At 50.2% G+C, this 68354-nt stretch overlaps 1 protein-coding gene across 3 annotated transcripts; it reads left to right on the forward strand.

Annotated features, from left to right (window-relative positions):
* Positions 1-677: 677 nt before the first annotated feature.
* On the forward strand, positions 678-27360 carry ETFB (electron transfer flavoprotein subunit beta). Of its 3 annotated transcripts, XM_075606320.1 has the most exons (7): positions 750-819; positions 6828-6891; positions 12525-12683; positions 20837-20995; positions 21600-21662; positions 23240-23398; positions 26406-27360. In XM_075606320.1, the coding sequence occupies exons 3-7, from the start codon at positions 12579-12581 to the stop codon at positions 26574-26576; spliced, it is 657 nt and encodes a 218-aa protein (XP_075462435.1). In that variant the 5' UTR covers positions 750-819; positions 6828-6891; positions 12525-12578; the 3' UTR covers positions 26577-27360. The 3 variants fall into 3 exon arrangements, with proteins under 3 accessions (XP_075462433.1, XP_075462434.1, XP_075462435.1); XM_075606318.1 differs by lacking the exon at positions 6828-6891 and having other exon boundaries at positions 678-819; XM_075606319.1 differs by lacking the exon at positions 6828-6891 and having other exon boundaries at positions 707-824.
* The last annotated feature ends 40994 nt before the right edge of the window (positions 27361-68354 follow it).

Below are 68354 nucleotides of genomic sequence, written 5' to 3' on the forward strand. Positions count from 1 at the left end.
CTTAATCGGCTCGAATCGATGCGACTTGGTGCAGTTGCTGATGTGGTAACATGTCCCTAACATGCCATGCCTATAATATCCTAATTTGATGTACGTGTGATACTCACCTGCTGTTACATTATATTATAATATGTACATACTACACTATGAGGTTTTGCGCTGTTTTCTCTTTCTGTTTTTGCTATAAGTTCTATGGTTTGTGGAGCCATCCCATGCAAACAGCAGCAGTAGCCTCTCAACAATTCACTTGAAATCAACAGGTTTTGATATATACACTTGTTGGCATTTTTACACAGCACTACTTTGGTATAATTGTTTCTTTAAATCATCTTAGTTTTTTCTTCCCCTATGTTTGGTAATTGGTGGTAAAATTCCCCTAGGTAAATAATACATCACTATCTTGAGCACGGTGTATACTAACTTTTTCGTTACTCCATTGCTTTGTGTCTGAACATGTTGACACTGATATGTCCTTACAAGACCTCGCAGAGGGATTGCCCCAAACAAAGATGGCAGGTCAGCGCCCCACGTTCAGTGACGCATGACGTCGCCCGTCTCGGTAACGTCTCTGTGGCACCCCTGCTCTTGTGTTTGGCTGTACATCAGTAAGCACGTGCTGTCCCCTGCAGGCCGGGCTTGCTGATTGGCTAAGTGGTGTCCCCCCTTTAACTGCTGAATCGTTATGTAATTGGGTGGCCTGTCTATCGGTGGCTGTGATTGGCTGACGCCCGACAGTGACGCACCCCCTCTGTGAGTGTTGGAAAGATGGCGCTGCGCGCTCTGGTCGGTGTCAAGCGGGTCATAGACTATGCGGTGAAGGTGAGGTGTGTCAGTGTGTCAGTGTGTCAGTGTGTCAGTGTGTCAGTGTGTCAGTGTGTCAGTCACTGTGTCAGTCACTGTGAAGCTGGCACTGTGTGTGTGTCTGGGAAGCTGTGTGTGGGTGTCACTGGGAAGCTGTCACTGTGTGTGTGTGTGTGTGTGTGTGTGTGTGTGTGTGTGTATGTGTGTCACTTGGAAGCTGTCACTGTGTGTGTCACTGGGAAGCTGTGTGTGTGTGTGTGTGTGTGTGTGTTTCACTGGGAAGCTGTCAGTGTGTGTGTGTGTGTGTGTGTGTGTGTGTGTGTCTGTTTCACTGGGAAGCTGTCACTGTGTGTGTGTGTGTGTGTGTGTGTGTGTGTGTGTGTGTGTGTGTGTGTGTTTGTGTGTGTGTGTGTCACTGGGAAGCTGTCACTGTGTGTGTGTGTGTGTGTGTGTGTGTGTGTGTGTGTGTGTCACTGGTGAAGCTGTGTGTGTGTGTGTGTGTGTGTGTGTGTGTGTGTGTCACTGGGAAGCTGTGTGTGTGTGTGTTTCACTGGGAAGCTGTCAGTGTGTGTGTGTGTGTGTGTGTGTGTGTGTGTGTGTGTGTGTGTGTTTCACTGGGAAGCTGTCACTGTGTGTATGTGTGTGTGTGTGTGTGTGTGTGTGTGTTTCACTGGGAAGCTGTCACTGTGTGTGTGTGTGTGTGTGTGTGTGTGTGTGTGTGTGTGTCACTGGGAAGCTGTCACTGTGTGTGTGTGTGTGTGTGTGTGTGTCACTGGGAAGCTGTGTGTGTGTGTGTTTCACTGGGAAGCTGTCAGTGTGTGTGTGTGTGTGTGTGTGTGTGTGTGTGTGTGTGTTTCACTGGGAAGCTGTCACTGTGTGTATGTGTGTGTGTGTGTGTGTGTGTGTTTCACTGGGAAGCTGTCACTGTGTGTGTGTGTGTGTGTGTGTGTGTGTGTGTGACTGGGAAGCTGTCACTGTGTGTGTGTCACTGGGAAGCTGTCACTGTGTGTGTGTGTCACTGGGAAGCTGTCACTGTGTGTGTGTCACTGGAAAGCTGTCACTGTGTGTGTGTCACTGGGAAGCTGTGTGTGTGTGTCACTTGGAAGCTGTCATTGTGTGTGGGTGTCACTGGGAAGCTGTCATTGTGTGTGTCACTGGGAAGCTGTGTGTGTCACTTGGAAGCTGTCATTGTGTGTGGGTGTCACTGGGAAGCTGTCATTGTGTGTGGGTGTCACTGGGAAGCTGTCATTGTGTGTGGGTGTCACTGGGAGGCTGTCACTGTGTGTGGGGGTGTCACTGGGAAGCTGTCACTGTGTGAGTGTCACTGGGAAGCTGTCACTGTGTGTGTGGGTGTCACTGGGAAGCTGTCACGGTGTGTGTGTGTGTGTGTATGTCACTGGGAAGCTGTCACTGTGTGTGTGTGTGTGTGTGTGTGTGTCACTGGGAAGCTGTCACTGTGTGTGTGTGTGTGTGTGTGTGTGTGTCACTGGGAAGCTGTCACTGTGTGTGTGTGTGTGTGTGTGTGTGTGTGTGTGTGTGTGTGTGTGTGTGTGTGTGTGTGTCACTGGGAAGCTGTCACTGTGTGTGTGTGTGTGTGTGTGTGTGTGTGTGTGTGTGTGTGTCACTGAGAAGCTGTCACTGTGTGTGTGTGTGTGTGTGTGTGTGTGTCACTGGGAAGCTGTCACTGGGAAGCTGTCACTGGGAAGGTGTGTGTGTGTGTGTCACTGGGAAGCTGTCACTGTGTGTGCATGCGTGTCACTGAGAAGCTGTCGCTCTATGTGCATGCGTGTCACTGGGAAGCTGTCACTGTGTGTGCATGCGTGTCACTGGGAAGCTGTCGCTCTATGTGCATGCGTGTCACTGGGAAGCTGTCGCTCTATGTGCATGCGTGTCACTGGGAAGCTGTCGCTCTATGTGCATGCGTGTCACTGAGAAGCTGTCGCTCTATGTGCATGCGTGTCACTGGGAAGCTGTCGCTCTATGTGCATGCATGTCACTGAGAAGCTGTCGCTCTATGTGCATGCGTGTCACTGAGAAGCTGTCGCTCTATGTGCATGCGTGTCACTGGGAAGCTGTCGCTCTATGTGCATGCATGTCACTGGGAAGCTGTCGCTCTATGTGCATGCGTGTCACTGAGAAGCTGTCGCTCTATGTGCATGCATGTCACTGGGAAGCTGTCGCTCTATGTGCATGCGTGTCACTGGGAAGCTGTCACTGTGTGTGCATGCGTGTCACTGGGAAGCTGTCGCTCTATGTGCATGCGTGTCACTGGGAAGCTGTCGCTCTATGTGCATGCGTGTCACTGGGAAGCTGTCGCTCTATGTGCATGCGTGTCACTGGGAAGCTGTCGCTCTATGTGCATGCGTGTCACTGGGAAGCTGTGGCTCTATGTGCATGCGTGTCACTGAGAAGCTGTCGCTCTATGTGCATGCGTGTCACTGGGAAGCTGTCGCTCTATGTGCATGCGTGTCACTGGGAAGCTGTCACTGTGTGTGCATGCGTGTCACTGGGAAGCTGTCGCTCTATGTGCATGCGTGTCACTGGGAAGATGTGGCTCTATGTGCATGCGTGTCACTGAGAAGCTGTCGCTCTATGTGCATGCGTGTCACTGGGAAGATGTGGCTCTATGTGCATGCGTGTCACTGGGAAGCTGTGGCTCTATGTGCATGCGTGTCACTGGGAAGCTGTCGCTCTATGTGCATGCGTGTCACTGGGAAGCTGTCGCTCTATGTGCATGCGTGTCACTGGGAAGCTGTGGCTCTATGTGCATGCGTGTCACTGAGAAGCTGTCGCTCTATGTGCATGCGTGTCACTGGGAAGCTGTCGCTCTATGTGCATGCGTGTCACTGGGAAGCTGTCGCTCTATGTGCATGCGTGTCACTGAGAAGCTGTCGCTCTATGTGCATGCGTGTCACTGGGAAGCTGTCGCTCTATGTGCATGCGTGTCACTGAGAAGCTGTCGCTCTATGTGCATGCGTGTCACTGGGAAGCTGTGGCTCTATGTGCATGCGTGTCACTGGGAAGCTGTCACTGTGTGTGCATGCGTGTCACTGGGAAGCTGTCGCTCTATGTGCATGCGTGTCACTGGGAAGCTGTCACTGTGTGTGCATGCGTGTCACTGGGAAGCTGTCGCTCTATGTGCATGCGTGTCACTGGGAAGCTGTCACTGTGTGTGCATGCGTGTCACTGGGAAGCTGTCGCTCTATGTGCATGCGTGTCACTGGGAAGCTGTCGCTCTATGTGCATGCGTGTCACTGGGAAGCTGTGGCTCTATGTGCATGCGTGTCACTGAGAAGCTGTCGCTCTATGTGCATGCGTGTCACTGGGAAGATGTGGCTCTATGTGCATGCGTGTCACTGGGAAGCTGTGGCTCTATGTGCATGCGTGTCACTGGGAAGCTGTCGCTCTATGTGCATGCGTGTCACTGGGAAGCTGTCGCTCTATGTGCATGCGTGTCACTGGGAAGCTGTGGCTCTATGTGCATGCGTGTCACTGGGAAGCTGTGGCTCTATGTGCATGCGTGTCACTGGGAAGCTGTCGCTCTATGTGCATGCGTGTCACTGGGAAGCTGTCGCTCTATGTGCATGCGTGTCACTGGGAAGCTGTCGCTCTATGTGCATGCGTGTCACTGGGAAGCTGTCGCTCTATGTGCATGCGTGTCACTGAGAAGCTGTCGCTCTATGTGCATGCGTGTCACTGGGAAGCTGTCGCTCTATGTGCATGCGTGTCACTGGGAAGCTGTCGCTCTATGTGCATGCGTGTCACTGGGAAGCTGTCGGTCTATGTGCATGCGTGTCACTGGGAAGCTGTGGCTCTATGTGCATGCGTGTCACTGGGAAGCTGTCACTGTGTGTGCATGCGTGTCACTGGGAAGCTGTCGCTCTATGTGCATGCGTGTCACTGGGAAGCTGTGGCTCTATGTGCATGCGTGTCACTGGGAAGCTGTCACTGTGTGTGCATGCGTGTCACTGGGAAGCTGTCGCTCTATGTGCATGCGTGTCACTGGGAAGCTGTCGCTCTATGTGCATGCGTGTCACTGGGAAGCTGTCGCTCTATGTGCATGCGTGTCACTGGGAAGCTGTCGCTCTATGTGCATGCGTGTCACTGGGAAGCTGTCGCTCTATGTGCATGCGTGTCACTGGGAAGCTGTGGCTCTATGTGCATGCGTGTCACTGGGAAGCTGTCGCTCTATGTGCATGCGTATCACTGGGAAGCTGTCGCTCTATGTGCATGCGTGTCACTGGGAAGCTGTCGCTCTATGTGCATGCGTGTCACTGGGAAGCTGTCGCTCTATGTGCATGCGTGTCACTGGGAAGCTGTCGCTCTATGTGCATGCGTGTCACTGGGAAGCTGTCGCTCTATGTGCATGCGTGTCACTGGGAAGCTGTCGCTCTATGTGCATGCGTGTCACTGGGAAGCTGTCGCTCTATGTGCATGCGTGTCACTGGGAAGCTGTCGCTCTATGTGCATGCGTGTCACTGGGAAGCTGTGGCTCTATGTGCATGCGTGTCACTGGGAAGCTGTCGCTCTATGTGCATGCGTGTCACTGGGAAGCTGTCGCTCTATGTGCATGCGTGTCACTGGGAAGCTGTCGCTCTATGTGCATGCATGTCACTGGGAAGCTGTCGCTCTATGTGCATGCGTGTCACTGGGAAGCTGTCACTGTGTGTGCATGCGTGTCACTGGGAAGCTGTGGCTCTATGTGCATGCGTGTCACTGGGAAGCTGTCGCTCTATGTGCATGCGTGTCACTGGGAAGCTGTCGCTCTATGTGCATGCGTGTCACTGGGAAGCTGTCGCTCTATGTGCATGCGTGTCACTGGGAAGCTGTGGCTCTATGTGCATGCGTGTCACTGGGAAGCTGTGGCTCTATGTGCATGCGTGTCACTGGGAAGCTGTCGCTCTATGTGCATGCGTGTCACTGGGAAGATGTCGCTCTATGTGCATGCGTGTCACTGAGAAGCTGTCGCTCTATGTGCATGCGTGTCACTGAGAAGCTGTCGCTCTATGTGCATGCGTGTCACTGGGAAGCTGTCACTCTATGTGCATGCGTGTCACTGGGAAGCTGTCGCTCTATGTGCATGCGTGTCACTGGGAAGCTGTCGGTCTATGTGCATGCGTGTCACTGGGAAGATGTCGCTCTATGTGCATGCGTGTCACTGGGAAGCTGTCGCTCTATGTGCATGCGTGTCACTGGGAAGCTGTCGCTCTATGTGCATGCGTGTCACTGGGAAGCTGTCGCTCTATGTGCATGCGTGTCACTGGGAAGCTGTCGCTCTATGTGCATGCGTGTCACTGGGAAGCTGTCGCTCTATGTGCATGCGTGTCACTGGGAAGCTGTCGCTCTATGTGCATGCGTGTCACTGGGAAGCTGTCGCTCTATGTGCATGCGTGTCACTGGGAAGCTGTCGCTCTATGTGCATGCGTGTCACTGGGAAGCTGTCGCTCTATGTGCATGCGTGTCACTGGGAAGCTGTCGCTCTATGTGCATGCGTGTCACTGGGAAGCTGTGTGTGTGTGTCTTTGTGTGTCAGTGTCACTGAGAAGTTGTCTTCTCTGTGTGTGTCATTAGGGTAAGCGGTGTGTGTCTCACTGTGACGGTGTATCACTGGGAAGCTATCTGTGTGCGTGTGTCACCGGAAAAGCTGTCTGACACACACAAGCACACTTTCTAGTGACACGCATGCAGAGACCGCTTTTCCAGTGACACACATACACACAATCACTGGAAAAGCTGCCTCTGCTTGTGTGTCGCACACAGAAATAGCTTTTCGTGTGTGTCACTGATTGTCACTTTCAGACTGTACATTTTAGAGAGAGTGTTATATGTTGGGTAATTTGAGTGATGCTTAAATGGAGATTGTTCTGTTTGACAGAAGTAATCATATATAATGGCACTGACATGTATAATAAGCCTCCGGCTTTTGTTGTGTGTATCATACAAAGGGGACCGGCTGGTTAACTTAGTCCCACCAAGTGTAAGAGATTACTAACTCCCCACCTCCTCCTTTCTCATTGCAATGACAGACCAGAGCAGTGTGTACAAGGTCATGAAAAGGATTTCTGTTCTTTGTGATGGAAAAGCAAAGCAGTGAGTGAAGTTATATTCCTGCCACACGTCCCCTAACCCCGTCTCATTCCCCCAGTATATCACGCTGTGACCTCATTGCATATGGGGATTCTGGGAAATGACACGCAAATGCACACACAGAACATGTCGGAATCAGGGAAATCCTGGCTTCGGAAGCCAACCGTGACGCCATCATCATAACACTGGGGTCCGGGTTCTGGTTCTCAGTGTCTCCATTTTCTACAGAAATTCTGGACTATTAAGACCCAGAATGTCCTGAATTTAGGTAATACATGGGCAGGGTTTAGAGCTCGTGATAGCAAGGGGTCTGGTTGGCTTCACTAGCATGTGACCTGTGAGATTTGGGTAAATAAAGCATGTTTTTGGACCCATGGAAAGAAAGTAAATGTGCTAATGAGCCTCTCTTCTTTGCCGTGCCTTGTGTGGTGTTTTTGTCGCTCTCAGTGTTTTGTTTGTGTGGTGTTTTTGTGTGTGATGTAGTGATGTAGTGAAGCAGGGAAGCACAGATCTGTTGGTCCCCGTGGCTGGCAGGATGTAATAAAGTGACTGCCACTCACTGTTATAACTTCTCTTGTCTCCTTTTGATCCTGTCACAAATTAATTGTCCATTTGTGATGATGAATGTACATGTGGAGTCAATAGCAGCAAATGATCTATATGTAAGTTATTCACCTAACGGTGGTTCATCGCCTACTTTCAGTCCTGTTACTCCGAATGATATTCTTAGAGAGAACATTTTTAAACCGGTTTCCTTACTTTGAATTGCTGCAATGGGGTATATTTGAGTGTATATTCTCTCAATTTTGCATTAAGAGCCAGACCCACAGACCTGTTATTTAAAACCAGAGACAGAACATAAAACACAGACAGAGCTCAGTTTTAGCACATCCAGTGAAACTCATACACGGTACAGTGCCTAAATATATATGTATAAATATCTATTAAGTAAAATGGTCTTTTAGTTTGACATTTTTGGCCAAAATTGTTGTAAGCCCCTGAGCCAACGGCACGGCAGACCACATTTCAGGGGTCCCTAACACTAATATAAATTCTTAATAACCTGTGTAATAACAGGAAGAATGATTTATAGTAAATCTGTCAATATTAGTTGCAAAGTTCTAAGTCTGATTGAAGCTTTTATTAACCTGTACATTACCAGGAAAAGCACTCTGTATTAGAGTTGTCACAACCATACTGCAAGCAAGCCAGTTCCCCTGAGTGGAAGATGCTATGGAGTGAGCCCTTAACCATTTAAATGTGGGAGGGGGTGAGCTTCAATTAGGTAGGAGGTTGCCACCCTCCAAACTTAGCGTTAGGGACCCCTGAAATGTGGTCTGCCGTGCCGTATGAGTTTCACTGGATGTGCTAAAACTGAGCTCTGTCTGTGTTTTATGTTCTGTCTCTGGTTTTAAATATATATTGCCATGCTCAGTAGCACTCCTCTGTGACACTCGTATGCTTATATATATGTTGTGGTTATTTTGGGGGTTCAATAGGAGCTTGTTAGGTGTCTAGTATGTTTTACAATTCTTGTTCAGCTAGTCTTGGCTGTTTCTCCCTATATAGGAGCGGTGTGTGTACTGGAGGCGTCCCTGCGGTTTCTCCCTATATAGGAGTGGTGTGTGTGTGTACTGGAGGCGTCCCTGCGGTTTCTCCCTGTATAGGAGCGGTGTGTGTACTGGAGGCGTCCCTGCGGTTTCTCCCTGTATAGGAGCGGTGTGTGTACTGGAGGCGTCCCTGCGGTTTCTCCCTGTATAGGAGCGGTGTGTGTACTGGAGGCGTCCCTGCGGTTTCTCCCTGTATAGGAGCGGTGTGTGTACTGGAGGCGTCCCTGCGGTTTCTCCCTGTATAGGAGCGGTGTGTGTACTGGAGGCGTCCCTGCGGTTTCTCCCTGTATAGGAGCGGTGTGTGTACTGGAGGCCTCCCTGCGGTTTCTCCCTGTATAGGAGCGGTGTGTGTACTGGAGGCGTCCCTGCGGTTTCTCCCTGTATAGGAGCGGTGTGTGTACTGGAGGCGTCCCTGCGGTTTCTCCCTGTATAGGAGCGGTGTGTGTACTGGAGGCGTCCCTGCGGTTTCTCCCTGTATAGGAGCGGTGTGTGTACTGGAGGCGTCCCTGCGGTTTCTCCCTGTATAGGAGCGGTGTGTGTACTGGAGGCCTCCCTGCGGTTTCTCCCTGTATAGGAGCGGTGTGTGTACTGGAGGCGTCCCTGCGGTTTCTCCCTGTATAGGAGCGGTGTGTGTACTGGAGGCGTCCCTGCGGTTTCTCCCTGTATAGGAGCGGTGTGTGTACTGGAGGCGTCCCTGCGGTTTCTCCCTGTATAGGAGCGGTGTGTGTACTGGAGGCGTCCCTGTGGTTTCTCCCTGTATAGGAGCGGTGTGTGTACTGGAGGCGTCCCTGCGGTTTCTCCCTGTATAGGAGCGGTGTGTGTACTGGAGGCCTCCCTGCGGTTTCTCCCTGTATAGGAGCGGTGTGTGTACTGGGGGCGTCCCTGCGGTTTCTCCCTGTATAGGAGCGGTGTGTGTACTGGAGGCGTCCCTGCGGTTTCTCCCTGTATAGGAGCGGTGTGTGTACTGGAGGCCTCCCTGCGGTTTCTCCCTGTATAGGAGCGGTGTGTGTACTGGAGGCGTCCCTGCGATTTCGGAGACGGGCGCGTCCGGTTTCCTTGCTGGTGCGCTGTGAGCCTCTTCTCTCCTCCGTACAGCAAATTGGTTTCTGGGCCCGCACGATGACAAAAAGCACTTTATTAAGAATGGATGAGTTTCTAAATGAGAGAGCGCGGTTATGCCATCGTTTTCATGTATTCTTAATAAACTGCAGCATGGAAACACATTCATTCAGAATAACGTGTATCGCACAGGCCCAGAAACTGTTTCTTTCTGCGGAGGTGAGGGGTGCATAAATGTAACTGAGCTTTTGGGCACTTCGGGCAGCGTGTATAAGGGGAGAATATACTTGCATTGTTGCAACTTCTCTGGCCCAGATTCACAGAAGGGTGCTCAGCTTTAGCCCGCCTCAGCTCCCACTCGTATGAATGGGAGGAAAGGGTGCTAAGCTTTAGCTCGGCTCCCACTCGTATGAATGGGAGGAAAGGGTGCTAAGCTTTAGCTCGGCTCCCACTCGTATGAATGGGAGGAAAGGGTGCTAAGCTTTAGCTCGGCTCCCACTCGTATGAATGGGAGGAAAGGGTGCTAAGCTTTAGCCCACCTCAACTCCCAGTCGTATGAATGGGAGGAAAGGGTGCTAAGCTTTAGCTCGGCTCCCACTCGTATGAATGGGAGGAAAGGGTGCTAAGCTTTAGCTCGGCTCCCAGTCGTATGAATGGGAGGAAAGGGTGCTAAGCTTTAGCTCGGCTCCCACTCGTATGAATGGGAGGAAAGGGTGCTAAGCTTTAGCTCGGCTCCCAGTCGTATGAATGGGAGGAAAGGGTGCTAAGCTTTAGCTCGGCTCCCACTCGTATGAATGGGAGGAAAGGGTGCTAAGCTTTAGCTCGGCTCCCACTCGTATGAAGGGGAGGAAAGGGTGCTAAGCTTTAGCTCGGCTCCCACTCGTATGAATGGGAGGAAAGGGTGCTAAGCTTTAGCCTGCCTCAGCTCCCACTCGTATGAATGGGAGGAAAGGGTGCTAAGCTAGTTGTTCTTGGCCTTTGTGTATGAGTAGCACAGATGAGATTGCCCATGTATCTTATCTATCTGTGGCAGAGGTGTTAACCGCTTCCTGTCTGGAGGCCTGTGACATGTCTTTGTAGTGGTAGGGAAGGTGTTAAAGCCTGGATAGTGTGCAGCTAACCTTCCTATACAGCCTGTGTAACTTGGCCGCTCTCACAGACACACCGCGTGCGTGTCCTTGAGATGCACTTCAGTGCCCCGAGCGAGTGAATGTTTAGCGTTGCAGGGGGAGGAGCGCATGCTTTCCCAGCCTTGTAACCAGCCGCGGTGACATGTTTTTGGCATGTTTCTCTTCCATATTTTCACAAACGCAAAATCCTGCGTTTTGTCCCACACTTCTCCCTAGGGATCCTGATCCCTCAATGTCCTGATGGCCCTCACTACATAGTGTCGGGTGGATTCAATAGTCCCCGAGTTCTGTGTTTACCAGCTGTTAGTCTATAATGTCTCACTCAGAGGTGGGCAACTCCAGTCCTCAAGGGCCACCAACAGGTCAGGTTTTTGAGATATTCCTGTTTCAGCAGAGGTGGTTGTCTTTGACTGAGCCACCAATTGAGCCACCTGTGCTGAAGCAGGGATATCCTGAAAGCCTGACGATGGCCCTTGAGGGCTGGAGTTGCCCACCCACCCCTGGTCTAACCCCATACTTCATAAAGTTACGGTCTGTTCTCTTTAATCCCAGGCGGCAGAAGCTGTAGTTTTTATTATTATTAGTCTAATATTTGCCTTTCTTCAGCTCCATCTACTTATCGGAGTGTGAATGCCACCGTCCATCTCCTTATCGGAGTGTGAATGCCACCGTCCATCCCCTTATCGGAGTGTGAATGCCACCGTCCATCTCCTTATCGGAGTGTGAATGCCACCGTCCATCTCCTTATCGGAGAGTGAATGCCACCGTCCATCTCATTGTCGGAGTGTGAATGCCACCGTCCATCCCCTTATCGGAGAGTGAATGCCACCGTCCATCTCATTGTCGGAGAGTGAATGCCACCGTCCATCCCCTTATCGGAGTGTGAATGCCACCGTCCATCCCCTTATCGGAGTGTGAATGCCACCGTCCATCTCCTTATCGGAGTGTGAATGCCACCGTCCATCTCCTTATCGGAGTGTGAATGCCACCGTCCATCTCATTGTCGGAGTGTGAATGCCACCGTCCATCCCCTTATCGGAGAGTGAATGCCACCGTCCATCCCCTTATCGGAGTGTGAATGCCACCGTCCATCTCCTTATCGGAGTGTGAATGCCACCGTCCATCTCCTTATCCGAGTGTGAATGCCACCGTCCATCTCCTTATCGGAGTGTGAATGCCACCGTCCATCTCCTTATCGGAGAGTGAATGCCACCGTCCATCTCCTTATCGGAGAGTGAATGCCACCGTCCATCCCCTTATCGGAGTGTGAATGCCACGTCCATCTCATTGTCGGAGAGTGAATGCCACCGTCCATCTCCTTATCGGAGTGTGAATGCCACCGTCCATCCCCTTATCGGAGTGTGAATGCCACGTCCATCTCATTGTCGGAGAGTGAATGCCACCGTCCATCTCCTTATCGGAGTGTGAATGCCACCGTCCATCCCCTTATCGGAGTGTGAATGCCACCGTCCATCTCCTTATCGGAGAGTGAATGCCACCGTCCATCCCCTTATCGGAGTGTGAATGCCACCGTCCATCCCCTTATCGGAGTGTGAATGCCACCGTCCATCTCCTTATCGGAGTGTGAATGCCACCGTCCATCTCCTTATCGGAGTGTGAATGCCACCGTCCATCTCCTTATCGGAGTGTGAATGCCACCGTCCATCTCATTGTCGCCGGACTCCACGTGCCACAGTATACGCCTCTCTTGTTTTGTCCCTGGCTTGATTCTGTTGAAACCTATCCGTGCCAGAGCAGGGTTCAGTGTTTCCAGGTCTGTGGGTGTGGCTGGTAGGAATGGCATATCTTACCGAATGCTCAATGTCCCCTCTTTCAGGTGCGGGTGAAGCCCGATAAGACGGGCGTGGTAACCGACGGTGTGAAACACTCTATGAATCCCTTCTGCGAGATCGCTGTGGAAGAAGCCGTCAGACTGAAGGAGAAGAAGATTGTTAGTGAGATTATTGCAGTTAGCTGCGGGCCCCAGCAATGCCAGGTACTCGCTCTCAATACCACAGGTACTCGCTCTCAATGCCACAGGTACTCGCTCTGAATACCACAGGCCATCTGGCACCAAGAACATCATTCTCTTAGCATCACTAATATTAAAGCAGCAAAACGGGACATCTTGTATGGTGTGTTATATCTCTCCATCTCTCCATCTCTCCATCTCTCCATCTCTCCATCTCTCCATCTCTCCATCTCTCCATCTCTCCATCTCTCCATCTCTCCATCTCTCCATCTCTCCATCTCTCCATCTCTCCATCTCTCCATCTCTCCATCTCTCCATCTCTCCATCTCGTAGAATTTAGATGAAACTTATTATATATTTTTGTAATTTTTCAACTCTTAATGCCATTTTTAATGAGTTTTAAAGCATCCTTTGATTTCTGTAGCAGGCTTTAGCCACCTCCCCAGCAGTGCAAGATCTTTGTAACACTTTCCTGTTTGGGATCATTTGTTACCAATGTTCCCAGCGGTTTGAGTTTTAAACTGTAACAATAGGTGATGTTACCGTACTAATATAAGGATACATTGTAGCTGCTGAGTTACACTGACTGAAGCTGCCATTATGTTAGACACACAATCAACTTTTGAAAATGTTGACAGATTTATAACAGGAGCACCAAACGATTGCCATTTTAGGTAAGAATGTAGGATTATACAATGACACATACTTTACATGAACACAAAAATGGGGGGGGAATAGTATTGTTAGTTTAATCTAATTTCCCAAATGAGTCCTGACCTAGTCTTGGCTTGTGATTTGGGGAGCGGTTGTGTGTCTGTGTGTCTGTGTGTCTGTGTGTCTGTGTGTCTGTGTGTCTGTGTGTCTGTGTGTCTGTGTGTCTGTGTGTCTGTGTGTCTGTGTGTCTGTGTGTCTGTGTGTCTGTGTGTCTGTGTGTCTGTGTGTCTGTGTGTCTGTGTGTCTGTGTGTCTGTGTGTCTGTGTCTCCATCACTAGCTCCATTAGGTTTGGCGACGTGTACATTTGTCTCGGAACGAGCAATAAACGCTACGATCACGTTCTTACATTCGGCAAAGCTGTGAGGGGGGAACCAGTTTGTGTGCTTAGATGTACCATGCAGGAACTTGGTACTTGGCCTCTGAACGTGGGACTGATGCACACGTGTCTGACCTTGACCAAGGTCACGTAACCTGTTTAGCTTCTGCCTTCGCTTACTGTTCCTTCTTGAACTTGCCGTGGGCTTCTCACCGCTGGGCCTGCCAGCTCCTGGGGGTGCTGAGCGTTTCCCTGCAATGTTCTTTACCCTATGATATGTTTGTTTGTATTTTCCAGGATTTAGCTTTAGGAGCTAAGCTTAATAAGCACACAGGACCTCTTATTCTAAAAAGCACCATTGCTAGTGTTCACGTTTCCTGCAACTCCTACGTAGGTTGCTTGGTGGCGCTATCTGCACCTTTTGTATAGGGGATGAGGAATAGTCCCACGTGGAAACGTGTGTTGGAATTGCAATGAAATGAGAACATTCCTCTTCCCCAATTGGGTTTAATGTGTGTCGGGTAGGATAATCTGCGCTTTTAATGCGTGTCGGGTAGGATAATCTATGCCTCAGAGCTTCCCCAGAAATGATACAGCAAGACCTTGCGTATAAGAAAACATTTCACTGCGTTATTTAGGGCCTTCATACCTTAAAAAAAAACCTGAGCCACCTGTGCTGAAGCAGGGAAATCCTGAAAACCTGACACTGGCTCTTGAGGACTTCAGTTGGCCACCCCTTGTTCTAATGCGATCATCTGCATTCATTATAATGCACTTGTGCGTTACAGGAAGCAAAGTATCCCGGGCTCCTAATTGAATCCTGAAATGCCCGATTTCTGCAGAGAGCTGACACTGGCAGAACGAGGGGTTAACGTGCCTGCGTCTTTTCATGCCTTCCGCTCACAAATGCCCGTTACACCGGTTCCTGTAGCCGGCGAATCCTGGCTTCTGAGTACATTGCCCTGGGGAAAAAAAAGGTCCGCCGGCGAAGCATAAACTAATTTAATCTTACCTCCACCGTAATGTTCTCCTAAACATGCTCGAGGGCCTGTTTCACTACCTAGGGCTGGAGCATGAGCCTGGCTGTCACTTGGCCAGAGAAATAGTCTGTCCCAGAAGCCGGTGTAATAGGCGTTGGTGCGGGTGGGTGGGGGGTGGCTGTGTCACTTCTAGTTATAGGAAAGACGTTACAGGCTCCCTGGTGCAGGACTGGGGCACTAATTGATGTTATTGATGGATTCGTCTGAGGATCAGCGAGAGCAGCTAGTCCTGGGGCTGCACACATTCTCTGATGGAAATGCAACGCACTGGCACGAAATGCATTACACCCGGGCTTCCAACATATCAATCACACGCACACACAGACATACAAGCAATGGCAAACTCTGCACACGCAACATGCACTTCATATAGACATCCATGACTCAAGTGTGCACAAGAACGCAACCAACAAGACACCAATCGCACACACTTTAACACAGGTGCACATAACTCTGAACCCACAAACTAATCGTACAATGAAAGAATCGCACATTCGTGACATCTGCCACTCCCCCTACCCACAAACTCATCCCACAGACATGACCAGCCACAAACATCCATGACACAGCTGTTCACAGGAACACGAGCCTCGGACTCCACAGGCATGTAACATGTCCCTTACACGAACATCCATGACACAGCTGTGCGCAGGAACACGAGCCTCGGACATCCACAGGCATGTAACATGTCCCTTACACGAACATCCATGACACAGCTGTGCGCAGGAACACGAGCCTCGGACATCCACAGGCATGTAACATGTCCCTTACACGAACATCCATGAAACAAGGGCACATAACTCATCAGTTGCACACACCTTTGACATAGAAACACTAAGCAAAGAAATGTATTACTAATAATATTTATTATTATTATTAGAGGTCCCACATATTCCTCTGAGCGGCACAATGGGGGAAGAAGAGGAGATGCCCGGGATTAAACCAAGGGCCTCATACATGTTCTATTGTTTCTTTCTGGCACTGAGGGGGTTAAATAATGACCGCAAGCCTGTCACATAGCACAAGGGCATAAATCACCCCATACTTTCGGGAATGGCGTGTGTTTCCCGGCCTCCGCTGCGGCCTGCTGCTCTCCCAGTGACCCTGAGCTGGCTGGTTAAGCACTCGCACAGGAGCACTGTGGTTTTCTGGTTTGGTTTTCGTGACCTCGGGCAAAACTGTCTCCCTGCAGGCTCCGTTCCCTTAACAAACTGGCATGTTTCCAGGCTGCAAGGTACGAGGTGCACGATATCGGCGATGTCGATGGCAGAATGGGTTCTTTAACTCCTTGGCTGCCAGAGAGCGAATCCAAGTCTTTGAGACTTCAAGGCTTAAGCTCTTTACTGTCAAACAACTGTTCTTGTTGGTACTACACTTTTGAAAAAAAGGGACAAGCTTCTGTATATGAATTTACTTAATGACTACAATCTTCTAACCATCTGTCAGAGATTTTAAAACATTACTGGGACATTGCAAATATTCCTCTGCTAATGACCACCTTCTGCCCTTATTTATTACTGTTGGAGGATAAGCAAAGGATTCCACATTCTCTGAGCAGCATCTGGGACATGAAAACCTCCAACACCTTCAGTCTGAGGATCCTGCACTTCTGGTCACTCCAGGAGGTGTGAGGTAAAAGCTTACTGCTGAGATTTGGCATCCGTTGTGTCCTGCTGGGGTGTAGATTTGTTTCAGGTCGTTTACCCACTTATGAGTTCTTTAGAGATTAAGGGCCTTACTCAATTTAGGCAGAATCGTCCATTTGGCCTAAATAGCCACACACTGAACTACATTTAATACACCACTAAGCGTTTTCTCATAAACGTACAGTGCACATAGTCCAGAACTTGATATGAAATGCCATAAATGGGTATTTCTAGCTCAAACAATGTCATTCTCTGGACTACAAAACATGTTACACACTTCGGACTAAAGGGATGTATGGGGCAAAATGAAACTTAAAATGTAACTTTTAATAAGGCTTACGTAAAAGATATAACCACATAATTAACTAAATGCATGCACAAGTAGCCACACCCTTCCTGGTTCGCACATGACCCAGACTCTGCATTAGTGTTGGCATGGGAGTGGGGTGATCACATCGATATAACACAAAACGGCCACACTAGTATACGTGCGAGTTACACTGTCCCAGGCAATATTGCTATTCATTGTGCAACTAACTGCCTCCAAGCTGCCTGGGGTCTGGGGATACGTTGTGAAAGCACAGGTTTGTGTTATATTGATGTGATCACCCCACTCCCATGCCAACACTAATACAGTGTCTGGGTTATTTGCATACTAGAGGTGAGACACTGTGTGTTACTTGGGTATATATTTAATAATGCTGTTATCTTTTACTTGAGCCTTATTAAAAGTTACATTTTAAGTTTAATTTTTCCCATACATTCCTTTAGTTCTTGGTGAATAACAGTACCCCCTCTTCCCCCCCCCCCCCTTTTTATTTAGGTTCATTCGCCTTTACCCTTGTTTACACCTTGGTATTTAGGTCCCATATCCAGCTATTAATAGGCTGAGTGGACACACACACACACACACACACACACACTGCTCCCTTCTTGGTTACAATTCTGTGTTGACATTCTCTGGACTCGTGTACACTGAAGCATGCTCATTTCATCCCTGGCACGGTGAGGCATTCCCAGCAGTATTGGTAGAAAAACCTTGTTTTCAGCGGTAGCGGCCACTTTCTCCAGCCATCCTTCTGATCATCTCTTAAAAGACCCGTCCCCGCATTGTCCTTCTCTTGAGGGTGTGCGGACAAGTCTAGGAACCATAGAAAGATGCTGAGTGACGAAAGAGGGAAAACATGCAGGGGAGACATTGAGGTCTCGTGCACGTAAAACCTTTCACCCACTGGGTGTCTGTGATTTCCCCTCTAATTGTGTTAATATTGATGCTCTATATTTAAACACCTTACTGCTTGTGTTTTGGGGGGGGTTTCCATGCGTGATCTTTTTAATGCATTTTCTAGCTTTGCTGGCCAATCTGGCAGTAATAAGGGTTAACGTGAGTCTCCGTCCCGCTGCTCAGATTTATGGGCCCTCGGTGGACTTGGCAATCTGCCCGTTTTGTTCTGTACCTGCAGCGTGGTTGGCTTACCTGTCCTGTTTCTTGATGTATTCTATTCCCCACCGCCATTATTCTTAGTTCCATACGATTTTAACTTCCTAGGCTTACCATTTTATATTTGAAGGAGAAGGTTAAAAAGCGAGTACATTTAAGCCTGTTTTCCTTGCTTTCGGCAGCCATGGGCCAACAGTTGTTCCTCCCCTGTTTTAGCTTGCATGGGAGCTGGTTACACGGGATCATGTATCTTGCTGAGCCGTGTGTCCCTTGTGGGTATGGGCCATTGGTGCATGTCTGCTGTCATTGTCATCCTGACATAGGAAAGAGGTTTGTTGGGCCATAGCCACTGAGTCACTGGGCAGGGTCAGCGCCGCCAGTCTGTCACATACTACATTGGCTTTCTGTCCATCACGGTCTCAGAGTTGTGGGACAGATAGTAAATGCAGCTCTTGGGTTTTCAAATTGGTGCAATGCGAGCAGACACTTTATGGCAGATGGGCAGTAAGGAGTCGCCCAGCGCTGGTAGGTGTGTTATTGTGTAGGGGCCATTAGTAAATGGGGGTTCTGAATGTTTCTCTTTGCAACATTGCAAATATTCCTCCTCTGATGCACGTTAGCTGCTCTCACATATAGGTAGGGGCCCGACTTATGGCGCAAAGGGTTCTCTGGGATTTCGGACCGGCACTCTGTGCTGCTGGGGCAAGTCTCCGGCTGCTGGGGCTGTTCATGTTCTGCAAAAAGTTCTTGCCAGCCACGGCTCCAACAGGGTTAAACCATTCACCTTCTGTTTAATGCCCATAAACCATCTGTCCTTATAAACATTGGGCAAAACTTCGGGCTTCTTCAGCACTACATAGGTTCACAACGGCTTGTATTCCCCTCCCCCGAGCAGACCGAATTTGATGCTTTACATTCTTCCGAAATCCCTACCTAAAACATTGGCCTTGCAGGTGATATGGGGCCGGAGTGCCTGATGATATCTGTTGGGTAAGTTAAAGCAGCTGTGCGCACTTTTTACATATATATTTTTTTTTTATTTAAGTGAAAATTAATCTTTAATGCAATATCGTGCTCCAAATGCATGGAGTTCAGGCTTGCTGGGTCAGCCTGCCATTATAAAGTCAAGTGACAAAGTAAGGTCGTGTACAAAAGGATTCATCACACTGGGTCTTCTTATTGTGCAGCGCTGTGTACACAGCGAATATCGTGCAAGCCCTAAAAGCTTTTCTCTTGCCCCTTCTCCCGTGTTCCTTGGCTGCATTATCTGCTCATCTCCTGACTGCTTCACTCGCAGGATAAAGCAGCTGCCCCCTCCCCCCCCTCTCCTAGCTCAGTCCTGCCCGTGTGTGTCAGCCCCGCATCCAATCCTCAGACCTGTCAGTTCTGCTTTTCTGCTCTACTAATTTTAGCTGCGACCCTGTAAGAGATGTGTGCAGAGGTACATTCGGGTGAATTTATATCTTGGCTTTATTGCGTCTGTTTCTTTAACAAGGCAACACATACAAAAACAAACAAAATAAAGGCCTACTCCACTTTGGAGAATAACTAAACCTTTACTCCAGCCCTTTCTAACTGGGTGGGTAGCTAAGCTGGTTACCACCCTAAACATAGATACACACACACAACAGTCCAACAAGAAAGTCTCTTATCTGTTGTAGCTGTAGGGGAAGGCCTCTCTGTTCTCCTGGGTCTGCATCCTTGTGTGCTGTGGCACGCTCTGTGTCCAGGTCTTGTCCCCTTGTCTTGCAGTAAGCACACAGTTCTTTTGTGTGCATGAAGACATCATATTTTCCTCAGGTCAGTCCAGTTGTGGGCTAAGGAAATCTCTGTAGTCCTCTTTCTCCTTATGTCAGCCCAAATGTGAGCTAAGGAATCTCTCCTGTTTCTCACATCAGGCTTTTCTAAAAGTCCTAATCAGCCAGGTGGAGTCTGGTTGATTGCCTGTGTGCAATTAACCAGCACACTGCTGGATTTAGAGGCAGCTTCTATCAAACAGTGGCAAGTCCCTGTTACAGACTCAGCCAGGTTTTTTCCCCCCCTTTTTTGCTCCTTTTCATCAGAAGGGAGCAGGATGCAGGGACTTTGCTCATGCTGTTGCATCCATAGTACTCTCCTATGAATCTCTGCCTTCCTCCCTTTAATTCTTATCACTCTGAACCCTTCACCTACAAGATTTATAGCCTTTGCATCTTGTGGTAACACCACTCTCTCCGGCCCGCTCTCCCAGCCACCTTCTGCTTTCATCTTTCCTCCTGCTTCTTTTCCCCTTGTTGAGGGTGTTTCTTGCCCTTCTTTTTTTTTTTTTCTCTCTCCTTTTTTTCTCTTTGCTTTCCCTCTTCTCCCCCTCCATTTTCCTTCCTTCCTTCCTTCCTTTTTTCCTTCCCCCCACTCTTGGTTTCCTTTCCTCATGCATCTCTCTCTCTTTTCTACCACTCCTGTCTCCCTCTGGTTAATGATTCAGAAAGTCTTTCAGACAGTCATCCGCGCTGCTCACCCCCCCCCCTCCTTTTTTTAATGTCAGCCCAGTGAGCGCACGTCTTGCTGTGTGCGTAGAATGCACTGGGACAGGGCGCCATTTAGCACACATCACATTCGGCTTTGTCGTTTTTAAGGAACACCAGTCACGCTCTTGGTCTTATTTCCATGTCACTTCTAGGCTCTTCATTTAGTGCAGCGACGAATTATGAAGCTAAACAAAGGGATCTAGGCTGATTACTCCGACAGCCAGTGGGATCGTCTGATTCACGACCCCTCCCGTGACCTTGAGATTGGATTTTCCTGTGCCTCGGGCACCAAAAGTTGGATCTTCTGAACACTGATTTATTCATCTGTGTTATATCTACTGTGCAAAAAATAAATTGTGTGTGTGTGTGTGTGTGCGTTTCATATATGGTGACTGAGGCAGGATTCCAACAGAGGGCTTAATTACAAATGTTGCACTCCCGCTACCAGCCCACTTCTCACCTGGGTTAAGCGGAAGTCGCCCGTCCCTTCTTACTCCAATCTCTGTTCCCAGGAGACCATCAGGACAGCGCTGGCCATGGGAGCAGACCGCGGGATCCACGTGGACGTGCCCGCGAAGGACGCTGCCGACTTCGGGCCCTTCCAGGTGTCCAAGATCATGGCCGCGCTGGCCAAGAGAGAGAATGTGAACCTGGTGCTGCTGGGGAAGCAGGTGAGGAACCGCGGGTCTGGGACCTGGGTGAAGGAACCGGACTATTATGTCACGGAGTGACCCATCCCTGGTGACTTCACTGTGTCGTTTCTGAGAGGAAGCGTAGCTCTGCTAATCTGCCTTGTTGGAAATGGTCCACCTTGGACGGGGATCATGCAGGGAGCCTTTTAACCACGGTAGTCTGAAAGTGAAATGGTGCTTTTAGAGGGGCTGCTGAAAGGGATGTGTAACAAATGGAAGAGCAGTAATGGTTATCAGTGATACAATCTGCGCTTCAGCCAAAGTCTGCAGTGTCCATGCAAGACCTTAATCTCAGGAAACATCATCTAAAATAATTGTCATTTCGCCTGCAGCGGAGAAATGAGCTGTAGGGATAGAGACCGTATCACATCTTAAGATGTTCAGCTAAGGGGAAAGGCGTAGAGTTGCTAGGACTGATATAATATGTATGTATGATCTCGGTACTGTGGAGATGGGTTGTATGAGCGCACTGCTCTCTCCATCACCTCTTGGCACCTGCCCTCCCAATGTGTGTCTGCAGATAATGTGATCACATAGCGCGGAGAAGCCCCACGGCTCACCGCCACCTTTTGACATTTTTCAGGCCATTGATGATGACTGTAATCAGACTGGACAGATGACCGCTGCCCTACTGGACTGGCCTCAGGTAAACGGCCTTCCCAGACATGTTTTTCATGAAATGAGAAGAATGCATTTTGCTATTGGGGTTTTGTGTGTAGTGTAGCATGGCATCAAGCCTTTTTCTGGCTCTGTAGAGGCACTGCAGAACCACGAGGCCAGTGATTATTGGGGCTTTGACTAGATACTGCATTATGATAGTCACAATGCTGAGTAAGTATTGTTCTGTGAAGCTCGCAGCATTAGTACTCCGAGTGCTGCAGAGCTCAGGAGACCACATGGTCTGTGGTGTGAGAATCTGATATCAGAACCGGTGCAAACTATGTGGTCCTGCACAAGTTGCATCTCCCTGTGTCTCTGGCACCAATGAATCTTTTGATTGCCAGCTCCCTGGACAAGGATTATGGTGGGGATCCTAAAGTTTTTTTTAAACATTTTTCTAAAGAACAGGTAATTAGTTCAGTCATTATGGCGTGTTTTTCTCGTAACCCTTTCAGTACCAAAAGCTACTGGCAACGCATTGATACTTTCCAGACACTAATAGTACTGAATGGGTTAAAGCCGAAATCTCACCTGTCATGGGGATTATTTATTACGTTCAATTTATTTATTTTCCATGCAAGTGTCATTGCTTTGGTGGTTTGGATGAAAGTGTATAATGCAAACACATTTGGAGACAAACCTCCCAAAATAGGCACTGAATAATAGAAAGCATCACGGAACGCCACGTGTCTTCCACGCGCTTCTATTTACTGATATTCTATGTGATCCGGGAATCCTCCGACTGAATCCGTGGGCTGGTGAGGGCCCAGTGCGTCTGGAATTCATTCATTTCCTGCAAGTGTCCGTGGATCTCTCCTGGACATGGGCTCAGACTAATATGATCCTGCTCCCTAATTTAGTAAGATCAAACCACGCTGGGAATGAGGAGAAGTGGGTTGGCACTTTAGCAGTATGTTGGGTTTTTCACACTCTAGTACCTACTTTTTAGAGGTTTGGTCAATCCTCTTTTTTGTTTTGGCAATGGTGTACCAACCCCATTGCCAAAACAAAAGAAGATTGACCAAACTTCTTTGAAGAAGCAGAGATGAGTCTGTCTGATTGGGAGATGTTGGACCCGGGGTGGGGTATGTACATGAGAATGTCCTTTTGTACCACTAATCAGAATCATGGCTCCTACTCACTGGAGAGATGGTGGCCTTTAAATGACACGTATATGATTACATTAAGTCATTCTTTTCCCAGATACACGGAGGGCTATTTGTTGTGGTGGCACTCGCAGGAACTGAGCTCCTGAACTTCTATTTATAGATCACCCGTAAACGTATAGTGATGAGGAATGGGGCTTTTAATACTACCTCGTATCTTCTGACATTTCCTTATTTAGATCTGGATAATATATTGTCATTTAAAAACCAATCCATTTGCTATTGTTTGGAGCTCTGGCACATCCAGAAATGTCAACGGATATCCGAAAGCCCGAGGGGGTTAGTGTTAAGGTGGACGAGTTTTTTTTACGATGAGGACCACTTTGCAAACCGCTCTCTTACCACAAGACCACTCCTCCTGTAATAAAGGGAGATTAAAGTCGTTCTTTCCACCTAGGGAACGTTCGCCTCCGAGGTGACCGTGGATGGGGAGAAGATGACCGTGGTGCGGGAAATAGACGGAGGACTGGAGACCATCAGTCTGAAGCTGCCAGCTGTGGTGACCGCTGATCTGCGGCTGAATGAGCCACGCTACGCCACTCTACCCAATATCATGGTGAGCTTGGGTTAGCCGGGGATAAGTGCTTGTTATGCACTGAATGGGTGCACCAATGCTGCTATCGCATTTGCTGCAAGTTTGGCCTCAAGTACATGGCTTAACGTGTTCTAGAGCAGGAGTGGTCAACTCCAGTACTCAAGGGCCACCAACAGGTCAGATTTTCAGGATATCCCTGCTTCAGCACAGGTGGCTCATTCATTATGACTGAGCCTCTGATTGTGCCACCTGTGCTGAAGCAGGGATATCCTTAAAGCCTGACCTGTTGGTGGCCATTGAGGACTGGAGTTGACCGCCCCTGCTCTAGATGCATATAGCGCGACACCAGCAATGTAGGGTCTCCAGCAGTAAAGGGATCCTACAAATCGTAGTATTGTTCCTCAGCACTTGTTAGACGCACACTTTATTTCACTGGAATAGTGGCTTTCTGTACATCTAACATGGGACATTGGGATTACATCATTATTATGACTACATTGAAACTTTTCATTGACTTAACTGTTAAACCGCTATGAGTAATAACATATTCACCAGGAATGAAGCTTTCATTTGAATTTGAATGCACACATTGTGTCTCGTGTTTAGCTCGTGTCATTTATAACCTGGTAGGGTTGGCTGCGTCCCCTTTTTATGATGGAATAGGTATCGCTGAAAGCTCGGCCTCGCTCTGACCTGTGTGATAGATACTCCGGTGTCGGGGGCTGTAGCTTTTGACAGGACACGTGCCCTTAGAAGATTAGCATCGAATGGTGGTTACAAATAGTTTCAAATTGGTCCCCCTCCCCAAGGTTTGTCATTTGAAAGAAGACAAAGTGAAACGATTTGAAAGTAGGCCTCAAAACGAGTTGACGCTGAATAATGCACAGTGCATACATTAGTAAGCAGCACCTGTACTTTAACTGGGAGTGTCCGCATTTTGAATATAATCGCAGGTGAAGTGCCAGTACTTAGAAAATAATCTGTTTGATTGTGCTAAAGTTTAGTATGATAATGCAGCGCATTGAGCCATGTCCCTATGGAAGGAAGTTGTGCTAGCGCAGAGGATTAATGCCCTTTGAGATGAGCATCAAGCTTAATGCGCACCGCCTGAGAAAGTCTTGGACGTTTCTTAGGCAAGATGCTTATATTCCCAATCTCTTCTACATTTTCTCTGGTCGAAATAGAGCAGGGGCGGCCAACTCCAGACCTCAAGGGCCACCAACAGGTCAGGTTTTCAGGATATCCCTGCTTCAGCACAGGTGGCTTAATCAGAGGCTCAGTTGAAGACCACCACCTGTGCTGAAGCAGGGACTGATTGAGCCACCCATGCTGAAGCAAGGATATCCTGAAAACCTGACCTGTTGGTGGCCCTTGAGGACTGGAGTTGGCCACCCCTGAAATAGAGGGGTTGTCAGCATTGTGTGGGGGATGGGGGGCCGTGCAGGTGCTGGTGGGCTACAACCTTGTTGAAAGGAGGATAGGACACAGCAGTACATGGGGTTGGGTAGCGTGAGCAACAGTGGGAAGCACAGCAACCACATTTGGGAATTGTAAGTGGCACCCGCAAGGGAATGCAACAGACTAGCTAAGCGAATGGAAGAGGTTATATATGATACATTACAACAGTAATCGACAGTACTGAGACTACCTGCTCAACCTCTCTGGTTATACCCGTTCTGTGCACTAGGGGGAGGATAAATAACCCCAGAGAGAAGGGGCATTCTATCCAAAGAGGGATCGATGCAAAGACCCCCATTGTATGCCCTCTAAGCTGTTTCTACTTTAATAAGCAGATCTTCCATCCGATGGTACAATTCCACATTCTACACCCATTAGTGTCCAAGTTACATCGTTATATCGTAGATGAGGTTGAAAAAAGACATGCGCCCATCAAGTTAACCAATGCTAAATTTAGACGACAGATTATCCTATATCTATACTTACAGTATATTGATCCAGAGGAAGGCAAATTAAAAACCCCAGTGTCATATCATCCAATGATATCTCATAAATCGAAAAATAAATTCATTCCTGACTCCAAGAATTGGCAATCAGATTACTCCCTGGATCAACATCCTTCCCATGTATACTTATTTGGTATATCTCTGTATACCTTTCCTTTCTAAAAATATGTCCAACCTCTTTTAGAACAAATCTATTGTATCTGCCATCAGTCTCCATGGGTAATGAATTCCACATTGTAACTGCCCTTACTGTAAAGAACCCTTTCCTTTGTTGCTGGTGAAATCTCCTTACCTCCAACCTTAGCGGATGCCCCCGAGTCCTTAGTACTGCCCTTGGGATGAATAGTTCATTTGAAAGCACCTTGTACTGTCCCCAGATATATTTGTATATAGTTATATCCCCTCTTAGACACCTCTTTTCTAATGTAAATAAATCTAATTTAGCTAGCCTCTCCTCATAAGTTAGATTGTCCATCCCCTTTATTAATTTGGTGGCTCTTCTCTGCACTCTCTCTATTTTCATAATGTCTTTTCTAAGGAGTGGTGCCCAAAATTGTACTCTATATTCAAGGTGTGGTCTTACCAACGCTTTATAAAGGGGCGTAAATTTGTTTACTTCCCTTCCATCCATTGCCCGTTTAATATAAGATCTTGTTTGCCTTTGTAGCTACTGCATGACTTTGGGCACTATTTCTAAGCCTGCTGTCTACAAACACTCCTAAATCCTTCTCCATCAAGGATTCCCCCAATTTATCCCCATTTAACTTGTAAGTCACCTGTTTTATTCTTGCTTCCCAAATGCATAACCTTAAGTTCTGTGATTAGAAGATGGAAGACGATACATCTATACTAATCACAGAACTTGGACACTAATCCCTCTGGATAGAATGCCTCTTCTGTGCTATTAGAACAGTAGTGCGGGCACATTGGGTGAGCCGTGTAGTGTGGCCATTGGATTTTATATATCCGTGTAGCTGTTCTCATCCTGTGCATGTAAGGAGAGGTGATGTCGGATGACTGACTGGCTCTCCCAACAATCTCCTGGTTTCTCTGTCCCACCCCAGAAAGCAAAGAAGAAGAAGATCGAGTCTCTGAAGCCAGCAGATCTGGGGCTGGACCTATCGAGTCGCTTACATATTGTGAGTGTGGAGGATCCGCCCCAGAGACAGGCCGGGGTTAAAGTGGAGACTGTACAGGACCTGGTTTCCAAGCTGAAGGAGAGCGGGTGTATCTAAGTGGGCTGGTGACGAGTGCGGGCTTCCCAAGCACCCGGAGGGAGCACACGGTCACTTTCTGCCATCTGTACACATGATAGAAATATTCAGCAGTGTCATCTACTGCAAGAAACCACTTCTACAGCAAAGATTGAATGACGGGCGTAAAGTCCTACAAATGTGGATGTAAACGTTTGAACTGTCCAACTTTGTTTAATTTCCTATAAAATGAAAGAATTCCCCCATAACATCCTTTTCTGCCATTTATGTCGTGGGGTTTTTTTTTTTTTAATGTCTGTTGATTTTCAGCCCTAAAATCTGCATAAAATAACGAAATACACAGTACTGCTTCATTACTAGCTCATTAGTTCATAGCCGGCTGACAATATAGCAAACACTTGGGGTTGAATAGTTTAGACAATTTGGGAAGACTGCTGAACCAGTTCACAATGAATGACTGTGATCCGGGGGAAAGAGGGGTCAAAGGGCAATTAGGAAGCTTGAGGAGAGGCTTCATACCAAGTATACCTGGGATGCAAAGGGTTAGTTCCACTTGTGGTTTATGTACAACTGCAGCAAGTGCCTTGGAAACACAACTCCTCATCTCTGCTGCTAACGCTCCCTGCCCCTGTGCAGCTGTACGTGTCTCACCAATTAGGCAGTTAATTAATGTGACTGGGTAATTGAAGTTGTCACCTTCCCATGTGAAGTGCGGCTGCCATGAGTGGGTGACTCCGAAATGCCATCAATATTTTTGGTGCCTAATTTGATAACTACTAATTTGATAAATACGTTTTTAACGATGTTTTGTTGACAGTGTTTTTAATGTGTTGCGTTTTTATACAAACCTCTCCCTGCGAGCAATGGGGAGTATGAAGTATCTCGTGTTGGTGCGTGGGAATTCCCACGCACTGACCTATGCGTTATATGCACGGCGGGGCCCTCTGCCAGCAGAGTTTCACCTTTATTCAAACTTCAGTTCCCCTTTCTCAAACTCAACAGGTCAGGTTTTTACGATATCCCTGCTTCAGCACAGGTGACTCAATCACCACCTGTGTTGAAGCAGGGATATTCTGGAGGACTGAAGTTGGCTACCCCCTGTTCTAGAGAAATCACATACTCTCTTTTTTTTTTTTTTTTTTTTTTTTTATTTCATCATATTACCTCAGATAAATAATGGTCTGAAATAGTTTGGGATTTGTTTAAAAAATGGCCACCGTTTTGGTTTCTGCAAACACGGCTATAATTAATTCCTAATCAATGCAGCTTTTGGGATTCATTTTTCACTCTAAGAACCATCAATAGTAACCGTACTGGAAGCGCTAGTTATTGTTCCCGGCTCCGTTGTATCTACTGCTGCTTTTCCTAGCTGGGGTTTGGCCCTAGCTTTCCAAAGCTATTAAAAACCTTTAGTCTTAAATGATGAAGGCGACAGCTGTGTGCCCGAGAGCTCACACGTTGTGCCACGATACTATTCAGTGGCGCTGTACTCTTGCCAAGTAATACTCTGTTACTCTTGTGCTCACAGCCTTTCCATGTCTACTGACCCAGGAACTGAATCCCTGTGACATGGAGTGTGACTTCTAGCACTTCTGTAGTAAAAAAAGGCTCCAATCTATATCGGTGGTGCTCAAGCCCCCCAAACGGCTCAGGTTTTCAGGATATCCCTGCTTCCGCACAGGTGGCTATCTTTGACTGAGCCTCTGATTTGAGCCACCTGTGCTGAAGCTGGGATATCCTGAAACCTGACGGGGGTGTGAGGGGGGGCTGGAGTATATGATCTATATACTGAGCAGCACTGGTGGGGGAAGGACACACATTGCATATCAAGTCACTCGGCTATCTCATTTATTCCCAGATCCATAATCATACAATGCAGGTGTTCAGATGGGTGGGAGACGTTTCCAAAGCTTTTCAAACACACAGACATTCTCTGAATATATCGCAATACCTGTTGTGTGCTTTCATATAGTCTGTACACACACACTCGTTCTCTGATACTTTCAAACACACAATCTAACACTCCCTCCCCCCCCCCCCCCTCATGCACTGATAGCATAGCCGCAGAGGGACGAGACGCACTGCACCCTATTTGTCACCCGTCAGGCTGAAGTGAAGCTAGGAGAATAATTTCCCGTGTACATTCTGTCATAACACACGCACCAGCCGGGGCGCAGCTGTTTTCCCCCGTTTAGTATAACCCCACATGACTGCTCCCTGCGGCTCTGCAATTCTGTCGGCACAGCATGGAGGAATAGAGGAATAGGAAACTGTCAGCTGCGTTAACCTGTTTAACACACGAGTACCAGCAAGGAATAGTGCAGCGGTAACCTCACTGTGACCTTGGGCAAGTTGCTTTAGAGTTCTGTTTTTCCAGTAGCCTAATTGTATGTACAGAACCGCATACATGGCTGTGCTATGAGAAACCGAGGCAGGGGGATGGAATAATGATGCAAGATGAAGCTAGCTGAGATGTAAAGTAACCAACTATTTAAAAAAAAATGTACTAAGTGTAAAAGAGCAGATGATATAACAAAAGCGGCTTGTAGGTCATTGGTGGGCAACAGGCGGCCCCCAACCTCTGGCCACCCCAATCCCCCTTTCTCCTCCGTACAGTGTGGAGATGTTTCTGGTACGGATCGCAGCTTCTCACCGCTCCCTCGGCTGCTTAATTACCAGTGCCCTGTCCGATACTGTACTGCCCCACTTCTCCCCTGGGCTAATCACTGGTTCCCCGTGGGAGAAGCGCGGGACTGTGCACCAGCTCGCCATGATTAGGCTTGTTTTGTAGTCCTCGCTGCTGCGCGTGACGTGCGCGTTTAGTTAGGGTGCAAGCGGTGACGCGCCTGGTTAGGGGGCGTGACGTCACAGCATTAGGCCGCGCTGTGATTGGTTCACGGCGTGGCAGCAGCGCGAAAATACAATTAGTATAGTATAGAAACATCTGGCTAACAGCCAATTATAATTGCCGCGCGCACTACATTACACGCCTTAAGCAGCTGGCCGACGCAGGGAGAAGCTCCTCTCCTCTGCTGCAACACCCATTCTGCTGGTGCACTATCCTCTTTCCCTCAGTATTTCTATACAGTATAAATGTAAAAAAAATGGGTGGCCCTTTTGAATGCTAAAGGTCTGCATGTTGAAGTAGGTCAGGTTGCCTAATGCTGGAATGAGTGTAATATACAGTAATATGCTTGGTAAATGATTTGAGGTACACGGACATTAATGCATACATCTTCGAGATAGAACTGTTAAGGATTTCGTAATGAACTGGGAGAAGGCGACAGGAACCGTGCTGTGTGCAAGAGAAGTTCATACATCTGAATGAAATAGACAGTATAAGGCAAACAAGCTCCAGAATGTCATGGAAGATGTGAGATAGGCAACCCCTAAAGATGTGGGGGGTGGGATGGAGAGGGAGCCCTTACCATGCCTAAGATAAATACAATCCCATTTTGTTAGCAGGTATTGTAGTACACGCGAGATAATGCCTGATGCTGTAAAAAAAAAAAATGACAACCGTATGTAGCTTATCGCTCAAACCACACTTGTACGGGTGGCAAAGCAGAATACTATGCAGATATATGCAGCCGAAGGATATCGAGGGAAACCAAGATCCCAGTGTAATGGCAGACAAATCCATGCGGAAATAATGCTTGCAGGTGGTCTGAGACGGTGCCGAGCACCGGCGCCGGTCACGGCTCCATATCTGTAATCTTCAAGGAATGCTACAAATGTGGTTGCAGAGTCCTGTCAAGGTAGGTGTAGCCACAGATAACTCATGGGTCTAAGGCCGTGATGTTCGGTGTGAAGCCTGTGGTGGACAACAGTTCCCAGTATCGTGATGGACGAGTCCACGTACCGGACCCAAGACCAACGCTGCAGCGTTTACTATTACTACAAGTCCTTAAAGGTGCTCAGACCTGATACCATGAGGGCCTGAGGGATAGTCCATGAGTTTGTGCCCTGGTCAGTCGGTGGGAAGACATGGTAGCAGAATATTTTTACAAAAAACAATTGAACAATATTTATGATTTCAGAGGCCACTGTGTCAAAGTTAAAGATACAAGTCGTTCATTAGAGTGGTTGCCACCTTTCCCGAGTGGAAGGATGTGGTCAATGACTGTATCTCAAGGTTGGCAATGGTTGGACTGTAGAAAATGTACTGCTACTGTTTGGCTGAATGGCAGAACTATGGTGTTCCATACATTCCTTAAAAGCCCTGTCTGTTTTACCCACATACCGTATGTCAGTCCAGAGGGGCAAATGCGATGAAAAACATGACTTTAACAAGTTGTGATGCTTGATGGGAATTGATTGGCCACTGTTGGGTTGTTAAAAGAAGGGCCTCTAACCATGGACCTGCAAGTGGTACACGATGTGCAACAGAAGGAGCCTGGTTTCGGTGATAAAAAAAAATCGTTTCTGAGCTGTATGAGAGTGGTCAATTGGTGCGCGCTGGTAAGCCACTGAGATGCATACTCGTCGGTAGGAGAAGAGAGGCTTGTTCTGTGGTAACTCGGGGAGGTGAGTGTGAGATGTGAGGAGATGTCAGTTGTCTATGATAGCCTTTTTGATAGGAGATGCTGTGGTTTACATGGTGATAGGAAATATCTGGTGCTGTTCACTCTTATAGGTCTGGGTAAGGGTTTCTGCACGGATAGGGAGCATACTCACTGGATGTTTTTTTGCATCTCTTTATGACTATATCCTCCAAAAGTAATCCGTAATGGCTTTCATTTCTTGGTGAAATAAGGAGGGATAACTGACAAGCCGACGAGCCCTGACTATCTGAGAAAATGGGAGGCCGGATTTAAAGGGGGAGGGTGAAAACTGGATGCTAGAAGGAAGGTATTGCAGTCGGTAGCTTTCTTGTAGAGAGTAGTCTATACGTCAATGCTAATTCTATGTTTTTTATTTTTTTAAATTCATTTCAATGTGTTGTAGGAAAAAGTCTATTTGAGAGCCTTTGTATTATTAATGAACAATAATAAGGGAACGGACAGCTTCTATCCCCCCTCTGTGTGGGATTACAATATACAGATTTTGGAACTCAAGGCATAGTCGGATTAAGGGGCAGGCTGGCCGGGCAGTTGCCTGGGCGCCAACCGAAAAGGGGTGCCGTGCGCTCAGACATCAGCCCCATCGTTAAATGTCCGAGGCCAACTTGTAATGATGGAGTGGCGGACGCGTGCGCGGGACTCGGAACAGCGGCAGCAGCAAGGGACCTTGATGAGGGCGCTCGGCCACGTGGGACATTGGGGGAATAGTAGCGCAGGACAGGGCATGCAGGACCTGTCCCACACCGCCGCTCCGTTAATGTCCCACTTGGCCAAGCGCCCTAGTCTATGTCCCTTGCTTCCGCCGCCTCTGTCCCACACCCACCGGTCCAACGTGCCATCTTTAAATGTCCCTTATTGACGAGGCTGCACAGGACTCGGACATTTAAAGATGGCGCTGGGGTCGGAACGTGGGCACCGGAACGGATGTGGCACTTACCTTTTTGCAGCCTCCTCTTTCAGCGTCCAGATGTCACAGGGCGACGCGTCCTTATGACAATGGGACGTCATGTGGCATCACATTGTCATGGCAACATGCCATCACGTGACATCGTGGCATCACTTGAAGCCACAATGCTGCAGAAGGATGGGCGGCACATTTTTAGCCAGCCCCGGACACGATACTTACTCGGTCCAGCACTGCCTCCAGGGTAGATAATTGGACAGGTGGAGGTAGTATGAGTAGGCCCTTGATTTTGAGTGACAAGCTAGTAGTATCTTTTAACAAGTTGGGAACTGTACAACACATGACTGGAGGTCAAAATCAATGTGTTGTGGAATAGATTAAAGAAGTGAGTTGCAAGTGGAAATAATTGGATGTCTTTTTGGTTGATTTTTGGTACAGAATAGCGAATAGCCCTGATGGGGAATTCCTGTTTAAGAAAGTCAAACCTTTGTTCACATTATGGGAAGCTACAGAGAGAATATAATCAATATCCCTTTTTAAAATAACAGTAGGATCCCCAGACCATAATAAGTAGGTAGAAGTATTACTCGGCTGAGACAAGAAATCAATTTTTGTAATTGTAATTGTAATTTTTGTAACTGCCGTTGTTAATCAATATCACCCCGCTTATCAGCTGGCTTCATTACAGTATTGGAATTATTGGAGAAAGCGTGTAGGGCTGATTACTAATTTTTAGTTAAATTGCTGTGCATAGATGATAGGAGAGACAATACAGGGAATTATAATACAATAAGTGCAAGAAACAAGATCAGACAATAGGAAAGGAAATCCCTGCCCCGGAGAGCTTACAATCTAAGTGGTATGTTGGGAGAGTTACAGAGACAGCATGTAAGGGAATTAGTGCAGTAGATGGCAGTGTTTGGCCACAATGGTTGGTAGGAGTTATTGTGGCTGTGGGACAGAAGCTAAGGCCTCGGCCAGGGTTCCTGCTGGCGTGCGGAGGCGCACTGAGGCTCAGGGAACGCGGGTGATTTCCCTGGCCTTAGACAGCGCGCCGTCCGGGGGCGTGTCGGCGGGCGGGACAGTGACGTGACCGGCCCTGCGCTCCGGCGAGCGCTGAAATGTAAAATTCTGCTAAGACCTACGCTTCCGCGCGCTACTAAAGCCGCTCTCATTGCGGCTGTAGGGGCTCACAGGTAAGTACAAGCGCGCCTCAGCGCGTAAGCGCTGACCATGCCCGAGGCCTAAGAGTGCAAAGCTTCATTTAGGAGGTGAGTTTTCAGGTTTGTCTTGAAGGTGGATAAAGGGGGTGTGAGGCGTATAGTGAGTGTGAGGGAGATCCTCAGGCAAGGGGCAGTGAGGGGGAAAGGTTTAAGGCGATAGTGTCATGTCGCTCCGGCCCCCGAACTCCTGCAAACAAAATAATTGTATTCTTTCCCAAATATCTCACCTAAAACTTACACACAGAAGGTTTCATGAGCCTGGGACAAGGGGAACATGGAAAGTGGAAAAGCAGGGAACTTTAACTTTTCATGCCAAGATACCTGGCCCCTGGCTTATAGTGCTAGGTAGCTGCCAGGGACCCACGGGTAACCAGAGGACTTAACCTTTATTATGTAGCCTGGTTACCCTTGCCCGTCACATCGACCTTACCAGGTCTTCCCCTTTCCCATTCTCTGGGGTTGTCGGCCTCACGTCTTCCATGATGTCCCATTACTTCTTCGTCCTATACTGAGATCTAGACTATTTCACTCAGATAGATGAACCCATTTTGAGTCAATCAGGATTCATATGGTCTTCTCTTCTATGTTTAAAATATGTCTTATATATGATACTAGCTGATAAACCCGGCGTTGCCCGTGATTGCTGGGGCGGGGAAGGGCGTGGAGGGGTGGGGAAGGGCGGGGAAGGGGCGAAGGGGGGGCGGGGAAGGGCGTGGAGGGGTGGGGAAGGGCGGGGAAGGGGCGAAGGGCAGGGAGGGGCGGGGGAGGGGCGGGGGAGGGGCGAAGGGCAGGGAGGGGGGAGAGGGGGCGAAGGGCAGGGAGGGGGAGAGGGGGCAAAGGGCAGGGAGGGGGGAGAGGGGGCAAAGGGCAGGGAGGGGGGAGAGGGGGCAAAGGGCAGGGAGGGGGGAGAGGGGGCGAAGGGCAGGGAGGGGGGAGAGGGGGCGAAGGGCAGGGAGGGGGGCGAAGGGCAGGGAGGGGGGAGAGGGGGCGAAGGGCAGGGAGGGGGGAGAGGGGGCGAAGGGCAGGGAGGGGGGAGAGGGGGCGAAGGGCAGGGAGGGGGGAGAGGGGGCGAAGGGCAGGGAGGGAGGGGGGGGGCGAAGGGCAGGGAGGGAGGGGGGGGGCGAAGGGCAGGGAGGGAGGGGGGGGTGAAGGGCAGGGAGGGAGGGGGGGGGCGAAGGGCAGGGAGGGAGGGGGGGGGCGAAGGGCAGGGAGGGAGGGGGGGGGCGAAGGGCAGGGAGGGAGGGGGGGGCGAAGGGCAGGGAGGGAGGGGGGGGGCGAAGGGCAGGGAGGGAGGGGGGGGGCGAAGGGCAGGGAGGGAGGGGGGGGGCGAAGGGCAGGGAGGGAGGGGGGGGGCGAAGGGCAGGGAGGGAGGGGGGGGCGAAGGGCAGGGAGGGAGGGGGGGGGCGAAGGGCAGGGAGGGAGGGGGGGGGCGAAGGGCAGGGAGGGAGGGGGGGGGCGAAGGGCAGGGAGGGAGGGGGGGGGCGAAGGGCAGGGAGGGAGGGGGGGGGCGAAGGGCAGGGAGGGAGGGGGGGGGCGAAGGGCAGGGAGGGAGGGGGGGGGCGAAGGGCAGGGAGGGAGGGGGGGGGCGAAGGGCAGGGAGGGAGGGGGGGGGCGAAGGGCAGGGAGGGAGGGGGGGGGCGAAGGGCAGGGAGGGAGGGGGGGGGCGAAGGGCAGGGAGGGAGGGGGGGGGCGAAGGGCAGGGAGGGAGGGGGGGGGCGAAGGGCAGGGAGGGAGGGGGGGGGCGAAGGGCAGGGAGGGAGGGGGGGGCGAAGGGCAGGGAGGGAGGGGGGGGCGAAGGGCAGGGAGGGAGGGGGGGGCGAAGGGCAGGGAGGGGGGGGGGCGAAGGGCAGGGAGGGGGGGGGCGAAGGGCAGGGAGGGGGGGGGCGAAGGGCAGGGAGGGGGGGGGCGAAGGGCAGGGAGGGGGGGGGGCGAAGGGCAGGGAGGGGGGGGGGCGAAGGGCAGGGAGGGGGGGGGGCGAAGGGCAGGGAGGGTGGGGGCGAAGGGCAGGGAGGGTGGAGGCGAAGGGCAGGGAGGGTGGGGGCGAAGGGCAGGGAGGGTGGGGGTGGGGGCGAAGGTGCGAAGGGCAGGGAGGGTGGGGGTGGGGGCGAAGGTGCGAAGGGCAGGGAGGGTGGGGGTAGGTGCGGGGGGTAGGGGGGGTGGGGGCGAAGGTGCGAAGGGTAGGGGGGGTGGGGGCGAAGGGTAGGGGGGGCGGGGACAGGGGAAGGGAGGGTGGGGGCGAAGGGCAGGGAGGGTGGGGGCGAAGGGCAGTGGGGGTGGGGGCGAAGGGCAGTGGGGGTGGGGGCGAAGGGCAGGGAGGGTGGGGGCGAAGGGCAGTGGGGGTGGGGGCGAAGGGCAGGGAGGGTGGGGGTGGGGGCGAAGGTGCGAAGGGCAGGGAGGGTGGGGGTGGGGGCGAAGGTGCGAAGGGCAGGGAGGGTGGGGGTAGGTGCGAAGGGTAGGGGGGGTGGGGGCGAAGGTGCGAAGGGTAGGGGGGGTGGGGGCGAAGGGTAGGGGGGGTGGGGGCGAAGGGCAGGGGGGGTGGGGACAGGGGGAAGGGAGGGTGGGGGCGAAGGGCAGGGAGGGTGGGGATGGGGGCGAAGGGCAGGGAGTGTGGGGATGGGGGCGAAGGGCAGGCAGGGTGGGGGCGAAGGGCAGGCAGGGTGGGGGCGAAGGGCAGGGCCGGAGGGGGTGAAGGGCAGGGCCGGAGGGGGTGAAGGGCAGAGTTGGGGGGGGGGTGAAGGGCATGGCCGTGGGGGGGTGAAGGGCATGGCCGTGGGGGGGGTGAAGGGCATGGCCGGGGGGGGTGAAGGGCCGGGGGGGGGGTTGAATGATCCCTTCCCGTGCAGTTACTTACCTCGCACCGGGCCGCGCTCCTTCTCGGGTTCCTCGGCGGTCTCCGTACCCCCGGCAAGGCGGAGCTGAGACGCTCAGGTGAGGAGGTGGTGTGGGCAGCCGGCCCGGACAGCTCCCGACTGAGAGAGCCGGAGCAGCGCTCGCGGTGATGGTGAGTTGGGGGCGCGGCCTCTAGGCCTGAAGGTGAGAGCGGCGAGAGCGTGCTCTGGGGGGGGGGGGGGAAGCGGTCTGTGGGAGGGAGCACCGGGGGAGAGGGAGCACCGGGGGAGAGGGTGAGCACCGGGAGAGAGGGTTATGTTTGTCAGGTCCCGCGGAGTGGTGATAGGGGGGGTTCCGTTGTTGCGGGCCAGCCGCCGGGAAGGGCGGGGGGGTTAAGGCCGGGCAGCCGTTGAGGAGGGCGGGGGGGTGAGAGGGTGGATGGGCGAGGTGTGTGTGTGTGTGTGTGTGTGTGTGTGTGTGTGTGTGTGTGTGTGTGTGTGTGTGTGTGTGTGTGTCCTTCACTCCACCTCATGTGCGGGGGCGGGCGGGCCAAGGGAGCAATGTCATTGGCCTGGCCCAAGGTCCAATGGGATTGCCGCTAGGGACACGGGGAGGGACACAGGGAGACACATACAGACATAGAAACATAAGACGCTTTCACAAATATATAGTAAGATAAATGTTTTGATTATTACAACTATAAACACTTGGTCAGTCAACTGCCAATGCCAAAAGATGTATCAACTTCGGTATATTGTCTCAACGTCTCAACATCTCAACAGTCATCGTGAGGAGAGCACACCCTGCCAACGATCCCCTGCTTCTGGCTTTATAACCAGTGGGCAGACAGGAGCAGAGAACGCCACTGGCTCATTATTCTGGAAGCCATTGTTACATTTACATTGCAGGCTATTATGAGCGTAGATTCTGTATAATTGAGATAACAGAAGGAAAACTTCGAATTTTTATTTCTTTTCATTTAAAACAAAACTGTCCATTTTCCTTTAGCACAATCACTACAATAGTAGAGCAATTAATTGCAGTGTAATATAGTCATATGGCAAGTTTAATGGGAAGACTTGTCGTTGCTGCGCTGGAGAGCAGCCCCCTGGACGCACTTTAAGACGCTGGCAGAGTTAAACCAATGGATGCGACCTGATTTGCGCATACGTTTCGTGTCTCACGGTAACGCAATATACGAAGCTAATAGGAACGACATTCCGTGTTAATGAGCGCCGCAGGTCACGCATCTGCTGCGTAAAACATGGAAACCTATCATTTGTATTCGCTCATTTAGTTTACGGCGGGGCAACTCCAGTCCTCACGGGTCACCACCAGGTCAGGTGGTGACGTCACTGGTCACAAGACATAGTTCAAGAAACAGGTTCCTCAGAGCCCAGACTGAAGCCTCACTGTGAGTCCTGTACACAGGTTTCTGTGTATAGTTATGTGTATTAAGGATGTCCTGTCACCATTTATTATTTTCAGTTAAGGAATGTGCCCCATAAAGGTAACGCCTATACTGATGACCCAAGATCGTTCTGTTCCGCGAAGAGGAGTGAGCATGTGCTTAGCAGGCGTTCTCAGAGTAGTAGCTGCAGAGCGTAATTGGAAGTAAACTCCCGATGCAATATACATGGACGAGGTAGGCAGGACACAGAGTGGCGTGATACTGATCCCCGAACACAAAGTGTATTCCCACCATAGGCCCACTTGAGTTGGGGCACTGTTGACACTACATAGGAGATTGCCAATCAAACTATTACAAATAGCGCATCAAGCAAGAGGATCTCCCTAGTGTAAGAGGGAGAGCTACCAGGGGAAGAAGCACAGAGTAACCATATTGTTTGACACCAGTTAATGTCTGAAGTAAAGGCTGTTCTGTATGGGGAGCATCATCAACGGATGTGAATAAAGCTCATCATTATTCTATCTGCATATCCACGCCCAGCCTGCACGAACCCAGAACCCTAACCAGGTCTGAGAGACTGAGCCCAGCACCCTAACCAGGTCTGAGAGACCGAGCCCAGCCTGCACGGACCCAGCACCCTAACCAGGTCTGAGAGACTGAGCCCAGCCTGCACGGACCCAGCACCATGAGCAGGTATGAGAGACTGAGCCCAGCCTGCACGGACCCAGCACCCTAACCAGGTCTGAGAGACTGAGCCCAGCACCCTAACCAGGTCTGAGAGACCGAGCCCAGCCTGCACGAACCCAGCACCCTAACCAGGTCTGAGAGACTGAGCCCAGCACCCTAACCAGGTCTGAGAGACCGAACCCAGCCTGCACGGACCCAGCACCCTAACCAGGTCTGAGAGACTGTGCCCAGCCTGCACGGACCCAGCACCCTAACCAGGTCTGAGAGACTGAGCCCAGCACCCTAATCAGGTCTGAGAGACTGAGCCCAGCCTGCACGAACCCACCACCCTAACCAGGTCTGAGAGACTGAGCCCAGCACCCTAACCAGGTCTGAGAGACTGAGCCCAGCACCCTAACCAGGTCTGAGAGACTGAGCCCAGCCTGCACGGACCCAGCACCCTAACCAGGTCTGAGAGACTGAGCCCAGCACCCTAACCAGGTCTGAGAGACTGAGCCCAGCCTGCACGGACCCAGCACCCTAACCAGGTCTGAGAGACTGAGCCGAGCCTGCACGGACCCAGCACCCTAACCAGGTCTGAGAGACTGAGCCCAGCCTGCACGGACCCAGCACCCTAACCAGGTCTGAGAGACTGAGCCCAGCCTGCACGGACCCAGCACCCTAACCAGGTCTGAGAGACTGAGCCCAGCCTGCATGGACCCAGCACCCTAACCAGGTCTGAGAGACTGAGCCCAGCACCCTAACCAGGTCTGAGAGACTGAGCCCAGCCTGCACGGACCCAGCACCCTAACCAGGTCTGAGAGACTTAGCCCAGCCTGCACGGACCCAGCACCCTAACCAGGTCTGAGAGACTGAGCCCAGCCTGCACTGACCCAGCACCCTGACCAGGTCTGAGAGACTGAGCCCAGCCTGCACGGACCCAGCACCCTAACCAGGTCTGAGAGACTGAGCCGAGCCTGCACGGACCCAGCAACCTAACCAGGTCTGAGAGACTGAGCCCAGCCTGCACGGACCCAGCACCTTGACCAGGTCTGAGAGACTGAGCCCAGCCTGCACGGACCCAGCACCCTAACCAGGTCTGAGAGACTGAGCCCAGCCTGCACGGACCCAGCACCCTAACCAGGTCTGAGAGACTGAGCCCAGCCTGCAAGCACCCAGCACCCTGAGTAGATCTGAGAGACTGAGCCCAACCTGCACGGACCCAGCACCCTAAACAGGTCTGAGAGACTGATCCCAGCCTGCAAGGACCCGGCACCCTAACCAGGTCTGAGAGACTGAGCCCAGCCTGCACGGACCCAGCACCCTAACCAGGTCTGAGAGACTGAGCCCAGCACCCTGACCAGGTCAGAGAGACTGAGCCCAGCCTGCACGGACCCAGCACCCAAACCAGGTCTGAGAGACTGAGCCGAGCACCCTGAGAAGGTCTGAGAGACTGAGCCCAGCCTGCACGGACCCAGCACCCTAACCAGGTCTGAGAGACTGAGCCGAGCACCCTGAGCAGGTATGAGAGACTGAGCCCAGCCTGCACCGACCCAGCACCCTGAGCAGGTCTGAGAGACTGAGCCCAGCCTGCACCTACCCAGCACCCTGAGCAAGTCTGAGAGACTGAGCCGAGCACCCTGAGCAGGTATGAGAGACTGAGCCCAGCCTGCATGGACCCAGCACCCTGAGCAGGTCTGAGAGACTGAGCCCAGCCTGCACTGACACAGCACCCTGAACAGGTCTGAGAGACTGAGCCCAGCACCCTGAGCAGGTCTGAGAGACTGAGCCCAGCCTGCACGGACCCAGCACCCTAACCAGGTCTGAGAGACTGAGCCCAGCCTGCACGGACCCAGCACCCTGAGCAGGTATGAGAGACTGAGCCCAGCCTGCTCGGACCCAGCACCCTAACCAGGTCTGAGAGACTGAGCCCAGCCTGCACAGACCCAGCACCCTGAGCAGGTCTGAGAGACTGAGCCCAGCACCCTGAGCAGGTCTGAGAGACTGAGCCCAGCCTGCAAGCACCCCGCACCCTGACCAGGTCTGAGAGACTGAGCCCAGCCTGCACCTACCCAGCACCCTGAGCAGGTCTGAGAGACTGAGCCCAGCCTGCACTGACCCAGCACCCTGAACAGGTCTGAGAGACTGAGCCCAGCACCCTGACCAGGTCTGAGAGACTGAGCCCAACCCTGAGCAGGTCTGAGAGACTGAGCCCAGCCTGCACTGACCCAGCACCCTGAACAGGTCTGAGAGACTGAGCCCAGCACCCTTACCAGGTCTGAGAGACTGCGCCCAGCCTGCACGCACCCAGCACCCTGAGCAGGTCTGAGAGACTGAGCCCAGCACCCTGAGCAGATCTGAGAGACTGAGCCCAGCCTGCACCTACCCAGCACCCTGAGCAGGTCTGAGAGACTGAGCCCAGCCTGCACTGACCCAGCACCCTGAACAGGTCTGAGAGACTGAGCCCAGCACCCTGACCAGGTCTGAGAGACTGAGCCCAGCCTGCACTGACCCAGCACCCTGAACAGGTCTGAGAGACTGAGCCCAGCCTGCACGCACCCAGCACCCTGAGCATGTCTGAGAGACTGAGCCCAGCACCCTTACCAGGTCTGAGACTGAGCCCAGCCTGCACGCACCCAGCACCCTGAGCAGGTCTGAGAGACTGAGCCCAGCCTGCACGGACCCAGCACCCTGAACAGGTATGAGAGACTGAGCCCAGCACCCTGAGCAGGTCTGAGAGACTGAGCCCAGCCTGCACTGACCCTGAGCAGGCGTGAGAGACCGAGGAGCATTGCCATATATATATATATCCAACTCGGTGCAAACTACTTTAGAGCTGGGCAAGGAGGGTTACATGTTATTTTCACATTTTCCCCTCACTGAAGGTTTTTTCTCCTAAGATGGCTGGGGATTTTGATTCAGCAGAATTGGTTTCTTACCCTATGAACATTTTAGTTGGTTCACCTTTTAAGAACACATTTTAAGACCTTATAACTGCAATAAGTGCGTATCCGTAAGGAAAGAGCCCTTTGTGCACACATTTGCTTGTCACCGTGTTCTTAAAGCCCGTCTTGCCTGTTCAAACAGTGCGACAAGGCTTTCATCAAGTGACTTCATTCTGGCCCCGCAAATCCGTGCAGTGTGGCAAAAAAGTGTCAAGCTCACACATTTTGGCAATTCGCTGGTAGTCTAGTACCGCGGGAAGTCACAAGGGGGGCGAGATGGCCCCAATAGATGCCAGATTGGCTGTTTTTGCTCCATTGGGCAGGACTCCGCAATTCAATTAGTTTAATGACCTTGTTCGTGCCTTTGTATAACTTCTCCCCGTAAGGCTGCCTAATTATGTACATTACTGCTAATATTACTGAGCAACAACGCCCCCTGGCTGCAGGAGTTGGAAGAGCGATGCGAAGCCAAGGACCTTTAACCCAGCCACGGCATTAGTGGCCATTTTCTGCGTGGATTATTAACAAATAGTTTCAATGTGTGTGTTTGTAAGATTTGTTTAAACAATATGAGTCTTTCCATCAGATTGTTTTGCCCCCTGAGCTCACCCAGCGCCCGCCTCTCTCCCTGAACGCCTCACAGATCCTCACTGCTCCGTTCACTCACGTGAGCCCCTCCCCCACCTCACCCACATGGGCCCCTCCCCCACTCAATCACTTGTGCCCCTCCCCATCACCTGGGCTCCTCCCCCACTCATTCACCTGGCCCCTCCCCCACTCAATCACTTGTGCCCCTCCCCATCACCTGGGCTCCTCCCCCACTCACCTGAGCCCCTCACCCACTCATTCACCTGGGTCCCTCCCCCACTCATTCACCTGGCCCCTCCCCCACTCACCTGGGTCCCTCCCCCACTCATTCACCTGAGCCACACTCCCACTCACCTGAGCCCCTTCCCCACTCAGCAGCATAGTCTGTGCTGCAGGTCTGACTAGCAATGCGCACACAATACGGGGTGTCACTAACTATTGATGCCCGGTATTTTGACCTATCACAGACTAGCATTTCATGAATGCCTTCTTTCGTAGCCTACAGTATTATTTAACAAACAACACTATACAGTATCATTTTTTTTAAATCTGCTATAGTGCTGACAGTGTATGTAGCGCTGTACAAAGAATTGTTCAAAATACATTGAGTGCCGGCCCTGCAGACCGTACAATCTGATTTTGGTGCCTGAGGCACAGAAAGGCAAAGAGACATGTTCAAGGTCACAAGGGGCAGACACTGGGATTTCAAGTAAGCTCCCCTGTTTCAATGGCCATGTTGCTTAAGACTCCCGTGCCTTTACTCGCTCAGCTAGTTCTTCCGTACACACACACACACACACACACACACACACACACACACACACACACACACACACTGGGCTCAGTCTCTCAGACCTGGTTAGGGTGATTGAGCCACCTGTGCTGAAAGCAGGGACTGATTGAGCCACCTGTGCTGAAGCAGGGACTGATTGAGCCACCTGTGCTGAAGCAGGGACTGATTGAGCCACCTGTGCTGCAGCTGGATTACCCTGAAAACCTGACCTGTTCCCAACCTTGAGGGGCTTGTACTTCCCAGGCTTGAGGACGGAGTTTAGCCCCCCTGGAGTTAGATATACAGTAAAACCCCTGCCTGGGCTTGCGGGACAATAATAACCAGTCTGTGGCTGTGATGAGTTATCTGCCCGCGTGTGTTATGCAAATTCCTTTTGGGGAGAAAAAGTAAACATTGCTCAGTTTGCACTGTATGTTTTTACTCGCACGGAATGTGAGACTTCAATCGGGGCAAAGGTTTGGAAACAAAATAATAAAGAGTATGGCGAGATCCTAATTTTGATATACGTATTGCCTTGTCTTAGCACAGTTAATAGAAAAGGCCCTAAGACACTTATTTACAAATTGGAAAAATTCAAGATAAAAAAACAAACAAACAAATAAAACAATAGATTAACGTCTGTTCCCTTTCTTTATATGAGAAGGAACATAATCTTACCCCCAGGGTTCAGCATTTCCAAAATACAGATTTTAATTTAGACAACCGGGAATATATGAAGAAGTGGGAGGTTCGTTTAAATAAATGTAGCTTTGATCTGATGCTTTTATTAATAGAACAAACAAAGAAAGAACAAGGGGAAGTAACAGCGGGCATTAATAAGTACCGGGCAATGTGACAGGCAAGCGTCAAGAGAAACAGAATGAAACATTCATGGAGGATGCCAGAAAAATGGAACACAAAGTCCTACAGGTAAAAACAGGAAAAAAAAGATAAATATGGATAGGGTGAACTAAAGAGTCTACCAGTGGACATATAAAGGGGAGACGACAGATAGATAACTAAAAAACAATTAACAATCATAGAAAAATGTATGTTTTTAATACATTGTAACGGGTATTCCCCCCCACCCAATAGCAGATAAAGGGCCTCATGCAGAGAGCAGCGCTATGCAGAATTGGAGAGGGGGAAAATTTTTACCTTTTTTGGAGAGTTTTTATGTCCATATGCAGAAAGGGCAGAAAACTGCCTTTCTGCATATGGAGAGTTTCAACCAGCGCTATTAGCGCTGTTGAAACTACTGGGGAAAAAATCGCGTTTTTTTTTTTTCCCTCTCCACCGGCCGCAGAGTGCCAGCTGCTTGGTGGAGGGGAAAAATGTTGAAAATCGCGCCATTTTTTTGCCGCGAACAGCCACTAGATGGCGATCGCGGCTCTCTGCATACGGCAGAGAAAAAAACTGGAGAGAATTTAAACTCTCCAGGCGCGCGGCGAATTTGAAGGGGAAAAAAAAAAAAAATGGCGCTTTTTTTTAAACTTGCCGGTTTCTGCCTTTCTGAAGGCAGAATCCGCCAATTAATGCCGCTTTCACTTTTTGCGCTGCTCTCTGCATGAGGCCCATAGTATGAGTGTGGAGAACATACAGTGTTACCAGGTGTGGTGCGTTACCTGTTGGCTCACAGGAGGGCTGAGCTTCCGCCACGGGGCACCTGGGGCAATTATATTAGGAGTAACCCTGTACTCGGTGCAGCGCCTCCACCTGCGATGGTTTCCAGCAGAGCGGGAATTGTTCCTCGCAGGACACATACAAATACTCAGCACACCGTATGTGTAATAACCAATAATGCTTTTACTCGGGCATAGGAAACATACTTGGGCATATAACATCAACAGAACAATAATCAACAGGTGTCCCTCTCTAGAGGAGACACTGAATACTGCTTCTCGCAGGACGCTCCCACCTACACCGGGTGATCCCACCCCGTGTCCAGTAATCCCCACACACGATGTCCCGCACTCATACAGAGAGAGGATATGTGTGACTGCGCAGTCACTAGTGAAACTAATAGGATCGTTGGTGCACTTGTAGATAAGAGTTACCTGCCGAGCACTCCAGTGCTCGGGCCTGCAACTGGCTTCACAAAGGATCCGATGAGAGAAGAACACCGGAACCACCATCCAGGACGATCCCACGCGGAAAGCCTCTGCAACGGCAGCGGAGGTCTGAGCCCAAACCTCTGGATGGAACCGCAGCGTCCGCTGTGTCCCTAACTGACTCGGTGAACTAAGGTGATGCTCGCCGCTACTATAGGCCGTCCCTACAGCACAGCAACCTTAAGTGTCTTCAGGGGAAACTCGTAGGGCCTACGGGGTAGCCTATCCTATGCAGGTGGGTCACTGACCCCCTGCACCCACACTACCTCTCCCGTACCACCCAGGTCCCCTTTGACTAACTTCCACCTTGTACTCAACACCGGCAGCAACGCACTGCAACCTGCTTAATGCCTGCAGCGCGTTCACACACGATGCCCTCTTGTCAGCACTCACAGCACTGACAGCCGTGACACTGACAAGACGCACACACACGAACCTAAATGCAGGGTCCCTAACCTGGGGCCATCTCTTATTAATTACCCACTAACCTGGTGGGGAGTTGGGGCCTGTCTGGGACCTGGGAAACCTTACCTGGTGCAGGAGCTTCACTCGTTCCCTACACCCTTCCTTCCCCTTCAGCTCCCCAGCTCCAATTGATCAAAACCCTGTCTGCACACAACATTGTTGCAACTCTGCAGCATGAGAATCTGCCAGCTCTATTGGCTTCAATGCTGCCTGTGACCAGGGTGAAAGTGCAGTCCCCAGAGGCTGCTGGGAATTGTAGTTCTTGGTACAGCTCTTTCCTATGGGGACCGCATGCGCGATCTTTACTGCGCATGGGCGAAGCTCGCGCCACAACCAAGAGGGCGGTGCCCGCCGGGAGAAGTCGCCATCCCCTTCCCCCACTGCCACAGGGGTAAGGCAGGGGGCAAAGGAAGATCAGGGGAACCGGGGGTGACCCCCTTACAACATCTATATCTATTCATATTTGTAATTCTTCACTTCTCTCCTCTACCTCCATTCCTGGAATTCACATCGCTTCACCAACCTCATCGCACAAGGAAGGATTGACCCAGAAGAAGAAGTGGAGACCTGCGAGCAGAGGAAGAACTGGAGACCTAATGTACAGGAAGAGGAAGAAGAACGGGAGACCTACTGTACGAGAAGAGGAGGAAGAACGGGAGACCTACTGTACGAGAAGAGGAAGAACTGGAGACCTATTGTACGGGAAGAGGAGAAAGAACTGGAGACCTACTGTACAGGAAGAGGAAGAAGAACTGGAGACCTACTGTACGAGAAGAGGAAGAAGAATGGGAGACCTACTGTACGAGAAGAGGAAGAACTGGAGACCTATTGTACGGGAAGAGGAGAAAGAACTGGAGACCTACTGTACAGGAAGAGGAAGAACTGGAGATCTACTGTACAGGAAGAGGAAGAAGAACTGGAGACCTACTGTACATGAAGAGGAAGAAGAACTGGAGACCTACTGTACGAGAAGAGGAGGAAGAACTGAAGACCTACTGTATGAGAAGAGGAAGAAGAACGGAAGACATACCGTACGAGAAGAGGAAGAAGAACGGAAGACATACCGTACGAGAAGAGGAAGAAGAACGGAAGACATACCATACGAGAATAGGAAGAAGAACGGAAGACATACCGTACGAGAAGAGGAAGAAGAACGGAAGACATACCGTACGAGAAGAGGAAGAAGAACTGAAGACATACCGTACGAGAAGAGGAAGAATAACTAAAGACATACAGTACAAGAAGACGAAGAAGAACTGAAGACATACTGTATGAGAAGAGGAAGAACTGGAGACCTACTGTATGAGAAGAGGAAGAACTGGAAACCTGCTGTACGAGAAGAGGAAGAAGAACTGGAGACCTACTGTATGAGAAAAGGAAGAATTGGGGACCTACTGTACAAGAAGAGGAACAAGAAAAACACTATCTTTATTCAGGAGCAGAAATTACAGAGTGAAGCACCCACTATAATTAACCTCTCTAATAAACCCTTTCCACGAGATTAGGAGAATTTCTTTAAACAAGGACGTCCCTTTGTTCCGACATCAAAACATAACTAACTGGCTGGACTTGAGATTGATCTTTTGAAAATGTTTAGAACAGTTAATTTAAAGTTGGCTTTTTTTCAGTCTAAAGCGGATTCAGGTCAAAGGAAATCAAACACAAATAGCAATTTAATAACTAATGAAGAATCTATATCTGAATCTGCTACACATTTTTTGAAGATAAAATACATTTTACACCAAATGTTAAGAACACGACATTGGAGCTTTTACTGAAGTGGTAGAAAATGAATTCACAGAATTAATAAAAAATGATGAAACATGGTATACTAATAAACATTGTATAGACAAAACTCGCTGCTCAGTCCCTAGTGCCTATAAGTAAATATATGTGTTTAGTAGACTGAGGTGCACAGGGATAAATTGATCAAATTGTAAACTAAATTGTGAAGTAAGAATCCCCACATCAAGATCACTATAATGTGCCCTCAAAGTACATTCTTCTACCACAGAGATATAATAATCCCAAGAATATCAATATTCCAAAGGAAGGAGGATGTATGTTATATTATAATAATCCTCCTATGTGCCACTAAATTAAACACAATACAGTTTTATTAAATAAATCAACGACACTGTGTATTATTTACAAGTGATTAAAATTCCCCATGTGAGAGACTGCAATTAGATACCATTTGTATCTAGATTTTAAATACCAACTGTATATAATCATATCTTCCAATAGATTTTGATCCAACTAATAACCGAAAAAATAGGATCACTATGCATATAGTAGGATAGATATTACTCATATTGAGTTAGCTATAAGTTATATATTGTATCACTAAATAACTCCTCTTAGATAGTGATTAACTATATGTTACATTAACATCGCAAATTGTTAGCCAATTAAATCCTAATCGGCATTAAATCCTTATGCTTGTATAGCAAAGATGCCTGGTCCTTGTGTATCAGCGCAGATATATTGTCTGCTATGCAAAGTGACTATCTCCACATGAAAATGCAGCAAGAGTGTGTCTGTTCCCAGCAATAGACATAATATAATGTAGGGAGAAGCTCTGCAAGGCTATAGAACATATATCCTCAGTATAACAATATTAACATGATAACACAGACCACCGGGTGTTGCTTAAATTAATCAGCTGTTTCTCCGAGGAGGTAACAGACTAGAATCAAATATAGATCAAGTTAGTCCTTATACATAACCACCTATTTGTATTACTAAACAGTAACTGGTGTCATATATATACTTTGCATGCTCACACGGGTTAACAAAGCCTAATACCCGGTGCAATCAGGCAGCTTATTCCCCAGCGTATTCAGATAAAACACAGACTCGCTGCAGTAAACCCCTATATTATGGATGGTGAGATCAGCTGTGTTTTTAACCCATGTGGTCAGCCTGAGCCCCACATAGTCACGAACGTTGTTAGTTAGTAGCCATCAATAAAGACGTTTAACACGGTATTGAGGTACATGTTAGAAGCTGTATTGACTATATTCTGCTCAAAGTTAAACATCTGATGTTACCAACACAGCGCAATCAGCTAGGATAGGAAGACCCTGCAGCATTAGTTCAACATTGTCAGTAGCAGAGCTGTGTTATAATCTATGCGATCAACGTGAGCCCCACATACTGTAGTTAGGAACATTGTTGGTTGGTGGTCATCAAAACACATATGTTGCACAGTATTTAGATATGTGTTTGCAGCTATATTATTAGCTATATTAATGCGCAAAATTAACATCTATTGTCTGCTATGCAAAGTGACTATCTCCACTTTGCATTTTGCAAACAACCGACATGCAATAGAAGTGCAGACTTTCAGCTTTAATTCAAGGTGTTGAACAAAAATATCGTATGAAACGTTTACGAATTGCAACCATTTTCATACACAGTCCCCTTATTTCAGGGGCTCAAATGTAATTGGACAAATTAACACAATCATAAATAAAATGTTCATTTTTAATACTTTGTTGAGAATCCTTTGCAGGCAATGACTGCTTGAAGTCTGGAACGCATGGACATCACCAAACGCTGTGTTTCCTCCTTTGTGATGCTTTGCCAGGCCTTTACTGCAGCTGTCTTCAGTTGTTGTTTGTTCGTGGGTCTTTCTGCCTTAAGTTTTGTCTTCAGCAAGTGAAATGCATGCTCGATCGGGTTGAGATCAGGTGATTGACCTGGCCATTGCAGAATATTCCACTTCTTTGCCTTAAAAAAACCCTGGGTTGCTTTCGCAGTATGTTTTGGGTCATTGTCCATCTGTAAAGTGAAGCGCCGTCCAATCAACTTCGCTGAATTTAGCTGAATCTGAGCAGACAATATATCCCTATACACTTCAGAATTCTTCCGGCTGCTTCTATCTTCTGTCACATCATCAATAAACACTAGTGACCCAGTGCCATTGTAAGCCATGCATGCCCATGCCATCACACTGACTCCACCGTGTTTTACAGATGATGTGGTATGCTTCGGATCATGAGCCGTTCTAAGCCTTCTCCATACTTTTTTCTTCCCATCATTCTGGTACAGGTTGATCTTAGTTTCATCTGTCCAAAAAATGCTGTTCCAGAACTGGGCTGGCTTTTTTAGATATTGTTTGGCAAAGTCTAATCTGGCCCTTCTATTCTTGAGGCTTATGAATGGTTTGCACCTTGTGGTGAACCCTCTGTATTTGCTCTTGTGAAGTCTTCTCTTTATGGTAGACTTGGATAATGATATGCCTACCTCCTGGAGAGTGTTCTTCACTTGGCTGGATGTTGTGAAGTGGTTTTTCTTTACCATGGAAAGGATCCTATGATCATCCACCACTGTTGTCTTCCGTGGACATCCAGGCCTTTTTGTGTTGCAGAGCTCACCAGTGCGTTCTTTTTTTCTCAGAATGTACCAAACTGTTGATTTGGCCGCTCCTAATGTTCCTGCTATCTCTCTGATGGATGTTCTTTTTTTTGCAGCCTAGGATGCCCTGTTTCACTTGCATTGAGAGCTCCTTTGACCGCATGTTGTGGGTTCACAGCAACAGCTTCCAAATGTGAATGCCACACCTGGAATCAACTCCAGGCCTTATACCTGCTTAATTGATGATGAAATAACGAAGGAATAGCCCACACCTGTCCATGGAACAGCTTTTGAGTCAATTGTCCAATTACTTTTGGTCCCTTGAAAAAGAGGTGGCTACATATTAAAGAGATGTAATTCCTAAGCCCTTCCTCCAATTTGGATGTGAATAGCCTCAAATTAAAGCTGATAGACTGCACTTTAAGCCCATATTCATTATTTAACTGTAACTTGAATTAATTTTGGTACGCAACCGAAATAACAAAACTTGTATCAGTGTCCAATTATTTCCGACCTAACTGTATATGCAGCGGCGGATTTCCAAATTTGCCGCCCGTGGCACTTGCCTGTGTTGGCCGCCTCCTGTCGCTCTCCTGCTCCTTTGGAATCCCGGCGTCAAATGACGTTGTGACATCACTGTGATGTACGGCGGCGTGTTGCCTTGGAAACGTGTCGTCATGATGTCATTTGACACCAGGATTCCAAAGGAGCAGGAGGGCAGCAGCAAGGAGGCGGCAGACACAGGCACGTAGCTACCCCATTATTTCCGACAGGCCCAACAGCACGGCAAAATTACACGGGGGCGGACATTTTTGGCTTCCTCACACACACACTGTATGGTACCAATGAACATCTCACTATATGCACTGAAAAAGCAGACTTTATATACATAAGCTTTCCGGGAAATTAGTCTTTATGTACAAATATTTTGCGAAAGGAGACAGATTGCAGTAATATATTACATGCCTCCAGCATCATGCTAAACATGTCATTACTAATATTCCGGAGGGACCATTTACCAGCATAAAACGTCTGGGTGGGGAAAAAGGAGGCAGATGAACAGCAGGAAACCACACAGATAAGGGAGAGATTTAGATTAGATGTAGGCTGCTCACAATCTCTTCTACACCAATCGACACAAGACGTATTTGGAGAGAATACTGCAAACACAAAACATGTGCCTTTATTCAGAATGGATACACATAGGATACTTTTTATTACAAAATATACCCAATATGTTCCAAAAACTGGAATATACTTCAGATGAAAAGAGTGTCCATTGTATAGAACGGGGGTTCGCAAACTTTTCAGATTTTGCCCTAATGTCTACGCTCCCCTCCCTGCTCACGCCCCCCCCCCCTCCTTACTTGCTGTCGGGCTTCGGCGGCGTCATATGTCACAACGTCATGTGACGTTGCTTGGCCATGGCGTCGCGCTGCTGAAGAGCCGGCTGAGAGCAGGTAAGATAAGATACAGAGGCCTCACACCTAGCCCTGGCATTTCATGTAAATGCCTTGGGGAAGAGCGCAGGGCCTCTGTAAACACCGCCCCCCCCCCCTCTAGAAAATCCTGCACCTCCCAGTTTGCGCACCCCTGGTATAGAACACGGCGAGCCAACGTCAGTCCTTAAGAGTTACCAACAGATCAGGTTTTCAGGATATATACCTGCTTCAGCTGCAGAAGACTGAGCCTTTGATTGAGCCACCTGTGCTGAAGCATGGACAGATTGAGCCACCTGTGCTGAAGCAGGGACTGATTGAGCCACCTGTGCTGAAGCAGGGACTGATTGAGCCACCTGTGCTGAAGCAGGGACTGATTGAGCCACCTGTGCTGAAGCAGGGACTGAATGAGCCACCTGTGCTGAAGCAGTGATATCCTGAATACCTGGCCTGTTGGTGGCTCTTGAGGACTGGAGATGGCCGCCTTAGTCTATAGACGAGCAGGTGACCTGTAATATATCCTTGTGTGGAGTGATAGAGGGGCTAGGCAAATTCCCTCAATATTCATGAGCTAGTTATAAAGGTGGTCATTTGTCTGCAATGTAGGAATATGATTAAAACTAAAAGCTTTCTAATCCATCAAATGAAAAAGAATATTTAAAAAAAAAAAAAGAATAATTTCTGCTCTTTTATGTCCGTGCGATTTAATGTCTGTAAGGAGGACAAAAGGAAAACACAAAGATAGGTCAGCGGAGAACAAAGTGCCCATAAGGATAAATAATGTGAAATATTATATTACAAAGTGTAATGGCTGGACATTTCGTTAAGAAAATGTTATTTATTTTATGAATACAATGTGTTACCCGGAAGTAATACATTGAGAGTTACCGCTCGTTTTCAAGTATGTCCTGGGCACAGAGTTACGACAATACATGACCAGAGCTTATACATTCAATGTACAGATATTTCATAGACAGAGACAGTATGGTTATGGGCGTATGTAACAGGTGAAGAGGATGCCAACACCTGAAACGCGTCGGATATTTGCTCTGCAGGCGTTTTGTATATATATATATATATATATTTTTTTTTTTTTAATGTATGTCTGGTATTTTTTAATAAATATTCTATTTATCTGGGATTCCTGTATGTGAATATCTCGATCCTCTTTTATTATACATTTTTATAAGTTGTTGCGGTTTTTAGCACCGGCTCGATCCACGGAGCTGCGTTAAGTCACTTTACATGATGTTAACTGAACATAGCGTCCTGTTACCACTGACGGCGTACCTTCAAAGGACATTAATGTGACGCCTTATCCTCTCCTGTAAAGAGCATCAACTAGAATGGATGTGGGTGAGAATGGGATGCAAATCAGATGCAAATGAGGCATTATCATAATTTCTCATATCCACAAAACCGCGGGGAATTAACATGACATTATTTAAGTTATACCTAAACTGGGCGTTAGCCTTATCCAGGCACTGAAATAAGGCTCCTCAGACAGGCATCATTTAAATAACATAGCTTTATTTCCCTCTACTCTCCACTTCAGGAAAAGCCTAATCTCAGGGCCTGGATAGGAGTAACCCCAAATTATTCCAAAACCGAGTGCCGCGGCTACAGGGGCCCCGCGCTCATCACCATCAACGACGACACGGATTGCCAGGGGAGAGCGCTGGTCCCCTGGAAGTGCCTCTTGTCAGGCGGCATCACCTCCTGCAGCATCTCGTAGTCACGACGCACAAATGTCACATGGCGCCACGTTGCCATGACGCTGCGACATCATGACGCTGCGTCATTGGAAGAGGAGTTGCCGCGCCAAGGTAGGTGACCCCTCAAAAGCCCCCGGCACCGAGCACCGAAAAACTCCCAGCCGGCCCCGATTCCAATATCATAATTATTAGATTGATAACGCAACATTATATTGTATTGTATGTCTTAATTTATATAGCGCCATTAATGTACATAGCGCTTCACAGTACAGCTCAACCGCCTTATACCGCTGTGCTTGGGGTCCAAAGAATCCTATCACGCTATAAGCGGATCGCGTTGGAAATAATGTACAATTGTATGTGTAGCCCCGGTCTCTTTTCAGCCCCAGAGACCCCCTTTCCTGCGCGCCGAGCGGTCGCGGGTGCCGCCGGAGGCAGCGACGGACCCGCCGGCACGCAGAGGTGAGGGTTGGAGCAGGGAGCGTTCCGAGACTCTGCGGCGCACCTGGCTAGCGGGGGCTGCCATTGTTTCTGCTCGCGCATGCCAGTGGTCGCGCATGCGCAGGTGTGCAGGAGTTGCGGCGGCCATTAGGAAGTTGTGCATGCACAGTACAAGCGCGCACGCGGCCCCAATGCAACAGCAGCCTCCACGGGACTACAGTTCCCATGAGGCTTAGGGCCAAATACACCAGGTGCCTCATAGCGGCCAATGAGAGGCCAGGATTCCAGAGAGAAGAGATAGATACAATTCGCGGGGTTTGCAGAACGGCAGTTGGAGCTGGGGGGAGGAAGGGGGAGGAAGGGTGTAAGGAGCAAGTGGCTCCTACACCATGTCAGGTTATCCCCAGGTCCCAGGTAGGCCCCACTCCCCACTAGGTTAGTGGGTAGGTTCTGAGGGAAGGCCCCTAAGGTAGGGACCCTGCCCTTACGTGTGTGTGTGTAGACTTGTCAGTGACACAGCTGCAGTGCTGTGTGCGCTGACAAGAAGACACAGTTTTGAGTGCAGTGCAGCTGCAGCAGTTATTTGGTTGAGCTAGTGAGAGGGGATACGAAGGGTGAAGGAAGAGGTAGTGTGGGTGCAGGGGGTCAGTGACCCGCCTGCATAGGACAGCTTTTCCCCGCAGGCCCCTAGGAGAATCCCTGAGCCACAGTAGGTTGCAGTGCTGCAGGGAGGCCCTATAGTGATAGGAACGTCATCCCCTGCGCAACAGCTAGGGACAAAGGTACAAAGTTGCGGTTGTGGCGAGTCGTTTGGGACCAGACGGCTGGACATGGCGACACATGAGGCAGGCCGCTGATTCGTCTGATCCTTTTCGAAGCTGTTACCGGTCACCGCCGTGACCGGAAGGTATTTACATCAAGTGCACCAACACCGGTCAACAGGTGCTTATCCCGCCTTAGGTATAACTCTTTGGGGACACTAGTGAAGTGGCCAAAGGACTGAGCTTTACAAATACATTACCATACATGGACACGGTGTGGGGCACGCGGTGGCGGGACAGAGACAGTACTCTTTAGGAACGTGGCCGAGCCACTAGCGTTATAGTATAAGTGTTATGTGTTAGGTGTTATTGCTATGATAAAGTGATAAGGTTATTATTGCATTACAGTAAAACTGGTTTCAAGCATGTGTGTTGTTATGTTTCTTGCCCAGGGGAATCTCACATAACGGGGATCCTGGGTAAGTGGAGGCGCTGCGCTAATAAGTGTTACCCCAGGCTCCCAGCTAGCGGAGGCTCAGATCTCCTGGAGCCACAGGTGTGTGCAGTAACCCGTAGTCTCTTTAGAGGTCAGAAAAAGGCTACATACTGTATGCATTGTACAATGAAGTATTTAAGACACCAATAATCGTGTTGTAAAGTATTCATAAATATGAAATTTGGGAGCCGCGCTTGCATCGCGTTATAAGCGGATTTGCGTTGTAACTGACCGCGTTATAACGGGGTTTAGCTGTAGTAATACACATGGTAATCATATAAATAACAGATCATATAAATAACAGGTCATATGAATAAGCGCTTCAGACATAAAAATAACATTAAGGAAGAGGAGTCCCTGCCCCGAGGAGCTTACAATCTAATTGTAGGACAATAACGCGACCTTCAGTCGATGCCAATGAGATCTCGTTCTAACATGGTCTTTCAGGATATCAAGTTAACTGCGGGAACATGGAAGTCTGTTCCTGTTTAATGTAACAAGCTCTGATTACCCGTGCTTTGTGGATCTAGACGTTAGTGGGCAGTGCCCAGGCGATATGGCGGGGGCCGTCCTTGGATGTAAGGAAGCAGACTATACTTATATTAGGGTTTCCTTTAGGAATCGTCGATACCAGCAGTGGCCAACTCCAGTCCTCAAGAGCCACCAACAGGCCAGGTATTAGGGATAACCCTGCTTCAGCATGGGTGGTGCAATCAGTGCTTTGCTGAAGCAGGGATATCCTGAAAACCAGACCTGTTGAGGGCTGGAGTTGGCCACCCCTGCTGTAGGACATTGAATGGTATGAGAATGACAGTGAGGGGAAAGCACCCAGGAAGCCCTCGCATATTACATGAGAATTCAGAGAACATTTTCTAGCCTCCAAGCTGAACTTTTTCGGTGCCCTGATGACTCACAGCGCGCCATGAGAAGCGCCGCCCCAGAGACCCTTATGAGGTACCCTGTACACCATGGCCATTTTCTAGGTTTGAGGGTCTCTTCGCGCCCTTTTTCCCTTCTAGTCCGTCAGCCGATACCCAGAAAGGATCATCACGCGACCTTTCCGAAGAGCGGTCACGTCATCCGTCGGTGCCGGAGGGTGCGCGGTCACGGGGGTAGCAGGACTATTGCTCACCTGTTAGCTGGGGAAAAGCATAAGGAGCGGCTCACTGAGTAAAGACACTGACTGGCACTGAGTTAGCAGGGGAACCTGGTTCAATTCCCAGTGTCGGCTCCTTGTGACCTTGGGCAAGTGACTTTATCTCCCTGTGCCTCAGGCAGCAAAAACATAGATTGTAATCTCCACGGGGCAGGGACCTGTCTGCAAAATGTCTCTGTAAAGCGCTACGTAAAACTAGCAGCGCTATACAAGAACATATTATTAATTTTCCAAAGTTACACTGAGGTTGTGTATTTATAGACCATGAATAAAGCATAAACTTTACTCTTTATAAAGAAATATTAATGCACCGAAACTGTTAATAATCATGTATGAAATATACTCAGAAACAAACATACCACCCATTGCTGAAGTTATGCAGTGCCCAGTCCCGCTGCTTTTTAAGCCTAGGTAACACCGAATATACTGTTAGTCCTTCAATTCCGCTGGCGGTTTGAGAGTATTGGAGACAAGCCGGGAGACCTGTAATTATTCCAGGGTGCCAATGTTTGTTTCAAAAGGGTTATCTGTTTGTGTTCATGTCACAATATTTCGGCCACTGGTTTGCAGCTGTTATTTCAGCCACTAACAGACTGGACACAAAGGCATGCTGGGTAACAGTCCATTTTAACTGTATGGCTGATGCAAATGTGAAACTGTGCTGCAAAGGATTCTGGGTATGGGCATACAAATGATCACTTGAACCTCATTAGGTTTACAGCTAATATCTGCAGCTGACGACCTCTCAGTAGCCGCCCAGGAAACTTTAATGACCAGAAAGCTGGGAGCACTTTGTCACTGTCCCTCTGTGACAGGAGCGGCCCATCCTGTCACAGGCTGTCCCTGTACATGGCGTTCTGCACGGTGGGTTAGAAACACCGACTTAACAGGCGAAAGGTCTCAGATTCACCCTGCACAGCTCTGGTAGGGATCAGGGCCATCTTAACAACATTAGGGCCCCCCGGGCAGAGCAGTGCACGGGCCCGGCCTACACTGCCGCTCCCAGTCTCCCACGCGCTCACTAGCAGCAGCAGGCACCGGAAGTGCTGCACTGCTAGGCTGTGAGCGGTTGTGACGCAAGCGGGTGCCGGGCGGGCGGAGAGCGAGCGGAGCCGGGGTGCCGCGTGGGGGGAGAGCGAGCGGAGCCGGGGTGCCGGGCGGGGGGAGAGCGAGCGGAGCCAGGGTGCTGGGCGGGGGGAGAGCGAGCGGAGCCGGGGTGCCGGGCGTCGGGAGAGCGAGCGGAGCCGGGGTGCCGGGCGGGGGGAGAGCGAGCGGAGCCGGGCGGGGGGAGAGCGAGCGGAGCCGGGGTGTCGGGCGGGGGGAGAGCGGAGCCGAGGTGCCGGGCGGGGGGAGAGCGAGTAGGGTTGCGACGCACGCGAGAATGGTTGGTGGGGAAGAATGTTATTTATAAATGACCTGACTGTTATGTCATTTGTTCTAAATCTCACTCCAAGTATTCACCAATTTGCACCAATTTATATTCTATTTCGTAAAAAATCTGGGGAGGAGTCTCGGGAGGGAGCGGCCTTCCGAGGATTGTTTTAGGAAATAGAATATGGAATAGTGCAAATTGGTGCAAATTGGTGCAAATTGGTGCACGCTTGAAGTGTAATTTAGAACAAATGACGTAATGGTCAGATCATTTATTAATAACTGACCTGCATTCACACTGTACATGGCGAGCAATACTGATCTTACTGCTCCTCCCACAAACTACAAGATTGTTGCACCCCCTCCTCATCCTCTCTCCCCCTTTGTCCTCTTACCCTCGTCCTCTCACCCTTCCACCCCCCTTTGTCCTCTCACCCCCCTTTGTCCTCTCACCCTCACCCCTCCCTTCATCCTCTCTCACCCCCCCCCCCCTCCCTGTCATTATCAGTACAGTACATATTAAATCATGCCATTGGATAAGTAACCTGCTGTGCCTTCTTGGGGGTGATCTGTAAGTAAGGGTGCTGCAGAGATTGCATTGCTGCTGTGATGAGGGCTGAGATCTGTAAGTAAGGGTGCTGCAGAGATTGCAATGCTGCTGTGATGAGAGCTGAGATCAGTAAGTAAGGGTGCTGCAGAGATTGCAATGCTGCTGTGATGAGAGCTGAGATCAGTAAGTACGGGTGCTGCAGAGATTGCAATGCTGCTGTGATGATCTGTAAGTAAGGGTGCTGCAGAGATTGCAATGCTGCTGTGATGATCTGTAAGTAAGGGTGCTGCAGAGATTGCAATGCTGCTGTGATGATCTGTAAGTAAGGGTGCTGCAGAGATTGCAATGCTGCTGTGATGAGAGCTGAGTTATGGAGCCTTTCTGAGAATTTTTAATAGATTTTGAAAATGGGAAGACGTTAGTATAGTAAAAGAAAAGTAAGGGTGAGTGAGCAATTAAACAAAGTTGCTAGTACTGTATGTACTCTGTCACCACACACACACACACACACACACACACACACACACACACACACACACACACACACACACACACACACACACACACACACACACACACACACACGACACACGACACACGACACAGAAAGACAGACACACTGAAACACACACACATACACACACACATACACTCACACACAGATACACACACACATACACTCACACACAGATACACACACACATACACTCACACACAGATACACACACACTGAGACATATACACACACACTCACTCAAACGCACACACTAAGGCACACACATATACAGGCAGAACACAGGACACAGACAGAAAGACAGACACACTGAGTCACACACATACACAGACACACAGACACACACACAGACACACACACACACACACACACACACACACACACACACACACACACACACACACACACACACACACACACACACACACACACACATATATATAGACAGGACACAGATAGACAGACACACTGAGACACACACACACACACACACTGAGGCACACACATACATACACACTGAGACATACACACATACACTCACACACAGATACACACACTGAGACACACACAGGACACAGATAGACACACACTGAGACACACACATACACTCAAACACAGAAACACACACAGATAGACAGACACACACATATACAGACAGGACACAGATAGACAGACACACACACACAGGCAGGACACTGAGACACACACAGACACACAGGCAGAACACTGAGACACACAGACACACTGAGACACACAGACACACTGAGACACACACACATACAGACAGGACACAGATAGACAGACACACAGACACACACTGAGACACACAGGCAGGACACTGAGACACACACACAGGCAGACACCGACAGACACACACACAGGCAGGACACAGACACTGAGACACACACACACACGCAGGACACTGAGACACTTAGACACACACACAGGCAGAACACTGAGATACACACATACAGACAGGACACAGATAGAGAGACACACTGAGACAAACACACACACACACACACACACACAGGCAGACACAGACAGACACACACACACGGGAAGGACACTGAGATACTGAGACACACATACACACACAGGCAGGACACTGAGATACTGAGACACACACACACACAGGCAGGACACTGAGACACACACACACTGAGACACACACACGACACAGATAGACAGGCACACACATACACTGAGATACACACATACAGACAGGACACAGATAGAGAGACACACTGAGACAAACACACACACACACACACACAGGCAGACACAGACAGACACAGACAGACACACACACACGGGAAGGACACTGAGATACTGAGACACACACACACACACAGGCAGGACACTGAGATACAAAGACACACACACACACAGGCAGGACACTGAGACACACACACACACACACACACACACACACACACACACATACATATATATATATATACACACACACACACACACACACACACAGAGACAAACAGACAGACACACACACACACACACACACACACACACAGGCAGAACACTGAGATACACACATACAGACAGGACACAGATACACACACACGGGAAGGACACTGAGATACTGAGACACACATACACACACCGGGGTGCCGGGCGGGGGGAGAGCGAGCGGAGCCGGGGTGCCGGGCGGGGGGGAGAGCGGAGCCGGGGAGCCGGGCGGGGGGAGAGCGAGCGGAGCCGGGGTGCCGGGCGGGGGGAGAGCGAGCGGAGCCGGGGTGCCGGGGCAGGGAGAGAGCGAGCGGAGCCGGGATGCCGGGCGGGGGGAGAGCGAGCGGAGCCGGGGAGCCGGGCGGGGGGAGAGCGAGCGGAGCCGGGGTGCCGGGCGGGGGGAGAGCGAGCGGAGCCGGGGTGCCGGGCGGGGGGAGAGCGAGCGGAGCCGGGGTGCCGGGCGGGGGGAGAGCGAGCGGAGCCGGGGTGCCGGGCGGGGGGAGAGCGAGCGGAGCCGGGGTGCCGGGCGGGGGGAGAGCGAGCGGAGCCGGGGTGCCGGGCGGGGGGAGAGCGAGCGGAGCCGGGGTGCCGGGCGGGGGGGAGAGCGAGCGGAGCCGGGGTGCCGGGCGGGGGGAGAGCGAGCGGAGCCGGGGTGCCGGGCGGGGGGAGAGCGAGCGGAGCCGGGCTGCCGGGCGGGGGGAGAGCGAGCGAAGCCGGGGAGCCGGGCGGAGGGAGAGCGAGCGGAGCCGGGGTGCCGGGCGGGGGGAGAGCGAGCGAAGCCGGGGTGCCGGGCGGGGGGAAAGCGAGCGGAGCCGGGGTGCCGGGCGGGGGGAGAGCGAGCGGAGCCGGGCTGCCGGGCGGGGGGAGAGCGAGCGAAGCCGGGGTGCCGGGCGGGGGGAGAGCGAGCGGAGCCGGGGTGCCGGGCGGGGGGAGAGCGAGCGGAGCCGGGGTGCCGGGCGGGGGGAGAGCGAGTGGGGCCCCCGGGCAACTGCCCAGCGTGTCCATACGTTAAGACGGCCCTGGTAGGGATTGTGCCATAAATCAATGTATCAATGTCACACTGCTGTGTGTGTGTGTGTGTGTGTGTGGGACAGTGTAATATAGGGCCTGTCTGTGTGTGCATCACAATGTGACACTGCTGTGTGTGTGTGGGACAGTGTAATATAGGGCCTGTCTGTGTGCATCACAATGTCACACTGCTGTGTGTGTGGGACAGTGTAATATAGGGCCTGTCTGTGTGCATCACAATGTCACACTGCTGTGTGTGTGTGTGGGACAGTGTAATATAGGTCCTGTCTGTGTGCATCACAATGTCACACTGCTGTGTGTGTGGGACAGTGTAATATAGGGCCTGTCTGTGTGCATCACAATGTCACACTGCTGTGTGTGTGGGACAGTGTAATATAGGGCCTGTCTGTGTGCATCACAATGTCACACTGCTGTGTGTGTGGGACAGTGTAATATAGGGCCTGTCTGTGTGCATCACAATGTCACACTGCTGTGTGTGGGACAGTGTAATATAGGTCCTGTCTGTGTGTATCACAATGTCACACTGCTGTGTGTGTGGGACAGTGTAATATAGGGCCTGTCTGTGTGCATCACAATGTCACACTGCTGTGTGTGTGTGGGACAGTGTAATATAGGTCCTGTCTGTGTGCATCACAATGTCACACTGCTGTGTGTGTGTGGGACAGTGTAATATAGGTCCTGTCTGTGTGCATCACAATGTCACACTGCTGTGTGTGTGGGACAGTGTAATATAGGGCCTCTCTGTGTGCATCACAATGTCACACTGCTGTGTGTGTGGGACAGTGTAATATAGGGCCTGTCTGTGTGCATCACAATGTCACACTGCTGTGTGTGTGTGGGGGGGACAGTGTAATATAGGGCCTGTCTGTGTGCATCACAATGTCACACTGCTGTGTGTGTGTGTGTGGGACAGTGTAATATAGGGCCTGTCTGTGTGTATCACAATGTCACACTGCTGTGTGTGGGACAGTGTAATATAGGTCCTGTCTGTGTGTGCATCACAATGTCACACTGCTGTGTGTGGGACAGTGTAATATTGGGCCTGTCTGTGTGTGCATCACAATGTCACACTGCTGTGTGTGTGTGGGACAGTGTAATATATGGCCTGTCTGTGTGCATCACAATGTCACACTGCTGTATGTGTGACAGTGTAATATAGGGCCTGTCTGTGTGCATCACAATGTCACACTGCTGTGTGTGTGTGGGACAGTGTAATATAGGTCCTGTCTGTGTGCATCACAATGTCACACTGCTGTGTGTGGGACAGTGTAATATAGGTCCTGTCTGTGTGCATCACAATGTCACACTGCTGTGTGTGTGGGACAGTGTAATATAGGGCCTGTCTGTGTGCATCACAATGTCACACTGCTGTGTGTGGGACAGTGTAATATAGGGCCTGTCTGTGTATGCATCACAATGTCACACTGCTGTGTGTGGGACAGTGTAATATAGGGCCTGTCTGTGTGTGCATCACAATGTCACACTGCTGTGTGTGTGTGAGACAGTGTAATATAGGGCCTGTCTGTGTGCATCACAATGTCACACTGCTGTGTGTGTGTGAGACAGTGTAATATAGGGCCTGTCTGTGTGCATCACAATGTCACACTGCTGTGTGTGTGTGGGACAGTGTAATATAGGTCCTGTCTGTGTGCATCACAATGTCACACTGCTGTGTGTGTGTGGGACAGTGTAATATAGGTCCTGTCTGTGTGCATCACAATGTCACACTGCTGTGTGTGGGACAGTGTAATATAGGGCCTGTCTGTGTGCATCACAATGTCACACTGCTGTGTGTGTGTGTGGGGGACAGTGTAATATAGGGCCTGTCTGTGTGCATCACAATGTCACACTGCTGTGTGTGTGGGACAGTGTAATATAGGTCCTGTCTGTGTGCATCACAATGTCACACTGCTGTGTGTGTGTGTGTGGGACAGTGTAATATAGGTCCTGTCTGTGTGCATCACAATGTCACACTGCTGTGTGTGTGTGGGGGGGACAGTGTAATATAGGGCCTGTCTGTGTGCATCACAATGTCACACTGCTGTGTGTGTGGGACAGTGTAATATAGGTCCTGTCTGTGTGCATCACAATGTCACACTGCTGTGTGTGTGTGGGACAGTGTAATATAGGTCCTGTCTGTGTGTGCATCACAATGTCACACTGCTGTGTGTGTGGGACAGTGTAATATAGGTCCTGTCTGTGTGCATCACAATGTCACACTGCTGTGTGTGTGGGACAGTGTAATATAGGGCCTGTCTGTGTGCATCACAATGTCACACTGCTGTGTGTGTGGGACAGTGTAATATAGGGCCTGTCTGTGTGCATCACAATGTCACACTGCTGTGTGTGGGACAGTGTAATATAGGTCCTGTCTGTGTGCATCACAATGTCACACTGCTGTGTGTGTGTGTGGGGGACAGTGTAATATAGGTCCTGTCTGTGTGCATCACAATGTCACACTGCTGTGTGTGGGACAGTGTAATATAGGGCCTGTCTGTGTGCATCACAATGTCACACTGCTGTGTGTGTGTGGGACAGTGTAATATAGGTCCTGTCTGTGTGCATCACAATGTCACACTGCTGTGTGTGTGGGACAGTGTAATATAGGGCCTGTCTGTGTGCATCACAATGTCACACTGCTGTGTGTGTGTGTGTAGGACAGTGTAATATAGGTCCTGTCTGTGTGCATCACAATGTCACACTGCTGTGTGTGTGGGACAGTGTAATATAGGTCCTGTCTGTGTGCATCACAATGTCACACTGCTGTGTGTGTGTGGGACAGTGTAATATAGGGCCTGTCTGTGTGCATCACAATGTCACACTGCTGTGTGTGTGTGTGTAGGACAGTGTAATATAGGTCCTGTCTGTGTGCATCACAATGTCACACTGCTGTGTGTGTGGGACAGTGTAATATAGATCCTGTCTGTGTGCATCACAATGTCACACTGCTGTGTGTGTGTGGGACAGTGTAATATAGGGCCTGTCTGTGTGCATCACAATGTCACACTGCTGTGTGTGGGACAGTGTAATATAGGTCCTGTCTGTGTGCATCACAATGTCACACTGCTGTGTGTGTGTGTGGGGGACAGTGTAATATAGGGCCTGTCTGTGTGCATCACAATGTCACACTGCTGTGTGTGGGACAGTGTAATATAGGGCCTGTCTGTGTGCATCACAATGTCACACTGCTGTGTGTGGGACAGTGTAATATAGGTCCTGTCTGTGTGCATCACAATGTCACACTGCTGTGTGTGTGGGACAGTGTAATATAGGGCCTGTCTGTGTGCATCACAATGTCACACTGCTGTGTGTGGGACAGTGTAATATAGGGCCTGTCTGTGTGCATCACAATGTCACACTGCTGTGTGTGTGGGACAGTGTAATATAGGTCCTGTCTGTGTGCATCACAATGTCACACTGCTGTGTGTGGGACAGTGTAATATAGGGCCTGTCTGTGTGCATCACAATGTCACACTGCTGTGTGTGTGGGACAGTGTAATATAGGGCCTGTCTGTGTGCATCACAATGTCACACTGCTGTGTGTGTGGGACAGTGTAATATATGGCCTGTCTGTGTGCATCACAATGTCACACTGCTGTGTGTGTGTGTGTGGGACAGTGTAATATAGGGCCTGTCTGTGTGCATCACAATGTCACACTGCTGTGTGTGTGGGACAGTGTAATATAGGTCCTGTCTGTGTGCATCACAATGTCACACTGCTGTGTGTGTGGGACAGTGTAATATAGGTCCTGTCTGTGTGCATCACAATGTCACACTGCTGTGTGTGTGGGACAGTGTAATATAGGTCCTGTCTGTGTGCATCACAATGTCACACTGCTGTGTGTGTGTGGGACAGTGTAATATATGTAGGGCCTGTCTGTGTGCATCACAATGTCACACTGCTGTGTGTGTGTGGGACAGTGTAATATATGTAGGGCCTGTCTGTGTGCATCACAATGTCACACTGCTGTGTGTGGGACAGTGTAATATAGGGCCTGTCTGTGTGCATCACAATGTCACACTGCTGTGTGTGTGGGACAGTGTAATATAGGGCCTGTCTGTGTGCATCACAATGTCACACTGCTGTGTGTGTGGGACAGTGTAATATAGGTCCTGTCTGTGTGCATCACAATGTCACACTGCTGTGTGTGTGGGACAGTGTAATATAGGTCCTGTCTGTGTGCATCACAATGTCACACTGCTGTGTGTGTGGGACAGTGTAATATAGGTCCTGTCTGTGTGCATCACAATGTCACACTGCTGTGTGTGTGGGACAGTGTAATATAGGTCCTGTCTGTGTGCATCACAATGTCACACTGCTGTGTGTGTGGGACAGTGTAATATAGGGCCTCTCTGTGTGCATCACAATGTCACACTGCTGTGTGTGGGACAGTGTAATATAGGGCCTCTCTGTGTGCATCACAATGTCACACTGCTGTGTGTGTGTGGGACAGTGTAATATATGTAGGGCCTGTCTGTGTGCATCACAATGTCACACTGCTGTGTGTGGGACAGTGTAATATAGGGCCTGTCTGTGTGCATCACAATGTCACACTGCTGTGTGTGTGGGACAGTGTAATATAGGGCCTGTCTGTGTGCATCACAATGTCACACTGCTGTGTGTGGGACAGTGTAATATAGGGCCTGTCTGTGTGCATCACAATGTCACACTGCTGTGTGTGTGGGACAGTGCAATATAGGGCCTGTCTGTGTGCATCACAATGTGACACTGCTGTGTGTGGGACAGTGTAATATAGGGCCTGTCTGTGTGCATCACAATGTCACACTGCTGTGTGTGGGACAGTGTAATATAGGGCCTGTCTGTGTGCATCACAATGTCACACTGCGGTGTGTGGGACAGTGTAATATAGGGCCTGTCTGTGTGCATCACAATGTCACACTGCTGTGTGTGTGGGACAGTGTAATATAGGGCCTGTCTGTGTGCATCACAATGTCACACTGCTGTGTGTGTGTGTGTGTGTGTGTGTGTGTGGGACAGTGTAATATAGGGCCTGTCTGTGTGCATCACAATGTCACACTGCTGTGTGTGTGTGTGTGTGCGTGTGGGACAGTGTAATATAGGGCCTGTCTGTGTGCATCACAATGTCACACTGCTGTGTGTGGGACAGTGTAATATAGGGCCTGTCTGTGTGCATCACAATGTCACACTGCTGTGTGTGTGTGGGACAGTGTAATATAGGGCCTGTCTGTGTGCATCACAATGTCACACTGCTGTGTGTGTGGGACAGTGTAATATAGGGCCTGTCTGTGTGCATCACAATGTCACACTGCTGTGTGTGGGACAGTGTAATATAGGGCCTGTCTGTGTGCATCACAATGTCACACTGCTGTGTGTGGGACAGTGTAATATAGGGCCTGTCTGTGTGCATCACAATGTCACACTGCTGTGTGTGTGGGACAGTGTAATATAGGTGCAGTCTGTGTGCATCACAATGTCACACTGCTGTGTGTGTGTGGGACAGTGTAATATATGTAGGGCCTGTCTGTGTGCATCACAATGTCACACTGCTGTGTGTGTGGGACAGTGTAATATAGGGCCTGTCTGTGTGCATCACAATGTCACACTGCTGTGTGTGTGGGACAGTGTAATATAGGTGCAGTCTGTGTGCATCACAATGTCACACTGCTGTGTGTGGGAGGGACAGTGTCTCGGTATCATTATGTCACACCGCGAGACGTCAGCATACCGTTGGTTTCTGCCGTCTCTGTATTGCTACAGTATGTTAGGGGGGCTCATCTTCAGTCTTCAAGACCCCCCAACAGGTCAGGTTTTCAGGATATCCCAGCTTCAGCACAGGTGGCTCAGTCCCTGCTTCAGCACAGGTGGCTCAGTCACGGCTTCAGCACAGCTGGCTCAATCAGTCCATGCTTCAGCACAGGTAGCTGATAGATCCACCTGTGCTGAAGCAGGGATATCCTTGAAACCTGACCTGTTGGGGGGTGTTGAGCACTGAAGTTGAGCACCTCTGTGCTGTGTCAGTGGGAGGAACAGTCTCTGTGCCACAGATGACGATCCCCTCTCTCTGTGTCACTTCTTTGCCCTGACGTGCGAGAGATTTGATCTCTTGCTCTCTGTGTCACCCTGTTATAGAAGTGACACATTCCTAATTGGCAAAGGTGCGACCTATTTCTGTATAACCCTGAGGCGGTGAGAGTGAGACGTACGTCACAGGCACATACCTTCTACAGGCCTGGCCCCTCCGGCAGTGAAAGAGTTAGTTGATTGGGGGTTAGTGGCCCCTCCTCCCGGGGTTTAAGCTCACCCTCCCCACTTTTTAAGTAGCAGGTTTTTCAGGTAGTTTTTTAGGTAACAGGATTTTCACAGGTAGTGTTAGGACCTGCACATTGGTCATGCCGTGACGTGGCTGCACATTGGTCATGCGGTGACGTGGCTGCATACTGGTCATGCCGTGACGTGGCTGCACACTGGTCATGCTGTGACGTGGCTGCATACTGGTCATGACGTGACATGGCTGCATACTGGTCATGCCGTGACGTGGCTGCACATTGGTCATGCGGTGACGTGGCTGCATACTGGTCATGCCGTGACGTGGCTGCACACTGGTCATGCTGTGACGTGGCTGCATACTGGTCATGCCGTGACGTGGCTGCAAACTGGTCATGCCGTGACGTGGCTGCAAACTGGTCATGCCGTGACGTGGCTGCACACTGGTCATGCTGTGACGTGGCTGCATACTGGTCATGCCGTGACGTGGCTGCAAACTGGTCATGCCGTGACGTGGCTGCACACTGGTCATGCCTTGACGTGGCTGCACACTGGTTATGCCGTGTCGTGGCTGCACACTGGTCATGCCGTGTCGTGGCTGCATACTGGTCATGCTGTGACGTGGCTGCACACTGGTCATGCTGTGACGTGGCTGCATACTGGTCATGCCGTGACGTGGCTGCAAACTGGTCATGCCGTGACGTGGCTGCAAACTGGTCATGCCGTGACGTGGCTGCACACTGGTCATGCTGTGACGTGGCTGCACACTGGTCATGCCTTGACGTGGCTGCACACTGGTTATGCCGTGTCGTGGCTGCACACTGGTCATGCCGTGTCGTGGCTGCATACTGGTCATGCTGTGACGTGGCTGCAGGCTTATAACGCTTTGGCCAAAGGGTTTAACTAAATGACCCTTACTCATGAGAATACTAACATTGAAGTATTTAACTACATGTTGCCAGGTATCCCCTGGGCTACTAATCCTCTGCCTAACACGTAAGTCCTGGTACCAGCGCAGGCAGTGTTAGGGTTAAATCTGCCCATGCTGTTGCAGTAAACAACTTCCTAGAGTGACGGGGGTGGGCCTAGGGCCTGGGTACTACCCTATCAGGGGCTCAGATCCAGGACCCTCCCCTGGTAACACAAAGGGCCTGCAGCCTAAATTTAGAGGAGTCTGAGAGATGGAAGTGAGGAGCCAGAGCTCTGGTGCACCTTCCTTTCCCTCCCTCAGGGGAGTGGGACAGCTACCCCATACTCCACCAGGGGGTATAGGAGACAAAGGACAAAGAACTTTGGGGCCTCAAGCCCTGGGGGTCAAGTCCAGGGACCAAAGCAAAGAGTATGCTGTGATGTATGGTGTGTACCGCTGTAATTGCTGCAATAAAGAACCGTTCCTGTTTTATACTCCTGCCCGAGGCTGCAGTTTCTTCAGGGAGAGAGTGAGTGTTTTCAACAGGGGACTGCACCTATTCCTATAGGCCCTGTGGGAATGGAGGCGCTGCAACACGGAGCGAAAAGCTGTCAAGATCCCTAAAAGCCTGTCCTGATCATCCCTAACTACCACCGGCGGATGCTCAGTGCCTCCCGTGAGCCATACAGGTAGCACCAACACCAGGTAACAGCGGTGATTCTCCTTAAGGCTACGTCCCAGGTGCAGCCACCAGCCCCTTACCTCCTCACTAGCTGTCCCCAGTGGCGCCTCGCTATCCGGCTCACTGTGACGTGTCAGCCAGCAGGAGCTACAATAGGATTGTGTTCCCGAGCGGCGGCTC

This window comes from Ascaphus truei, chromosome 6, assembly GCF_040206685.1.
Source record: "Ascaphus truei isolate aAscTru1 chromosome 6, aAscTru1.hap1, whole genome shotgun sequence".
NCBI classification, from domain to species: Eukaryota; Metazoa; Chordata; class Amphibia; order Anura; family Ascaphidae; genus Ascaphus; species Ascaphus truei.

Coding starts and splice junctions, on each gene's coding strand:
- ETFB (XM_075606318.1), top strand. CDS start 766: ATGGCGCTGCGCGCTCTGGTCGGTGTCAAGCGGGTCATAGACTATGCG. Junction 820..12,524: donor TCATAGACTATGCGGTGAAG/GTGAGGTGTGTC, acceptor CCCCTCTTTCAG/GTGCGGGTGAAGCCCGATAA. Junction 20,996..21,599: donor TGGTGCTGCTGGGGAAGCAG/GTGAGGAACCGC, acceptor GACATTTTTCAG/GCCATTGATGATGACTGTAA.